At 38.2% G+C, this 72,089-nt stretch overlaps 4 protein-coding genes across 9 annotated transcripts; 2 read left to right on the top strand and 2 right to left on the bottom strand.

The window, feature by feature from the left end:
* Positions 1-15,151: 15,151 nt before the first annotated feature.
* LOC117922016 (DEAD-box ATP-dependent RNA helicase 21) lies at positions 15,152-18,001 on the bottom strand. Its single transcript, XM_034839982.1, has one exon. It carries the CDS (start codon positions 17,626-17,628, stop codon positions 15,481-15,483), a length of 2,148 nt encoding a protein of 715 aa, XP_034695873.1. The 5' UTR covers positions 17,629-18,001; the 3' UTR covers positions 15,152-15,480.
* Positions 18,002-18,098: 97 nt separating this feature from the next.
* On the top strand, positions 18,099-22,322 carry LOC117922017 (zinc finger protein GAI-ASSOCIATED FACTOR 1-like). 2 transcript variants are annotated; one of them, XM_034839985.1, is made up of 6 exons: positions 18,115-18,178; positions 19,523-19,588; positions 19,855-19,950; positions 20,118-20,595; positions 20,899-21,295; positions 21,376-22,322. In XM_034839985.1, the coding sequence occupies exons 4-6, from the start codon at positions 20,433-20,435 to the stop codon at positions 22,205-22,207; spliced, it is 1,392 nt and encodes a 463-aa protein (XP_034695876.1). In that variant the 5' UTR covers positions 18,115-18,178; positions 19,523-19,588; positions 19,855-19,950; positions 20,118-20,432; the 3' UTR covers positions 22,208-22,322. The 2 variants fall into 2 exon arrangements, with proteins under 2 accessions (XP_034695875.1, XP_034695876.1); XM_034839984.1 differs by lacking the exon at positions 19,523-19,588 and having other exon boundaries at positions 18,099-18,178.
* A 289-nt stretch (positions 22,323-22,611) lies between these two features.
* Positions 22,612-27,446, bottom strand: LOC117922527 (protein FAR1-RELATED SEQUENCE 4). 2 transcript variants are annotated; one of them, XM_034840667.1, is made up of 4 exons: positions 27,341-27,446; positions 23,735-25,929; positions 23,573-23,629; positions 22,612-23,017 (listed from the first exon to the last, which is right to left on the bottom strand). In XM_034840667.1, exons 2-4 carry the CDS (start codon positions 25,793-25,795, stop codon positions 22,868-22,870), a joined length of 2,268 nt encoding a protein of 755 aa, XP_034696558.1. In that variant the 5' UTR covers positions 25,796-25,929; positions 27,341-27,446; the 3' UTR covers positions 22,612-22,867. The 2 variants fall into 2 exon arrangements, with proteins under 2 accessions (XP_034696558.1, XP_034696557.1); XM_034840666.1 differs by having other exon boundaries at positions 22,612-23,020.
* Positions 27,447-31,468: 4,022 nt separating this feature from the next.
* LOC117922365 lies at positions 31,469-36,079 on the top strand. Of its 4 annotated transcripts, none has more exons than XM_034840496.1 (2): positions 31,469-31,573; positions 32,896-36,079. In XM_034840496.1, the coding sequence occupies exon 2, from the start codon at positions 32,933-32,935 to the stop codon at positions 35,966-35,968; it is 3,036 nt and encodes a 1,011-aa protein (XP_034696387.1). In that variant the 5' UTR covers positions 31,469-31,573; positions 32,896-32,932; the 3' UTR covers positions 35,969-36,079. The 4 variants fall into 4 exon arrangements, with proteins under 4 accessions (XP_034696387.1, XP_034696384.1, XP_034696385.1 ...); XM_034840493.1 differs by lacking the exon at positions 31,469-31,573 and adding an exon at positions 31,581-31,769; XM_034840494.1 differs by lacking the exon at positions 31,469-31,573 and adding an exon at positions 31,784-32,199.
* Positions 36,080-72,089: the final 36,010 nt, after the last annotated feature.

The following is a 72,089-nucleotide window of genomic DNA, read 5'->3' on the forward strand; positions in this document are numbered from 1 at the left end:
TTGATGTACTTTCTCCAATGCAATATGCATGCAGGACTTGTATAGTAGTAGCTAGGAGAAAATAAGCCCAAGCCACTCATGCACGGCTTCTAAAGTTGCTTTTTCCTCCATCTCCATGTGCAAGCAAATAAGAGTAGACATCATTTCATAATTGCAACAAAGTATATATCGACATGGAAAAAGGGCTACTTAGCACTAAAAAAGTTTTGCACCGACTAGCTACAAAGCCTCTCTTCCATCCGCATCCCTAACCTGTTTGCAAGATAGGGAGCTTTATTTGCCGACCCTATTTCATAGAAATCAATGGGGGCGCATTCAAACGATGTATTTTTGTGTAGAGTACACTTGACTAGGATTTGGTATCCATCGACTCATGATTGGTCCAAATTAACTCCAACGTTTAGAATGCGATTGATGATATTTTTATTTAAAGTATTTTGAATGAAAATATATTTTTTAGGTGACTTAAGGATAATTACTTTGTTAAGTGTTTCTTAAAAAAAAAAACACTATAAATGATATTTTAATATTATAAGTGATTTTTCAAATCATTAAAAATGTTTTCTAAATTTTATCTAATAATTAAATTTTTTTAATTCAAAAAAAATATTTTTTAGGCTAAAAACGTTTCGGAATATCATCTTAGTGTTTGTGTGTATGATGGGTAAGTGTATGGTGTTAGAGGATTTTAGTAAATGTATATGATGATTAAAATGGCATGGTCACCTGGCACTCTGTAGGCATGCCATAGCTCTTCCTGACCGTGACCATGAGTAGCCCATGTCTTTTATGTATTTATATATAGGTTAGCATGAATTATTATAACTAAGATACTACAAGTCATAAGATGGCGGTAAATATCACAAGCAATTTGTGGAAGGGATAACTGTAGTCACAGGAGATTCTTATACAAAGTTGCAAAATACTAATAATGGTAGTAATGGTGTATATAATATAATATATCTGTGTGATAGTACTTGGGAATAGTGACGAAGTGGATTAAAAAAAAAAAAATTAGTGGAAGAACAAAGAACTTTTTTTGGGTCCTTTTCTAGGAGCCAGGAATCGCAGTTTCCAAGATACAGGTAGAACGTGAAGACAGGGAGAGTCAAAGGGACTCTTTCCCTTGTTACATGGAACAGAAAGATAAAAGTTGGAAGTGGTGGAGCTGTCCATTCGCAGACATGACACAGTGGTTTTCATTTAGAATGTGCTTCTCTGGCCGTGTGTTGTATTGTCTGAGATAGCTGACATGTATCAAGTTGATGTCGTGATTTGTTGTCCAACTCCATTTGAAGCCAGGGGGTGTGTGCTTGTCATGTTTTGTCTGATCTGAGGGGTCACACCCGGAATTTGAGGTTGGCTGGTTTTCAGGATTGTATTTGTCGAAAAAGACTCAGCCATCAATATAATTATAATTATTAATTACACATTTAAAAGTTAAAATAAATAGGAAATGGAAGATTACCCTGGCAAGGGGAGCCCAATGCTGAATGCCCCATCCCAAACCTGTTTCGCCCATGGGGCCTTGTCTTGTGTTGAAAGGATAATACCTATATTCGGAAAGATAATTTCAATAAGCACCTTACTGGTTATGTGGGATAAAGATTAATAAATTGTTGAAAGATATTTTTACCAAAAAAACAAAAACAAAAACAAAAAAAAAGTTATATTTCATGTTTATAATCAAATAACTCCCCAGTCCCTACTAAAAAAGGGGAGAGAGACAAAATAACCCTCAAAGTTTCTGCATCCCCATGCGCCCAACCGTTTTGTGATAAGTGGTAAGCTCACACATCTTCCCAATCTTAAAACTTGAGACCATGCTATCAAACGGGGATCACTTTCTTTCATTGCCTAATTTTGAGCGGTGGGTCTGTCATTCAAATTCCATGGCGCATCCAAACACACCCTTAATGTCATAATATAAAATTTCAAATTAATTTGGACACTTCTACTGCATCAAAATGAAGAGAAATACCAAACATTCACAGTTATTTACCCACGATATGAGTTTAGGGAGCTCCTGGGCAATGAACACTAGCTAGCAGTGTGCATGGCTGAGGAGTTTCTCTGCATCAAACATAAACAAAGAAAGCAGGGAGGCAGGTATCTTTGGAAACACAAGATCATCATAATTCGGTGAAGAAATGATGACAACAAGCTACCTGATCTCCATATTACAAGTCTGATCATCAACATTTTTCTCAGTTTAAAAGGAATATACAATTTTTTTTTTTTTTTTTGCATAATATTTTCAACATTTAAATTTTCTTACCAGGGAATTTACTGCAACTACATGCCAGCATACTACATACATATATAAAAGCAGTAGACAATCACAATCCAAAATAAAAGCTTTCAGAAATGACTTGCTTACCTTCTATTGCTACTTCCTGAAATTCAACCATAAGAACGTTTTAATGCTTACAATAAGTAGCCCATGTACATAACAGTTATAGTTTTAATAATATTCTACAACCCACAAATTTGAATGACTTCAAGAAAAACTACACTCAACAGGCATCCAGTTAACCATTTGCAATTGACTGATATCACAGTGATTATCTCAAGTACAAACAGTTAAGACTTACCAATGCAATTTCTTTCTTGAGTATATATCCTGTAAAATCTTCAATGAAGCTGGACAGGAAGCAGAAATGCCAAGGGAAAACAACTTGAATAATGTAGAAAATATAAATAATAATAAATAAAAAAGACTTCTGGAAAGCAAATCAAGTGTTAAGAGAAAAAGTACGGAAAAAGAACTTCAGGAAATAAAATAGATATGTGAAAAAAAATTAATGAATCATCATAAAAAAGGCTTGGGGACAAAAAATTTCTTTAGAAGCTTTAAATACATTACAAACATTTTGATACATGTGTTGAGTTCCAGCAACAAATAAATTAAAAAAACACAAACTTTTCCACAACAATCCTCTAATCCATTCCCAAGAACTTTCACAGCAGTTCAAAAATGTCTGCCACAGGTGACAAATAATAAGTTCCGTATGTCAATTGATCTACTATTTCCAACCAGCTTTGAACCTATCTCTAACAAGGCCTAAGAAACTAAACCACAATTGTCACATGTTTCTAATAGAGAAAGCCATAAAATTAAGGAACCACACCAACGAATCAAACTCCCCATTCATGAAAACAAGGAATGACGATCATTAAGCTCAGTCAGTTTTGAACCAATTCAATCAATACTTAGAGCTTACATAAGCTTGAGTTTGCCTAAAAGGTCTGAAAATACACTATGGTAATGATCAAGATAAAAATAATATTTTTTAAATTGCCCCAGCTATTTTTTCATCAGTGTATGGTTTCTTATGCATGTAATTAACTGGCAATTCATCCCGATAATAATCAGGAAATAATAATCTTCATTATTTAGCATATACACTATTATAAGGATTTGTATTTTGAACAAACGAGTGCTAAAAGCAATCATCAGGAGTAGACCGACCATGAACATGACTACAACCAAAAAGAAATCTCCCAGACCAAGGAGGTTATTATCCTCATATGAGAAAATGCAAAATGTTCTTTTCTCCAAATGAGGAGAAAAAAAGGTATTCTATTCATTTTCACTGGTGATGTTCCGAACGTGAGGGACAACACATGCACAAACATATACAAGTGCACACACACAGATTGAAGAATCCAGCATAGCCTGGCCCCTTATCCAAATTAGATTAGGAATATGGCATTGGATAGGGGTGGTCAGAATTTGTAGGGGCGGTTGTTTGGCACTGATATTGCTGGCAGCATCAAAGTAATTTGATATACATCATCTTCTTGTAATGTTTAAAAGACTCACAGTTATGCCAGCCAATGGAAGGGTTTCTAGCAAAAAAGGCAAGGAAGAGAGGGAAGGAGAGAGCGCAGGAGGGGAGACAGTGTAAGAAAAAGGAAAGGAAGGAGGATCTGGAGACCGTGAGAAGGTTTTCAGCATTGATCTTTCCTGTAGCAAATAAATTTAAAGGGATAGAGAGGATGAGATTTTTTGGGAGGGTGTTTGATATTGATATTGCTAGTAGTATCAAATAAATTTGAGATTCATCATCTTTGTTATAATGTTTTAGAGGTTTCAAAGTCATACCAACCAGCAAAATTGTTTCTGGCACAGGCTAGAGTTCATGGAACAATGGCCTAGGGAGAGAGATTAGATTTGTTAGGAGGGTGTTCGACATTGATATTGCTTGTAATATCAAATAAATTTGATATACATCATCTTGTTATAATATGTTAGCAAAAAAAGCATTTCCAGCAAAGAAGAGACTTAATGGAACATTTGCACAGGGGTAAGGGAGTGCGAGCAAGAGAGAGGGCAGGAGGGGGTGGAGTGGGGGAGGAAATATATATATATAGATAAGGCATCCTCTTATCTTGTTCATATTCAAGCTAAAACCTCTTTCGATTGGCCTATCATTCAGTAGTAAATGGAAGAAATTTTGTAAAGCAGGTTTATTTTTGATTGGCTAGGCGCTAGATGAGGGATGGTTTGTATCTTCTCTTCTTTTGTTTGTGCCTTAAGGTGCCTTTTGTATACCCCCTGTATGCTTTTGGGTTTACCTCAAGGTGCCCTTTTCTAATATATTTCTGCTTTTGCCTATCAAAAAAAAATATCCTTCTCCTTCCGTTCTGATTGGAGCATGAAAGCAGTTCTCAATCTTTCTTACCCTTTTCACTCTATTTTGTTTGCTTGCCTAAGAAAGGGTTGGATAAGGAAGCCCACCTATATATACAATAAAGCTAGCCTGTTGTTAAGAGAAAGTTAAAATAGCATTGTAGAAATATTAGGATTATTTGTTCAAGTTTCTGTTTTATTTTCCAATAAATCTGAACTGATTAAACTGATAATATTTGGAATTTCAGATAAGGTCAAAATTGTTAGGATGTTGAAGTTGTTAGGTCCTAGATTTGTGGTTTTTTGTTTCAGCCTGTTTATTCCCATGTAAATTCAGAACGGTCGAATGAGAAGAATATCCCTTTTTTTTCTCTATTCTGCGTACATGATATCAGAGCAAAATCTTGATGACTAAAACAGCCATGCCTGGAGCAAATAGAAACTTTGCGTCATCAGGTGTTGCAGGAGGCACACCACCAGTATCTACTGTAAGTTTTAATGGATTTGAAAATCCATCCATTAAATTAACCGTTCACAAATTGAATGGTAAAAACTATTTGGAGTGGGCACAATCAATCAAGCTTATGATCAATGGCAAAAGGAAGTTTGGCCACTTGAATAGTGAGATAGCAAAACCAACTAATAAAAATCCCATGTTGAAGACATGAAGGTCCGGAAACTCACTAGTTACGGCTTGGCTCATCAATCCCATGGATCCAGCCATTAGAAAGATGTATCTCTTCCTACCAACAGCTAGAGACGTGTGGGAAGTAGTTTGAGAGACCAACTCGAATTTGGAAAATTTTGCCCAGATTTTTTAATTGAAAACAAAGTTGTGGCAGTCAAAACAAGGCAAGTGAGAGGGGACTGAGTACTATAACGCCATGAAGGGGTTGTGGAAAGGATTGGATTTAAGTTATGGAGAGGAATGGGATTATCTAATTGATAGTATGAGACATATGAAGAGAGTGGAGAATGATAGTATAACTCCATGAAGTATTTGCTGAAGTTAGAAGGGAAGAAGGTTTTAGGAAGGTAATGATGGGAGAGAATAAACAGTCCCTACCCGAGGTTTCTGCTCTAGTGACAATGAAATAATGTTGCGGCACTATCTGTTAGGTCATCCTAATTTTCAGTGCCTAAAGTATTTGTTTCCCAATTTGTTTAAGAATAAAAATCCATCTGTTTTTCAATGTGATATTTGTCAAATTGAAAAATAATCATCCTCTGTTATTTCCTATGCAACCCTACAATCATCAAATTTTTTACTCTTGTTCATAGTGATATTTGGAGATCATATAAAATTCATACAATTTTGAAAAATGAATAATTCATCAAAACTCTTGTAATGACACTTCACAACAGAATGGAGTAGTAGAAAGAAAAAATAAACACCTCTTTGAAGTAGCTAGGTCTTTAATGTTTACAATTAAAGTACCTAAATACTTATGGGGAGAATTAAAGGTTATTGCACAAGTTTTTCAGGGGTTCTCCCCATTTATCCATCTAGTGGTGGGGAATGGGGAGAGCCTCCGTTTTTTGGAAGATCTATGGTGGGTTGATCAACCTTTATGCTCTCAATTCTCTAGTCTTTATAGAGTTATTTCTATGAAAAGTCTCACTATCTCAATTGTCCTTGACAATTCCCATCCACTCTCTTGGAATTTTAACTTTCGTCGAAATCTCACTGATATAGAAATTGATCTCCTCTAGAAACTCATGTCCTCCCTTGGTTCAGTGCATTTTTCTCCTTCTGCAGCAGATTCAAGAGCTTGGTCTTTGTCCTTATCAGGCTTGTTTACTGTTAAATTTTTTTTCTTGGCCTTGTCAAATTTCTTAAATTTTGTCTTGTTCCTTCTGGCCAAGTTTTTATGGAGATCAAAAGCCCCTTTAGAGGTTAAAGCCCTTGCTTGGTTAGTAGCACATGAGAAGGTAAGCACCAATGACAAGCTACAATCGAGAAGACCCTACAAATCCCTTTGTTCTCAATGGTGCATTCTATATAAAGGAAATGGAGAATCGATTGACCACTTTTTTCTACATTGACCCTTAACTATTAGGCTTTGGCACAAGCTCTTCAATCTAATAGGGTTGGATAGGTTTCCACTAAGGAGTATTGGAGACATAATGATTATTGCATTTAGAGGTTTGGGGAATTCAATTAGAAGCAAGACACTTGAGTAAATTGCTTGCCTTACTTTGTTGTGGATTGTGTGGCAAGAGAGAAACGCTAGGATTTTTTAGGATAAGGGGAGATTAGAAGGGATGTTATGGGATCTTACTTCATTTTTATTTCTCTTTTTAGGCCTCTTGTACTGTTGCTTTTAAAGGAGTTCCTCTTAGTGTTTTACAACTCAATTGGACTATAGTTTGTGATTTAGAAGTTTTAATTAGTTGGGATTTATCTTTGTATAATTTTTTATAGAGGAATGTTTTCTTACTTTGATCAGATTCTGTATTTTTTAGGGAAGGACCTCTCATCCTTCTTTTGTATCTTTACTTGTATTAATATAATATACTTCGTTTCTGATATGAAGAAAAAAAAAAAAAAAAAAGACTTATGGGAGGATGCTATTCTTACTACTGCTCATCTAATAAACAGAATACCTTCAAGAATTTTGAATTTTCAGACTCCACCAAAAATGTTTAAAGAATGTTTGCCAAGGTCATGGTTAATTTCTAATTTACCCCTTAAAGCGTCTAGTTGTGTTGCTTTTGTGCATGTATATAATCATAGTTGTAGTAAATTGGATCCACAAGCATTGAAATGTGTTTTTCTTAGCTATTCACCAACACAAAAATGGTATAGATCTTTTGATCCAAAAAAAAAAAAAATTATTTGTGACTATGGATGTCACATTCTTCGAGTCTTGAAGAATTTTTAACACTCCTCTTTTAGGGGGAGAATGTTTGTGAAGACTCGTTTGAAATTGAGAATAATCGCATGGATTCTATTAAAAAACCAAGTTTGATAAATTCTGGTTTACCTTTGTTGGATTTGGGAACTTCGAATCTGGAAGTGGGACTGCCTAATCCAATGCCTACTTATGGAATTGAAACTGGAATAGATCATGATACAAGAACTAAAGAGGATAAATTATTTGAGTTTGTATATTCAAGAAACAAACAGACTTAAAGTAAGGATGACATCACAACTTTACAAGGCCAAAAGTTCAATCTGAGCCCAGATCAGAATGCAACAGATTCATCCAATCCAGGTATTCCTTCTTAAATGTCATATTCTTTAAATTCCAATGGTCCTAAACCTATATCTAGTCCAGGTATTCCTTCTGAAATGTCATGTTCTTTAAATTCTGTTGGTCCTAAACCTGTAGATGCTCCTATCACTCTTAGGAAAGGCATTAGAAATTGTACTAAGCATCCAATCTCCAATCATATGTCTTGCAAAAATCTGTCACCTTCCTTCTCTGTTTTTATTTCACAATTGTGTAGTGTGGATGTACCTAAGAATATACAGGAAGCTGTAAGTGTTCCAAAGTGGAAGGAGGCTATATTTGAGGAGATGAAGGCTCTAGAGAACAACACATGGGAAAAAGTGAATTTGCCCGAAGAAAAGACGCTAGTGGGGTGTAAATGGGTATTCATGGTAAAGTCTAATTTAGATGAATCTCTGGAACGATATAAAGCCAAGTTGGTGGCTAAAGGTTTTACTCAGACTTATGGGATAGACTATTAGGAAACCTTTGCTCCAATTACCAAGTTGAATATAATCTTGAGTACTACTTTCTATGGCTGTAAACTTGGAATGGTCCCTACACCAATTAGATGTTAAGAATGCATTTCTTAATGGTGATGTAAAAGAATTCTTCATGGATGCTCCACCAGGTTTTGAGGATAGCTTTGGAACCAAAGTATGCAAGCTGAGGAAGTCTTTATATGGTCTAAAACAGTTTCTAAGAGCATGGTTCGAGAGATTTACAAGGCCGGTTAAAAATCATGACTACAATCAAGAACAAACGGATCATACAATGTTCATGAAGCATACTAGAGGAGGTAAGATAGCCATTTTGATTGTGTATGTAGAAGACATCATCCTTACTAGGAGTGATGAAGCCGAGATAGCAAGATTGAAGAAATGCCTTGCAGCTAAATTTGAGATTAAAGACTTGCGCTCCTTACAGTATTCTTTGGGAATAGGGAATCGTTGTCACACAAAGAAAGTACGTTGTGGACCTTCTTGAGGAAACAGAAATGAGTGACGAAAAACATCTTGAAGCCGTATACAGGATCCTAAGATATTTAAAGAGTACATCCGAAATAGGTATACTGTTCAAGAAAAGTGAGTAGAGAAGTGTATAAGTATTTACCGACGTAGATTGGGTAGGTTCAGTCACAAATAAAAGATCAACTTCTGGTTATTGTGTCTTTTTTTGGGGCAATCTTGTTACATGGAGAAGCAAAAAGCAAAATTTAGTAGCAGAAAGTAGTGTAGAGGCAGAATTCAGAGCTATAGCAAATGGAGTGTGTGAGATATTATAGCTGAAAAAAGTTCTTGAAGAGCTTAAGTTAAATTCAAAACCTCCCATAAAATTGTTTTGTGATAAAAAGGCAACGATTAGCATAGCAAACAATCTTCAACATGATAGCACGAAACATGTCAAGATTGATAAAACTGGTGCTATCCGTATGTCATTCATCGCCACAGAACAACAGATAGCAGATGTTCTAACTAAGAGCCTTTCTAGACAAGACTTCCAAAATCTAGTTAGCAAGTTGAGCATGATTAATATATATGCACCAAGTTGAGGGGGAGTGTAGAAATATTAGGATTATTTGTAAAGTCTCTGTTTTATTTTCCTATAAATCTGAACTGATTAAACTGATCACATTTGGAATTTTGGATAAGGTCAAAGTTGTTAGGCTGTTCAAGTTGTTAGGTTCTAGATTTGTGGTTTTTTGTTTCAGCCTATTTATTCCCATGTAATTTCAGAACTATTGAATAAGAAGAATATCCCTTTTTCTTCTCCATTCTGCGTACAATAAGCAATTGGTCATTCTGTAAAAGATAGGGAAGGCTTTCCCTTCCTAAAAGACTTGTGGTGGCATAGCCCAGATTGGGGTGACAGTAAAAGACAACACGATCAGCAAACCAGGTTGAGGTGCTTAAAGGACTGGTGGGTTGGTGAGATCCACTAGCCCTAGCCCACAGTCTTTCGTAAATTGTGGGCCACATAGAAATATGGTTTCAGCCCAACCAAGAAAGGATTATGATTTACTGGGGAGATAGCAAGAATAGCTGCTCCACAACACAAAGATATGCTTATGCTCCATCACTTCCAAATAGAAATGGGTTGAATTAAATCATAAGAGTATGTGGGCTATACACTTAGTGTAATGGCCCGCACCCAACCATGTAGATATTGTCCGCTTTGGGCCCAAGAGAGCTCTCACGGCTTTAAAACGCGTCTACTTGGTTAAGAGGAGCCTCTACATATATAGCGTCAGGAACATTCTCCCCTATCCGATGTGGGACATCACAAACACCCCCCCATGCAGACACAACGTCCTCGTTGTGTCCCATGGGATTGTGGGGCTAAACAAACGAACGCCCCTTACGGAGCCAAACAAACCCTCACACCGGGGTTGGGGATCGGCTCTGATACCATTTGTAATGGTCCGCACCCAACCATGTAGATATTGTCCGCTTTGGGCCCAAGGGAGCTCTCACGGCTTTAAAACGCATCTACTTGGTTAAGAGGAGCCTCTACATATATAGCGCCAGGAACATTCTCCCCTATCCGATGTGGGACATCACACTTAGGATTGTAGTTCAATTGGTTATAGTACCACCTAGTCAAGGCAGAAGCTATGGTTTCAAGCCTTTTTAGTCCCGACAGACCCAATAAATAGATTTATTCATCTTGAGGGAGGAATCTGATAATTTCAACTATCTGAACACAAGTGATTCCAAGAATGTTTAGGCTGTATCTGATTCTGGAAGCAAAAGTTTGGTTGCAGGGGCTCTTTTACCTAGGAAAATCATACAAGTACCTCATAAGGAGTTAGCTTCACCCACAAAAACATAAGCCCCTGAAGATACAAAGATTCACTTTGGGTTTTCAGTGCAAGTTGGTTTACAATTGGAAAGGAAATGAAGTCGGCTTGCTTAGTTGTGAAATGAGGCCTCTTTTTATGCTCTTCAAGCTTCATGCGTTAAATGTCGTTAAGTGACAGGCACTTTTCAGAATCGTTCAACTTCTGGAGTTGCGTTTTTCAGATGTTTACAGCTTTTGACCAGCTTTGCGCCATTTAGTCAAAGAGTAGGTACCTTTGTCAGGTCAGGTTTCTGGGTCTATCTTTTTGCCAAGATGATACTAAGATCGAGGGCTTGTGAGGTTGTAACTATTGGACATGATCAGATTTTTACCCCTCCAGCCCCTATGGATCTCTACATGCAATTCGCTCACTTCAGGAAGAGCAGACAGAAAGAGGGGGCTTCGCTCTATCTGCTTCTTCCTCTACCCACGAATGAACAAATTGGATTAAAAAAAATGATTTCTTTCTTCCATGGTGAACCTGGGACTTTTGGGGAACATCAGCTGGAATTTGGCAAATGACAGTCTTCCATGGTGAACATGAGCAGATTTCTCAAGGGGAAGTCTTGTATTAGTGTAGAGGGTGGTTAGTTAGGAATGGAGTTTACTCTCTAACAAAGTTTTCTGGTGAGTAAGGAATGGTGTTTCTGGTAACCACCAAAAGGGTTTCTAGCAAAGTAAAGAGTTAATGGAGCATTTGCACAAAGGGAAAGAGAGTGAGAGCAAGAGAGAGAGGGAATGCTATATCTATACATACATATGTGTATGTGTATGTATATTTATGTATATATATATAGATAGATAGATAGATAGATAGAGATTGGTATTTGAGAAAATAAAGGCTAATCTTAATAGAGAAAACACCTAAGAAGGAGGGTGAATTGGGTTTTAAAAATCTTTTTCAACCACAACAAATTCAAGCAAAGGAAGCACAAATATAAAGAGATAAGGTTAGAAGAAGCAAACTCAGATTTTATAGTGGTTCGGCACCCCTTGCCTACATCAAATTTCTTCAAGCTCCTAACCGAGTGAGGGTTCCACTATACTTGAAGCTTCTAACTCCTTTACACTTGGATTCCGACTCCAATTGGCTCTTACACAATCTCTTTAAGTCTCTACTCACTTGAAGGTTCAAACACTCAAATAACAAGTTTAAATCTCTCAACCTAGCTCAACAAGGGCTCAAATGCAACTTAAATGCTAGGAAGAATCACAAGGGTGCACTAAGGAATATGCAAATGGAGATTTAATGTACTAAGGAAAGAATGAGAGTTTTTAAGGCATGAACGAGTAGGCAGACAAATAAATGCAGGTATTCTCTTACTCATAAATGAAGTGGAGCTCTCAATTTATAGATTTTTAGTCTCGGGAGCCAAAAATACCAAAAAATAGACTTGATTGGTCGAGTGGGGGGTTGATTGGTTGACTAGCCGTTGGGCAATAAATGCATCGTAGGTGACCGTTAATCCTCGACCAAACCTTGACCGGGAAGGCATATCCCTCAACCGGGAATGCAAGGCTACTAGCAGAGAGAGAAGATTTTTTGCATCTCTCAACCAAACCTCAACCGGGAAGGTATAACCAGTCGATCGGTTCCCTAGCCGATTGAGCTGGTTGGCCGGTGCCTCGACTGATTCACCATTTTTGACCCGAAAACCTATCTTTTTATGTTTTTTTCTTTTCTAACACTTAGGCAAGGTCTTTAAGTAAATTAATATGTCAATTTTGGAACGATTTACCTAAGGTTCATTTGATAAAACTTAGGTTTTGATGGAAATATAATTTTAATGCATAAACCGAGTTTTTAAAGATGCATGAAAAGATATGAAAATCTTAAGTGCACTCATGCATTCATCTTACATATGTTTCCTATAATTAAAGGCCTTCCAAATGTCTTGATCTTACATCCATTGGGTCCTTTGATGAATTTCCAAACTAACAACTGAATTTCCTTATGATTCAAACTGATTAGCAACTTAACCATGGTTTGTTATCATCAATACGTGAGTAGGAGAACCCTTAGGCTAACAATATTGATATTGCCTATAGCTCTCATAAATTGATATACACCATCTTGTTGTAATGTTCAGAGGCAAAAAGTGTTTCTAGCAAAGGCAAGAATTCATGGAATACTAGTAGAGAGTCAGAGAGAGAGAGAGAATGGCAAACGAGGCATTGCACAGAGGGGATCAGGACCACGATTTGTTAAGGAGGCTTTTCAAGATTGATGTTGCATGCAGTATCAAAGAAATTTAGAAAGCTGATATATATTATCTCCTTATTATGTTTTACAAGGTCATTGTTACACCAACAAATAAAAGAATTTCTAGCAAAGGCAAGAGTTCACAAAGCATAGCTGCTTATGGGATCTCAGTGTGAATTTGTTTCTCCTCTTCAAGATTCTGCAACTGGCATCTAAAGCGTGGTCTTGTACTCATCTCTTCTAAATCAAAAGCTGTTGTGATATGCTATTCATTAAATATGCTAGAAAGAAAATGAAAACCAAAAATATACCACATGATGTTCTCCCATGTCTCATCTATTATGGAGAATGTAATCATTATCGTAGGCTAAGACTTAGGCAGGCTTTATCACTTACTGGAAAATGGTGGATCACTGCACTATGATTGTCTATATTTCTATTCAAATCATAGAGAGACAACCACAATATCATTCCTAAATTTCTATTCCAATATCTGGACAATGATCTGATCTCTTGTCCCAATATCATCCTCTTTTCTCATACTCATCCTCGACATTCCAAATCAAAAAGTCATACGAAGAATAAATTAACAAGTAGATGGCACTAACAACTTTATTTGAAAGAAGCAGAGTGGAAGTAACAAGATAAAACATCACTATTTCTCTGTATCCTTTCACATTGTAAAATGTATTCTTTCTCAACAAAATGCACCATTAATAAAAATAACATTATGTGCAAAAAGAAACATCTAGGCATAAAATTATACAAACCATATTTTATTACTCAATATTTAAGCTGAAAAATTAACCTACAATATAATGGCTTCAATACCAATCCTGAGGGGATCAATTGATAACCTTCTCCTGCCAGAATGGCCACATAATTTTTTTTTTTTTTTATCAATAAAACAATTCAAGAGTTACTCACTGCCTAAAAAGCCAGGACTGGTAAAAATACATTAAAAAATTTCCATTAAAACAGCCTTTAATTTCTAAAGGAATTGTGCCACCAAGAGCTTGGATGACCCTATTTAGGATTTTTTTTTTTTTTTTAATCTCAGTAACTACATATCAAATGCAGAAATGTGTTGACTCACATGTTTTAAAGTAATTCTTTTAATTACGTACAGTTTCTGGTTTGCTCAAGCACCCAAAGCTCCAGAAGATGCTAATGGCACAGCGACCAAACACGACTTTATCAAAATTCAAATAAAAGCATATGTGTAGCAAAGATACGGGAGCTTACCATTGTAACCAGAATATCCTCATTCCTGGCATTCCTAAAAGAATGTGCACAGCAGGATTCCAATAATTGGTCTCAGGCTAAGAAAATTGGAGATATTCAATTAGCTTCAAAATTGAGAATGAGAGGAAAAAATTTAAACAATGAAGATCTTAAAGAAAACATAACTATATAAGCACTAACCGGTTCTGTTGCTTAGTTTCCATTACAAGCATAAATGTATAACTTGAAAGTATTTGCTCTAGCCGAAAAAACAAACCATTTTCCTCCATCTTTCCTCCAACTCTGAAAACACACATACATACTGCTTCAAGCCTGAAATTACTTGTTTCCAATCCATTTCCATCTGGGGAAATTTTAGATTATAATGATGTGTTGGTGATGATTATGATGATGATGCATCATGGTCTCTCCAGAAAGGCTAGTTCAGAAGAATATTGAGAAATTTCATCTTCATCCAAACTAGTTTCCATAATTTGCTTTTGCTGTATTTGTAAATCCCTTAAAAAGCTTGAATACTCTAAATTTACCTTGTTACCCAAATATCCCAATATTACATAGCAATTCCATTAATGAGAAATGAATGAAAAATACAAAATAACAATCCATGATCCAACTGATCCATTTCTCATGACAGGCTTAGTAAGATCAATTTAATCTAGGTCTTTGAATATCTAACTTGTGGTATTCTCTCTCTCTCTCTCCCCCCACCCCCTCCTTTGTCTTTTTCTTTTCCATTCTTTTTCATTACAGCTAATCTACCTGATTTCAGTTGATCCTCTAGAAGAGGCATCATAGTCCATAAAGGAAAACCCAGCTAAATTACAGGTTTCAAACCAAGGCACCTAATAACTATATTAGTTCTACATTCTAAGCTATAATACATGAATCGCTATTTTAAGCTAAGGAAGTTATTAGCATAACTGAATTCAACACATTTTGATAGGATGGTAATGCATGAGATAAATTGGTATTAGATGTCAGATAAATAACAAATCCTATGCGCACATTGAAAAATAAAAATTAATCCCTTTAAATCAACTTCAGCATAAATGAACAAAAAGAAAATAAGGGATAATAGCAAATTCTCAATCAATATCATTATGAAGGTCCTTGAATTAGATGGCAACAGTGGCATAGCAGCAGCTATACCACAGAAGTACTAGCTTCATCCACCACTTTCAGCACTCTGGATTTCTTGTTATCACATTACAGACACTTCTATTCCAATCAAGAAGCAAACTCATTTCACTGTGCTTGTTGGTTTAATCTGCTAAAACGCCAAAATATGGCAAATTAAGTCAAGACTTATCACTAAAGTGGCATGGGAAATTTGAAATTGCTCAGTGTGCAAAAACTGTGTCATTGCGTCTAGGTGGTCTGTCAGGAATTGATCCTGGTTTGAATTTTGAAGCCTCATGTCTTGCTAGTTCGGGAGGCACGGGACTATTATTCTGAATGAGCATCTGCTTGAGGTCATAGAAGACATCAGAATCATGCAGAGTCAAGAATGTCGTGGCCACCCCTGTCTTCCCTGCACGGCCTGTCCGTCCAATACGATGTGTGTACATCTCAATATTCCCAGGCATGTCATAGTTTATAACATGAGCAACATCAGGGATATCAATCCCACGCCCAGCCACATCTGTTGCAACCAAAACATTATATCTCTTGGTCCTAAAACCTTCAAGGCTAATTTCCCTCTGCTCTTGTGACTTTCCACCGTGCAAAGTTGTCACTCGGTAGCCTGCCTTATCCAAACCCTTGGCAAGAGTATCTGCAGACTTTTTAGTGTTGATAAACACAATTGCTGTCTTATCTCCAAGTTCATCCAGCAACTTCTGCAACTTAGGCATTTTCTCTGATCCCTTCACCATAATAACATGCTGAGTGATCAGGTCAGTGGCCTTTCCAGCAGTGCCAATTGTGACAACCACAGGATTTCTTAGGTACTTCCTTGCAAGCCGTTCCACAGCAGGTGGCATTGTTGCGCTGAACATATAAGTGGTCCGGTATATCTTTTTCTCATCAAGCTCTTCATCTTCATTCTCTGGCTTCAAATTGCTTGAAGGCATTGCATCCAGAACACCCACCACTTGTGGCTCAAAACCCATGTCAATCATGCGATCAGCCTCATCCAGAACAACATAATTGCATTGGTTCAAAACAGCATAACGCCTCTCCAAGCAATCAATTAAACGCCCAGGCGTTGCAATTACAACCTCACACCCTTGCCTGATCCTAAACCCTTGCTCTTCAATGGACTGACCACCTACAATAGAAACCACTTTGATACCCAAATAATGGGCAAACTTAACAGTTTCATCCTCAATCTGCTGTGCAAGTTCTCGCGTAGGGGCCATTACAACAGCATAAGGCCCTTCAGCTTCATTCTCCTCGCTTATGGGAGGGAGTCTAGAAATGTAAGTCAGCATGGGAAGAACAAATGCAGCAGTCTTACCAGAACCAGTTTCAGCAATCCCAATCACATCGCGTTGTTGCAGTCCGAGAGGAATAGCTGCCATCTGAATAGGGGAAGGAGTCTTATAGCCAGCCCTCTCCACGGCCTTGAGCAGCTCAGGACTCAATTTGCTCTCCACCCAACTCCTCATAGGGCGGGGAATCTTAGAGCCCTTGTAAGATATATTGAAATCCTCCCTAAAAATTCTCCAGTCCCTCTCAGTCATGTCCTCGAGCTTCTTTTCTGTCCAGTGGCGATCCACTCTCATATCAAAAGTATCATACAATTCGGCGGCTTGTTCCTTCTGCCTCTGAGCTGCAGCCTCCTCCGGTCTCTCCTCAACGCCCTCTTTGTTGCGAATCTCCTCTCTCATTTCTTTCTCGTTCTTGGCGGCGAGCTTTTTCTGCTCACGGCGATCCATGCCAGCACGAAACCCCCTTCCGAACAAGAGCTGAGCCTCGTGAGGATTTTGGTAGAGTGAATTCATGTCGCGGGAGGTGTCTTCAGTGTTCTCCCAATCGAAGGAAAATCGGAACTTCTCGCTAGGCTTAATAACCCTTTTCTTAGGTTTCTTGGATCCAAGGTACTGTTCCTTGATGGATTCAAGCTCTTTCTCTCGCTCCCGCTCAGCTAGCTTCTCTAAGCGAGCGAGCTCCCGAACCTTGGCCTCTTCCTCGCGTTCCCGATCGCGGTTTCTCCGCTCTGAATCACGGTCCTGGCCCCGGTCACGGTCGCGATCGCGATCGCGATCCCGGTCTCGGTCTCTGGAAGAGCGGTGGTGGCGGCTGTCCAGAGAGGGGTCTGAAGGTTTGTTGGTGGAGGCGGTGTGGGAGGAGTTGTTGGCGGAGGAGGAGTGGGCTTGGAGTAGCTGTTGTTCAGCACAGCGCTTCTGTTCGGCGATTTCTTCCTGGCGACGTTGAAGGGCCAACTGTTCGCGCTGGGCTTTGGTCAAGAAGACGGGCTTTTTCATGTTGGTGGTGGTGGTGGAGGCGATGGTGGTGCTGATGTCTTCCTCAATTGATCGTTTCATAGCGTCGGCGGCGGAGCGTCGTCGCCGTCCTCCCAGAGATTCGCTTGGTTGCAGGAGGGGAAACTGGAAAGCAAGAAAAAGATAAAGACCTAGGACACACTCATGTCAGGCAAAGAAAACAAGGGTATATATATTTGCATTTCCATTTTTGACGGGCCAGGGCAGTCCTAACTCCCAACCCAAAACTTGGGTGGGCTTCAGACCAAAATTTCCCACCTCTCTTCATCAGACAATCCTGCAAAGGCATTGTAAACCAACCAGTGTGAGAAGAGGAGATGCAAATTGTGGAGAAAGCAATGATTCAAGAAGATTCCTGAGGTAGAAGTTGAGGCAAAGGACCAAGGAGTGAGGACTAGGCTCCTTAGGGCGAGATGTGAGATTCAGAGCTCGGCTGTGGCAAAATAGATAACACGGTTTTCTGCGGGTTTCAAACTTTTTTGGCCGCTGCCAAACCTGCAACTGTTACTCAAAAAAGGCTACCTGTTTTTCACTCCTATGGCCCCTATCGAACTTGCAGCATGTGGCAGATTTCAAATCCGAAGAGTAACAGGTTTGATTGCCAACTAATTCATCAAGACGTTTGTGGCCACTGCCCATCCATGGGAATCCTCTAAGCACTTGCATTACCCATTAGTTATGCTCCCTGTAACGACCCGTACCCAACCATGTAGATATTGTATCTGCGTGGGGGGTGTTTGTGATGTCCCACATCGGATAGGGGAGAATGTTCCTAGTGCTATATATGTAAAGGCTCCTCTTAACCAAGTAGACGCGTTTTAAAACCATGAGGGCCCCCTTGGGCCCAAAGCGGATAATATCTACATGGTTGGGTGCGGGCCATTACAAATGGTATCAGAGCCGATCCCCGACCCCGGTGTGGGGGTTTGTTTGGCTCCGTAAGGGGTGTTTATTTGTTTGGCCCCGGAATGGGGGGTATTTGTAATGTCCCACATCGGATAGGGGAGCAAGTTCCTAGCGCTATATATGTAGAGACTCCTCTTAACCAAGTAGACACGTTTGAAAGCCGTAAGGGTCTCCTTAGGCCCAAAGCGGACAATATCTACACGGTTAGATGCGGGTCGTTACAAATGTTTGTAATGTCCCACATCGGATAGGGGAGCAAGTTCCTGGCGCTATATATGTAGAGACTCCTCTTAACCAAGTAGACGCGTTTTAAAGCCGTGAGGGTCCCTTTGGATCCAAAACGGACAATATCTACATGGTTGGGTACGGGTCGTTACAAATGGTATCAGAGCCAATCCCCGACCCCGGTGTGGGGGTTTGTTTGGCTCCGTAAGGGGTGTTTGTCTGTTTGGCCCCGCAAACCCATGGGACACAACGAGGACGTTGTGTCTGCATGGGGGGGTGTTTGTGATGTCCCACATCGGATAGAGGAGCAAGTTCCTAGCACTATATATGTAGAGACTCCTCTTAACCAAGTAGACGCGTTTTAAAGCCATGAGGGCCATTTGGGTCCAAAGCGGACAATATCTACACAGTTGGGAGTGGGTCGTTACAAATGGTATCAGAGCCGATCCCCGACCCCGGTGTGGGAGTTTGTTTGGCTCAGTAAAGAGTGTTTGTCTGTTTGACCCCGCAATCCCATGGGACACAACGAGGACGTTGTGTCTGCATGGGGGGGTGTTTGTGATGTCCCACATCGGATAGGGGAGCAAGTTCCTGGCGCTATATATGTAGAGACTCCTCTTAACCAAGTAGACGCGTTTTAAAGCCGTGAGGGCCCCCTTAGGCCCAAAGTGGACAATATCTACATGGTTGGGTGCGGGTCGTTACACTCCCACTCCCTTTCTAATTGTTCTATCACACTGAAGCCACTATTGCGCTTACATGCTTTCAGACTGAGGTTATAATCATATCCCCACTCTTTGTCCAGGCCATTACAGAAGATGGGCTGGCTCGTTGCTTCCACCAAGTCCAAGCTTAGTACGAGTAAATGATGGTGTGATACCCAGCAAACCCTCACCAGCTTAAAATTTACTGGAATACCTGTCTAACATAATAGATCGCAGAGCAAGTACCTAAAATCCTACTGGAATGACCTTGATTTTGAAGTACCAACGCAAGTTCAAATATTACTATGATACTTGTATAATTCTAATGCACCCGATATACTCATTGCATATGGACAAAGTCACTGTTCAAGCATTATAATAAGCTTACAGCATAGAAGCGCTTCAAATAATTAGATTTCATATTTGCATGCAGGGTGTAAAATATATTCAAATTCACAAACAAAAGGACAATTAGGCATGACAAACACCAAAATATTGGTGTGGGTGGCCAGGAGGATCACCACAGAAGGTAGGCTAAATTTGTCTCTTTACACGGATCTCTCTTTTGACATCCGCTTGTTTGTCCTTTTCAGATTGTCTCTAACCCTTCTGCTCATATTAATCTCTGATATTGGCAAGTTCATAACCCATGGCTTGAATTTTTTATCTTTCTAAACCTACATTTCTGCAATTCAGGTTGAAGTACTGAAAGAGACATTTTTGAGGATGTGCTGATTCCTGCTTCACCTAGCAAAAGAGACAAACAGATCCAACTCAAAATGTCCATTTATATTATATTTAATCTCAACTAATATTATTTGATACAATGATGTTATTATCAAAGAATTCTAATCCCATTCTCACTCATGTCATTAGAGGGACCATTGTCTTTGTTAGGGTTGGTATGAAATTTCTTCCTCTTTTTGTCTGCTACCCAAACCTCATCTTCTCTTAGCATATATCCTCAGCTCTGAGTCTTCCCAACGTAGGATAGAGCTGAAACTTTCAAGCATGTCGAATTTGTTTCAGGGCTTTGCAGAAGTCGAACAATTGCAGAGCACCATCATTCAACAGTCTTCTAATAGAAGTCCTAATCCCAGTGAAAACGGAGCTGATGGTCCCACTCCCATCACCACAGCATTAAAGAAGAAAAGAAATCTTCCAGGGAATCCAGGCAAGTATAGATAAATCTTGTTCAAATGCATACTGTCCATTTATTTTGGAATGCCTTGCACAAAGTTTTGGAGCAGCATTTTTGTTTATCAGATGTTCGAATTTTTATTGCGGAACTACATGGAATAAAAACTGTATAGTTTCAACTCAAATTAGATTTTTTTTTCTTCTTAAATTCAGCTTGTCACTTGCAATATGTTAGTTTCAATTCAGACCAAGTCATGTCTGGTGGAATTCCCTAGTTTTATCAAGTTTAAAAACTCCCAAGATTATCAGTTATATCCTTGTGGGTGAAAATTTTCAGACCCAGATGCAGAGGTTGTAGCATTGTCACCAAGGACTCTGATGGCAACAAATAGGTACATTTGTGAGGTGTGTCACAAGGGATTCCAGAGAGATCAAAACCTTCAGCACCATAGAAGAGGGCACAACTTGCCATGGAAGCTAAAGCAAAGGTCAAACACAGAGGTTAAGAAGAGGGTGTATGTGTGTCCGGAGCCCAACTGCGTGCATCATGACCCAAGCCGGGCTCTTGGTGACTTGACTGGAATAAAGAAGCACTTCTGCAGAAAGCACGGAGAGAAGCGATGGAAGTGTGACAAGTGCTCGAAACGTTATGCCGTTCAATCAGACTGGAAGGCACATACAAAGATATGTGGAACCAGAGAATATCGCTGTGATTGTGGTACAATCTTCTCTAGGTAGAACATTTCTTCCTGATTATAGTCTTCTGAATATGATGAAAGGAAATGAGTTTTGTTGTTATGGATGCTTTGTGCAGGAAGGACAGTTTCGTAACACATAGAGCTTTCTGTGATGCATCGGCGGCGGAAAATTATAAGGCAAACCAGCAAATTGCTGCCGCAGGAGGAATGCCACGCAACCAGGCTCAAGTGCTGTTCTCTTCTCCGATGCCCACTTCGGAATCGAGCTCTGGTGCAAACATGTCGATGAATTTGTCAGTTTCCAACGAGAATATTGACAATATAACAAGGCCGGCATCTCTGAATTCACCTGGGCTTACCATATCAAATAACTTAAATCAGATTTTCAATCCAACAACTTCACAGGAATGTTTTGGCTCAGGAATTGGATCGAATAATTCTCCCATGGGTATTGGCTCCACTTACACATCCGCAACTGCCTTGTTGCAAAAAGCTACTGAAATGGGTGCTAAGATAAGTGACAATTCTATCGCCCCAGTTCTTTTCAGAGGATTTACCGGATACTCTGTTGGCAGTACGAACTCATCTGGGTCGGTCCAGGAGACTTCTTCAGTAATTAGTTGCAGTATGGGACCAGTTTCTGCAACAGCAAATGGTTTATATGTGGGAAATCAAGAAACATTTAACAAGGACTTGGATGCAGTTGATGTAACACCTAGCTATGCTGTTTCTCACAGTGGGTTATTCGACTCTTCTTTGTTTATGCAGATGAAAAATCAAAACCCTGCAGACCGGTTGGAAGGAGAACTATTCATGGGAGATGGTGAGAAAATGACAGTTGACTTCTTAGGGGTGGAGCCTACTGCATATCCAAGTAATGGGAAGAAAAGAAGCTATGATGGTAACTTTATGGGTTTGGAGTATTCAAACACACAGCAAAACCTTTAAGCCTGCACAAATTGCGTTTAGAATGGCAAAATCATCCCAACCAGATAACTTGTGCTCCATATTTTGAATCTGTTCTAGTTGCTGCATGTTCTTTCCCTCCTCCCCCAAACCCACCGCCCCCTCCCCCCACCCCCCACCCCCCCTTTTTTTCAAGAATGCGAACTTTTCCTTTTTCCTTCAGTTACAGTGAAACATAGAACCAAATTACCATTCAAGTTCTCATCATGACTTATGGGTATAAAGTTAAAAGAAGCAGTACACTTCTGTGGGCTTACTGCCTAGCAACCAGTCTTGAGACTTGACCCATTCAAAATTATTGACACTTCTGCAGTAATGTAATTATACATTCACAACGGTAGATACGAATTGTTGGAATCCTCTAAAAACAGGCAGAAAGAATAATCAAACTCAAATAGAATAGTAACATACCCAATTTAGAACAACTTACCTTTACATTCCTGGTCAACAAATGAATCCCAAACTTATGTCAACTATATCAATATCAAAGTAAAATAAAGCATAAACTAATATCAAAGCTTTACTCTCTTCCAATTTTATGTTTGACCTCTCTTAGGAACATGCAAAATGTTAAACTCCTATTTGTACAATCCTAAGTAGCTTATATGAAAACCTTTACAAAAAACAAACCAAGAGATTGACCTAACGAGGGATACGCTTCTCGTGCAAATTTGTTGAAGCCACATTATGAAATGGTGTTGTCATGACATTCTGAAACACTGCTGGCACCATATTTTGGAACTGTGCTGGCATTACATTATGAAACTGTGCTGGCCTCATGTTGGATAATTCCTGCTACAAGCACAACAGAAAACTAACATTATTAAATTGAATAACTTTGTTAATTAGGACTCCCCACTAGGTTAGTGACTACCAAGACTCAATTAATACTGAAGCATATCATAATTATAAATACACATATTTCATCAATAATCCTGCTTGAACAATGCTCACACAAAGACAAGCTTATAATCATCATATTAGCCATGCCTTAATGAAGTATATGCGAAATTGACATCTAACAGCCTGCATTTGTATAAAAATGAGCAGTTCAAAATATCTTCCTTTTTGCTATTACAAAACCAAACCCTTCTGCCCATGCAAATGGTCATACTTAGGGCATGCCATAACTTCAACAGGAAATTTTGCTCAATTAACTTCAATCATCATTATAACTTATCCTAGTTAAAAAAAAAGAACACTCAAGTCTATTTTTCCAATATGATATAGTAATTGCTTATATCAAATGCCATATTGCATATCTGTTAAGTAACACCAAAACTCATCAGAAACTGATGCGATAGAAATATAGGCACCCGGTAGGATAAAGATGCGAGTATGACAAACCATTTGATGAAAGTTGTCTTGTGTTCCAACGCTCATCACTTCCGCCTCCAAAGGTACCTGAGAGAAACATGAAGCATACTCAAATTATTTGGCTGACATTCAGAACAACTTTCAACAGCAACACAAGTAGAAGTAAACATATCAAACACCAAACTCGCTAACCTTTCCTTTTTTGCTTGCATTATTTTCATTACTAGCCTTCTCCTTCCTAGCCTCGGCTCTCTTAGGAATCTTGTTTGTGCTGGTCAGTTTCGGATTGGGTACCTTGTCTTTAGATATGGTGTTGCTGTCTTGATTCTCTTCCTCACTTCCACAAATAGCATGAACAACCAAGTTGTTGGGTCTTGCATCAGTCTCTGCAGAGTTATTCAAACTTGCACATTGCTTTAGAGCTTCTTTTATGGCACATAGAGCAATATTGTAACTCTCTTGAGAAAGAGATCCTTCTTCACCCAATATTATGGCTCGTCGACATAAATCATCATAACGGCGGACCTTAGATTGCACCTCATCCAATTTTTCACTGATGGTATGCCTACTTGTAGCAGCATTTGTCCACCGTTGCAAAATATACTTAGATGGGATGCGAAAAACACCAGACATTTGGAGAACAACAATAGCATGCCTACAGAGATAACCTTTGTATTCAAATGAACGGCATGAACAATAAATATCTGATTTTGATTCATTCCAGTCCACTTTGAAATTCTGATCATCTTCAATGTCTCTGACAGTGTATGCAACAGTTGTCTCATCTTCATTTTCTTTCTTGAGATGACAAGCAGCTGCTCCCAAAACCTCAACTTGGAATTTCTTGAATATTTCTTGTGTGTATACTAGTGACATTTGTTTTTCAAAAGGAGATGGAGACTTCAACTCAGGTGTTTCATGCCATGCATCAAAATCTGATTTGGCTTCCTCTTCATACCTATCTTCCAGCACAAGTTTGTATTGTTCAATAAATTCTCGCAATGAAGTTTCCCCATGGACATATTTGTCAAACCAGGAGTTCAAACTTTCAGATCGTAAAGGTGGAGACAACCCAGCAAAAGATATATCTCTCATAAATGTAGGTGCCCATTGCCTGCGATCTTCATACAGTGACTGAACCCATTCATCCTCTCTAAGGTTAAATCTGTCAATTAATTTCCACCATCTATTTTCAAATTGTTCTTCCGTATATGACTGATAAATACATTTTTTAAATTTTACCATAAAGCTATCATACCACACAGTCAAATAATCAAGCCTTCGAGGGATTTTTTCTAATATATGCCACAAACAAAAACAATGACGTGTGTCTGAAAAGACCGCTGCAATAGCTGCTTTCATGGCATTGTTTTGTTCGGTCAGTATCACTCGTGGAGCTCGTCCCCCCATTGATATAAGCCATGTTTGCATTAGCCAAAGAAAAGTATATACCGTCTCATCTGCAATCAATGCACAACCCAGCAATGTGGGTTGAATGTGATGGTTCACTCCGATAAAAAGAACTAATGGTATTTTATACTTGTCTGAGAAATATGTAGTGTCAAAAGAAACTACATCACCAAAATTAGTATAGTCATCCATGCCTTTAGCATCAACCCAGAAAACATTTCTCAATCGATGCTCTTCATTTAAGTCCACTGCATAAAAGAACTTTGGATTCTCTTCCTGCATATGCATAAAAAGCTCAAGCAGCACTTGAGCATCCCCAACTTCTAAAGTCAAACTCCGCCCTTTATCATGCTGATTTCTCATATAATTCTCTATACAATCAATGTTTTGATAAGCACTGAATTGTTTAGACCCTGCAGCTAAGATCTTCCTTCTTCGTATCCGAGCGTCATTCTTAAGTGGATCAGTACTCCTGTGGCTTCGAAAGAAATGTGCTTGGGCAGGTAAAAGCTCATGATTATGCTCCTTTACAAAAGTATAGACATACCATTTTCCATTTGGCTTTCTCTTCACATGCATGCTTGCTTTACAACCTATCTTTGGAGAAGGTCGGGGATTAATGGCATCATCAGACTGCTGCTTGTTTCCATATCTTATGCATGAAAATTTCGCATCAATAAATTCCCTTGATGCTCTAGAACGACGACTGCTCAACTTAGCAGTACCAAACCCCACAGATTTAGCATATTCTTTATAAAATGCATATGCAGCCTCATGTGACTCAAATTCCATATCATCACGAGGCTCTACAATTGCACTCTCCATGATAATATTAGAATCCATTATTGTAGCAGGATCATTCAGACCCACATCACATCCATCATGTGCTTCTCCCCCAAAAGCTTTCCACACAATTTTCCCATAAATATTGCTCAATGTTTTCTGCTGTGTATCTCAAAAGCCCATTTCAAAGACACCTAAATGAAACAACATACACATGTATGGATCAAAATAAATATAAGATGAAGTTTTCCTGGGGAAAAAAAGATGGATTTTACATATAAGGTGGTTACCATTTCTCTAATTTAATTATGAAATAAATTCTACCAATAAAGAAATCCAGTATGTTCAACATATCAAGAGTTTGCAGACTTTTTTCTTCCCAAGATACCCATATGATATCATCACTTATTTCCCTTCATATTCCATGTCTTTGTTACTTGATTATAACAGTCATAACAAATTCACCTTAGGTGTCATAATAAATCACGTTTTTATTATTTGTCGGTAATAACAGATAAAATTAAATTCATTTTACTTATTTTGCACTTTAAAGTTCTTTCTTTTCTTCTTTTAAGATACGAGTTTTTACATTTTTGTTGCTCTTCCTTTTTTTTTTCTTTTTCCAAGGGTTATATTTACATTGGGATTTATTGGTGACATGGTGGGCACCATTTATGTTTCCATGGTAGAATTAATGAATGTTAATTCAAGCCAAATCTTTTTTGTATATAATTGTACAAGATAAGGTTCACGGTTAATTACCTACAAAAAAAAAAAAAGATAAAGATAAAGTTCACAGTTAATTTGAAAAAAATTCTAGTGTGAGCTTAGCTCATTGTGAAATCCTAGAATTCAAAATTTTCAGCAATAGCATTGACAAGGTAGAAGCATTCAAAGAGAAGCTCTAGCCCAGTGTTTCGTTTCCAAGATATAGCAATAAAATAAAATAACAGTTTCATTCCTATGTTATCTCACATATTTTGCAAATCTCAGGTCAACTAGGCTAAACAGTAGTGTGAGTTTTAAGCAAAATGGCATTTTTCTGTATTCCCCCAAATCCTCAGTGTGAAAATTTTCCAATTCAAAATTTTAATTCCTTTTCTCATTTTTTTTTTCTGCATCTAAATTTATTTTTGTATTAGAAAGCATTCTCAAATCGCAACAGACGGTCAATCTAATAAAAGTTTCAGTCTGAGCTGCAATCAAAACTTGTAATAGTTCCACGGCAGTGCAAAGGTAAACCTAGAATTCAAACTTCCAGCAATAGCATTCCCGAGTTATAAAACACCGAAAATGAAAATCAAGCCCTCTGTTTTCTTACCAAGAAAATGTAGAAAAATAAAAGAAACCACATTTCGATTCCTATGTCATCTCTCACTTTTTTTGCTGCCAAAAATCCAAAACGAAAACAAGAAAAAAAAAATTGAAAAAAAAGATCCACTAGGCCAAAGAATCACATGAGCTTTAGGTAAAGTGCCTTTTTCTGTGTTCTTGAGCCCTAGATGGTGAAAATTTAAGATAAAAAATTCCTGTCTTTTTCTCATTTTTCCTTTGCATCCAAACGAAGTCAATTCATGGAATTGGGAATAGAGATTGGAACGGTACCTTGAACTATCGATGGAATCGCAGCGTTTGGAGAAGAATGATTGAATGCTTTTCTGAATGGAGATCAGGTCTTCTCGTGCTGCTAGCAAATTCTAACGCGAGAGCATCAGTCAGATGATAATGGGCCGAGGCAGGGCCGGCCCAATTTTTTAACTAGTGAAGTGTTAGAAGCCCCGTAATTAAAAGCCCGGTCAACTTCAATCCAATCTCATGAGTTCAAAACAAGAACCAACCGAAAATGGTAATAATGAGGTATAAGCGCCGACGGTTTTCTATTTTAAAAAAATTAAGATATAAAAAATTTTATTGCTTCAAATTTAAGAATTTTTAAAAGTAATATTTAAGAATATAACATAAATTTATACTTTTTATATAAAAATTTCTATATTTGATATTGAAATTATTAGTGCATTTTAAGTTAAGACTTTTCCTAAATTACCGTGTCTTATTTTTCGTTGAAGATTTGAGGTTATTGTGTAATCAAGTTATAGAGAGGTTCAAAAAAGGTTAATTGTGATCAATTATGGCAAGAAGTGGAGCCAAAAGGGTTTTAAAAACTACACAAACGCTTGCTTGTAGTAGCGTTCAAGTGCTGGAGAGTGCTCAAAAGAAAAAAAATTGATTTCATCCACTGAGGCATTTGCCTTATCGAAAATGTTTTTGCTTTTTGATATAAACTTTGAAAAGCCTAAGTATAGCCTTTTGACATCCCAAATGCTTAAAAGTTGGTTTTATCATGGGTTCATGAAGAGATCTAGATTCCTTCATGTATTAAAGTAATCCATTGGGAAGCAAGGCTTGGGGATAACATCCATTGGATGCATCAAGATAATTTTTATGTTTGCATGGTCCTTGGGAGACCGTGTGGATAATTTTTCACATAAAAATCTTGTTGTATTATATATGGTTGATTTCTCTTTTCATTCCCTAAATATTAAAAAGGAATCAAAAGTAAAAAAAATTATTTTTATTTATTTATTTAAAAAAAGTACATCAAATTGAGACCTTAGGAATAACATTAAGAATAAAAAAGTAAAAAAAACAACAGCTTTCACCTTGTATAGTTGAAGGACTATTTAATTTCTTTAAACTATTAGAACCATATAAATTGTAATTTGTAATTTGACTTGGTTTTTATGGAATGGTATATTGCATACATAATTATATCGATAAAATTTGTTAATAATTTTCACAAGTTTAGAGTGCAAAATTATTCTAAAAAGTCTTTCAAGATCTTTTAATATGAAAATAAAGTACTCATGTGACCGAAATATTTATCAAACAATAAATAGACCATCTTAGATTTAAGTTGATACCGATACCTTTTACTTGGGAAGCTAGTCTTCTTATATTATGTGAAAGTGAAAAACACTATAATTATATACTCAAGTTGAGAAGTATCCACATTCGGACACAACCACTGTAGATTTCTTACATGGGTTAAAAAGACAACCTATCTAATCCATCTAGGAAATGACTTTGGGTTGGATCATGTTTTAATAATAGAAATGACATGTTAGTCTTGTATGGGCAACCAATTAGATACAACTTATTTAATCATATTAAAATTTTAATTATAGAGTCAATCAAATAGAGATTAAAAAGATAAGGATTGTTTGTTTGTTTAGCTTGGGCTGGTTCATAGATCTTTGGGCTTTGATTCTTGAGAAATAAAGTATGGGAATTGATATTCCATTGCACATTCAATTTAAGCACCTTTTGGAAGAGCTTGAGACGATGGTAAGACATAAACCCTAGAAACAACTATGTTATACACATGATGTTAAAATTATCTACGCTCGCATTACACCCATTATGTAGCACCAAGGGGATTATTAGCTAGTGTTTCTCACCTTACGAGAATAAAGTATGTTGTGAATCACTTGAAAGAGGTGTCATCTTATGAGAAGAGAGTATGTTGTAAATCAATTGACAGGGGTATACGTAGAAGTATTTGCCTCAAGGAAATTATGCTTATATTTTTCAAGTGTTAGAGCATTAGGTTGTTTAATTTAAGTTGATAATTTTTTTTCATTCATCATAACTTAAAATCTTTTATATCTTTTTGTGACATACATTTCATTGAAGATTTAAGATCGTCAAATAGTCAATCAAAGATGATATATAAGTATAAAAAAGTTTGACATTGTTATAGTTTTGAGTACTAAAGTTAATTTTTAAATAAAATAATTGATCCAACACTTAAGTGCTAAAACTTATCACTTAAACATTGACTTAAAATATTCAAGCACCCTTAACTGATACTTGATCATTTGAAGAAAATTTTTGAAAAAAAATTAATATTGTGACTTCTTAATCCTTTTCATTTTTTAATTTGGGTTTTTTTGGAAAATTAAGATTTTGTCCACTAGGGTTTAGTCCCATGTATATTATGTTTGAAAAGTCTCTTTTATTTTAGATGTGTACATTGTCAAAAAGATTATTATCCTTTTTACATCCCAAAATTATTTGTGATTTGCTATTAGGATCATGAGAGAGATCCACATTGATTTTAAGACATGGAGGAATTCACTAGATAGTAGTTGGTGGTGGACATGAGATTAAGTATAAGTTATGAATTGTAAGTTTTAGGGATAACTTTCATTAGGTAATTTTGTATATTTTTTTTGAGCAGTGGATTTGAGTTTTGTCATCTATTGATATCGTGGGTTTTGCATTCATAACGTGTCTGAGAGATTTTATAAATAATTTTTCATGTATATCTTGTCATTGTGTGCAATTGAATCTTTTAACTTACTGTTTTTATGAAGAGAAATAAAAATATAAAAATTAGTTAAAACAAAACTTTGAAAGCTTTTGTGGTTTGGAGAGCTACCAAACAATAGGAAAGAAAAAAGTTGATATTTGTTTAAGCTTTTACATGTTTGTACTCCAAAGTTGTCAGCAAGTTAGGAGTGCGCTTGATCTAATATCAAACCCTCAAAGATATTTGGGCCATTGATCAGATTGACAAATCACAAGTGAGACTAGATCAGAGTGGTCCAGTGATGGGTGGCCTCACATGGATCCATGTGCTCACTGATAGAATACCAAATGGGTATTTTGGAGTGATGTTGAAAGAGCCAAATCCAAAATGATTTAAGTCAACTCAAGACAGTCCAGTCCTTGAATGGACAAAGACTTATTTTATTTTCTTACATAAAGAATGATAGGAGAGAGACAATTTGGTTTGGCATGCATATGCTTTTATGGGTTTTGCAATTGAATCAAATTGGCATGATTTGTAGTGGTCAGCCAATGTTCATTTTTTTTTCCCAATTAGTGGAGTCCAAATCAATATTGAAATGAGTAGGAACTTTTTTGTGAATGGCAAAGTAACTTGAAATGCAATAACTTTGTTCATTGAATATTAGTTAGCCAACTATGATTTTTGAAATCATATAATTTGACTCATGGGTTTAGTTTTTATGATTCACATAAATATTTTTAATTTTATTAAATGTGTAATTTTTGAACAAATTATTTAATGTGTGTCAAGGTAAACATTTACAAATTTTAATTAAATTTAAATTTTACAAATGATTCTTACTTGACTTAATGTAATTTTCCTAAATTAGACATTTAGGCCATTTTATGATTATAATTCATCCATCTTTGTCGTATTTGGATTGTAAAATTTTCTTTGTTAAAATTTAAAATTTAATAGATGAGGGTAATACTTTACAACCATAGTCATGCCTGTTAGTTATTTTGAAGCAATAAACCTGACTCCTAAAATTATTCTAGGAATTTTTTCACTTTTTATTTTTTAATTTATTTATTATCCCATTCCATGCATAAGAGTCCTAACAGTCTGAATACCAGGGAAATATGTTCTTAAATGAGAAATAATTTTTTTAAACTTGAAAATACTTTCATAATTATTTTATATATATATATATATATTAATGGTTAAATACCAGGAACAATGATTTAAAATAAAATATCAGAGATGAAAGTTATTTTGACAACCAAAACATACCTTAAAAGCAGCCCCTATCGGCATTCGGCACACCAACCAAACCACATCTAATGGTTACAAAGCCAGCCACACTCCAAGACTACCATAAGAGCAGTGCATAGAGTTAAAAGCCTACTCTTACTACAGTACCCACAGGAAAACAGCAAGAGCAGTGGTGGATTGGAGTAGGTGTGAATCCAAAACCCAAAAACAACAGTGGATTTTCTGGAACGCCCAGTTATAAAAGGTGCAGCCAACCACATCCTCGTCAGGTCCGTCCTTTGGGTCCCATGTATTTTCTTCTTCCACTGCTCTCTTTTGCTGTCAGAAATCAGTCCATTTTTTTCTCTTTAAGATTTGCGGACACATTTAGTGAGAGAAAGGGACGTTTTTGTTAGACATTGAGAGGAGTGAGTGACTGAGCGACTCGGTTTTGTGGGGCTGGAGCCTCAGATTTTCTCGCTCCAGGTAGCCCATTCCTTCTTTCTATTGCATTCGCTTTCACATTCACTCAAATCTCCTGTTTGTCTGGCTTTTTTTTCTCAACCAGCTGTGTCTCAAATTTTGGCGACTAGGTTTTTACAGCGAGAAGAGAATGATTTATGGGGCAAAGTTTTTCGCAATTTGAAGTGTTTATTTGATTGGATTTGTATTTCTGAGGAGTATGTTTATCGATTTGAGTTTTTTTTTTCCCTTTCCTATGGTAGAGCAAACTCAGAAATTTGGGTTGTTCAAAATTTGAATTTGTTTTTGTGTGTATCACTGGTTTTGAGGAAGTGGGTTGCTTGATTTGATGACAGAAGCTTGAATCTAGGAGACCTTTTCAGGATTTCAAGCCAACCAAGTTTTCAGATCTGAATCATCATGGAATTTTTGTTCTATTCTTTTTAACTGAGAGGTCGGTCTTTTGTTGTGAAACCTTCTCTGTGTTCTAGGGCTTCTCTGGATCTATAATGCCCTAAAGTTTGAAGATTTATAAGTGTCTTTCATAGTTTCTTGTTCAATTTTTGGAAGTTGGTTTCTTTGTTTTGAGATGTATATATGTTTGAATGAGATTACATGGATCTTAGAAGCATGAAAATTTAAAAAGCTCATGCCTTTATCTTATTTTCCGCGTTTTAGATTGAGATGATGGATTTCCTTTATTTTGTCAATTCCTTTTTAGCATGGATGCTGTAACTCCCAGAAAAATGGTGTATTATTTTTTCCTTTTTCTCAGCTTTTCAAATATGTAGATTTTGCTCAGTTTCAGTTTGTGTTTGCGTTTGAGGTATTAAATCCCATCATTAATCTTGATGCTGCCTATTTTTGCTCTCTGTTTCCTTGTAGCATTTGAAATCCTTTATTTTTATTTTTATTTTATTTTATTAAATATATAGTTATATATTTTAATTTTTTGCCATCTAAGATTTTCATACATACTGCTCAAGTTGCACTGTTGTACGAAATGTTGATATGATTTTCTTAACTTTTATGAATGATGGTATCCAATAGAACAGTCATTTAATTTCTACTGATTTTTTTTTGGTTTCAGATCATTTTATTCCATTTTAGGAGGTAATGTTACTGACTAAAACCATTCTCACCATTTCAGACTGCATGGGTTTCATCTTTTGAAGGCAGGAAATGATATGAGCATGGATCTTGGAGAAGAAAGTTCCCGGTTTTTGTCGTTACCAGCCACAACTTCAAGGAATTTGTCGTCTTCCTCGTCAACATTCTTTTCAGCCAATCAGTCTCCATTTTTCTCTCCAAGATCACCAACGTGCCAATTATCTGAATCGACACTATCAGACATTCCATGTGACAATATTCAGCTAAGTGCTGATCCCCTCAGTACTGTGTTAAGTGCTGATCCCCTCAGTTCCAGCTCAGGAAATCCTGATCCTCAATCTCTAAAAAATGTCCGGTTTACCTTGTCAAACATGTCAATCATCCCAGGATCTCGTGTTTCAAGTGATTTTCAGAAGTTCAATCGTGTTTCTCCCTCAACTGGCATTTCCAATAGTACCACCATGTCCAATCACAGTCATGGCCATGGCAATGGTTATTCTCAGCATACAGAGAAACAGAAAAAGCTTGGGAGAAGCCATGGAATCTCGTTTGCGCCAACTTCAGCTTCATTTTCCTCTAATAGATTGAGGAGCTGTGATGTCTTCATTGGTTTGCATGGTAGAAAACCACCTTTGCTGAGGTTTGCTAATTGGCTCCGTGCTGAGTTGGAAGTTCAAGGAATGAGCTGCTTTGTATCTGACAGAGCTCGGTGTCGGAACTCAAGAAAACATGGCATTGTTGAGAGGGCAATGGATGTTTCTACTTTTGGGGTTGTAATCTTAACTAGAAAGTCTTTTAGGAATCCATACACCATTGAGGAACTGCGATTTTTCTCAGGAAAGAAGAATTTGGTCCCATTATTCTTTGATTTGGGTCCGGATGATTGCCTTGTCAGGGATATAGTTGAGAAGAGGGGAGAGATGTGGGAAAAACATGGGGGAGAGCTATGGCTTTTGTATGGAGGTTTAGAGAACGAATGGAAAGAAGCAGTAAATGGCCTTTCTCGGGTGGATGATTGGAAACTGGAGGCTCAAGATGGTAAGTGGAGAGATTGCATACTGAGGGCAGTCACACTTCTGGCTATAAGGCTTGGAAGGAGAAGCGTTGTGGAGCGGTTGACTAAATGGAGAGAGAAGGCAGAGAAAGAGGAGTTTCCCTTCCCTCGAAATGAGAATTTTATTGGTAGGAAGAAAGAATTGTCCGAGCTTGAATTTATACTTTTTGGTGATGTCAGTGGAGAATCAGAAAAAGATTATTTTGAACTTAAAGCTAGACCTAGGCGGAAGAATTTGACAATTGGGTGGAGTAAGGGAAGTTCAGTTGAGGAAAGACGGAGGGAACAACATATGGAGAGTGGACACAGGAAAGGGAAACAAGCTGTGGTATGGAAGGAGTCAGAGAAGGAAATTGAGATGCAAAGTTCTGAATTCCCTCAAAGGCAGTACTCTTTGAGGTCAAAGAATGGAGGAAAGTATGGGAGAAGTAGAAGATCCGCCAAAATTTTGTATGGAAAAGGAATAGCTTGTGTATCAGGCGAATCAGGAATTGGAAAGACCGATCTTCTTCTTGAATTTGCTTACAGGTATCACCAAAGGTACAAGATGGTATTATGGGTAGGCGGGGGAAGTAGATACATTCGCCAGAATTATTTAAATCTATGGTCATTTTTAGAAGTTGATGTGGGGATTGAGAATTGCTCGGAGAAAAGCAGGATAAAAAGCTTTGAGGAGCATGAAGAAGCAGCCATTTCTAGAGTTCGAAAAGAGCTCATGCGGAACATCCCATTTTTGGTAGTGCTTGATAACCTAGAGAGTGAAAAGGATTGGTGGGATCAGAAACTTATAATGGATCTTCTTCCCCGGTTTGGTGGAGATACTCACTTTATAATTTCCACACGCCTTCCTCGCATAATGAACTTGGAGCCTTTGAAACTCTCTTACCTATCTGGGGTTGAGGCTATGTCTTTAATGCAGGGAAGTGTCAAAGATTACCCTATTGTGGAAATTGATGCTCTCAGAGTTATTGAGGAGAAACTTGGGAGGCTCACTTTAGGCCTTGCAATTGTAGGAGCAATTCTATCCGAGCTTCCTATAAATCCAAGCAGGCTCTTGGATACAATTAATAGAATGCCTTTGAGGGACTTGACCTGGAGTGGAAGAGAGGGTCATTTATTGAGACGGAATACCTTCCTCTTCCAACTGTTTGAAGTTTGTTTCTCAATATTTGATCATGCTGATGGCCCAAGGAGTTTGGCGACTAGAATGGTTCAGGTGAGTGGTTGGTTTGCACCCTCAGCAATTCCCATTTTCCTATTAGCTCTAGCTGCTAACAAGGTCCCTGAGAAGCACCAAGGCACTAGGTTGTGGAAGAAGTTTTTGCATTCCTTAACTTGTGGCCTTACATCATCCTACACCAAGAGATCAGAAGCTGAAGCGTCTTCCATGTTGTTGAGGTTCAATATTGCTAGAAGCAGTACCAAGCAAGGTTATCTCCATTTCAATGAACTCATCAAGCTTTATGCCCTCAAAAAAGGAGTAACTGGAGTTGCACAGGCCATGGTTCAAGCAGTAATTAGTCGTGGGTCTATTTCACAACATTCAGAACATTTATGGGCAGCATGTTTCTTGCTATTTGGTTTCGGGAATGATCCCATTGTGGTTGAGTTAAAGGTGACGGAATTGTTATTTCTTGTAAAAGAAGTGGTTCTCCCTCTTGCAATTCGGACATTCATCACATTTTCACGGTGCAGTGCTGCTCTAGAACTCCTTCGGCTATGCACCAATGCACTGGAAGCAGCAGATCAAGCATTTGTCACACCAGTAGAGAAGTGGCTGGACTCATCGCTTTGTTGGAAACCCATCCAAACTAATGCTCAGTTAAATCCTTGCCTTTGGCAGGAACTGGCACTCTCGAGAGCAACCGTGCTGGAAACTAGGGCTAAGCTAATGCTAAGAGGGGGGCAATTTGACATAGCGGATGATCTAATTCGAAAAGCTGTTTTTATTAGAACTTCTATCTGCGGTGATGATCATCCAGACACCATATCTGCTCGTGAAACTCTGAGCAAGCTCACAAGGCTTCTTGCAAATGTTCAAATTCATACATCCCCATAGATTCTAATTTTCTTGTAAGAAAGAGTTTACATTAGACGTATACAGAGATCTGGAATAAAACTTTGTTAAACATTTTAGAGGAAATTCTTTTATACCATTTTCTTTTCTGAATGAGATGATCATACATTTTTGAATTCCTTCTTTATGTTATCTTGATGTGAATTCGTTTCTATAGGCCTCATCATAAATTACTTGTTGCTTTCAAATCCTTTTTATGCATTTTCTCTTACATGAACTATTTAATTATGATATCCATATCTAATTTTTGTTCTTGGTTAAGGTTTTTATTTTGTAACTAAAACTTTATAGGCGGGCAGTGACCAATTGCAAAAAATTGCATGTGGTAATATGAGGGCATTGGGACTCACTCTTCCCTCCAAGGCTTCCAGGTATAGGTAGTTGGATGATTTCTACTATTTGATATCTAGGCATCCTGTTACATCATTGTTGCATCCGGAAAACATTTTGTGTTTGCATGTTGTAATGCATGATCATTTTGGAGTTTTTACCATCCAGGACCTTTTGGGACCCATATGTTCTGAAATTTGCTGAAAATCAGAATCCTCCATTTTGAAAAATTTGACCTGGCAGGTTTTGCTCCTCGGTTCACTGCTTTGAATCTTGAAGTGTGCTGATTCAACTTTGAGTGGTGTTTCATCCTGACTTGGTGTTTGGAATCATAGAAGTTGCTGAAAATGGGAGCGAAATTAGGTACTTGGACAAATAGGAATCCAACCATGTTCAGTTCTTAATATCTCCACTCTCAACTGTTCTTTATGGAACTTTATTTATTCTTTTTTCTTCCTTTAATGGTTCGGAAATTTCTTAGTTCTAATCTTTTCCTCTTTTTTTATAACTTTCCTTCTGGAGCTTTTGTATTGTTCTATGCATGAACCTCTCAGTTTCATGTTAGGCTAACAAATCATTTGCTTTATTCAAACTGGGCAGACAAAGCTGAACTCCTTGCTGGAAAATTTTTTGTTCACTTTTCCGGAAGTTGACTTCATGATCTGATATTCTCATTCTCTTTTGCTACCGTTCTAACTTTGTTTACCAGTTATCAAACAGGAAGTGAGACTTCAATTCAGCCAGGCTGGCAACCTGCTCATCTGAAGACTTCAACTTAAAGTTTCCACCACTTGGAAGAAGTGATCAATAAATGTGATGGGAGAGGGGAAGCGATTATGTTTCTGTGCTTTAAGAGGTAAGAAGGCAACCGGTTCATCTACTTTGCTTCTCATATATCTGTAGCCTTAATCTTCAGGTTCAAACTTTAACCTATCGTCATTTTAATACTATGAAGTTGCAGTTATGTATTTTAAAAGCAATAAACATTCTCTGCAATTAGCTGAACATTGTGGGGAAAATTAGTTTCTAGTCTCAAACTTACAACCACCAAGTGTTTGTCATCTAATAGTTACTTGTGTGCCATTTTAGATATCCCCCATAATCGCAGTACAGTCACAGTTTAACCATTTCTTACCCCCATAATTGTAGCTCAATGGTTGTGCAATTGTGCCCTCCGACAATGAACCAAAGCTCTTGAATTCGAAGGTAGAGGCATAGGCAAATATCACCTAGGTTTGCTTCCACGCATCAGCAATTAGGACAACTGCCTAGTGCCTACTAAACACTTCATATTTTGCCTTCTTTTTAATTGTTGCCTCTCCCTCTCACCATTATAACAGTGATTTTTAGAAATGAGATTATTATTATTATTATTTCCTAAAAGCCTTTGCTGCATGGTATCCCAAAGAGAGAGAGGTGGCAATTTCTCAGTTTTCACTTTAGGTTGAGACTTGAGTTAAGTTTATATGCAACTACTAATGTTGAAACAATATTTAATGTTCATTTAATTTAAAACAGAAATTAACTAGCTTGAACTCAAGTCAAATAAGACTTTGGAAACTGGTTGAGCTTCAAGTGAGGAGAAAGGTTTTTTTTTTTTTTTTTTTTTTTGTTTTCTGTACACAGCAACCTGTTATCAATTTACAAGTACTACGCTGATTTGAGGTTTTTACCAAAAATTCCTCTTGCTTTTCATTTGCTCACACTTGCCTGTGTAAGGTCACCGGATAATGTATTGGTGGAGATATACTACTCTAGCTTTTAGTTTCTATTCAATCCACTGTTGTTAGTATTGTTGAAGGTTACAAATCACTTGAAACACCTAACAAATTCACGAAATGATCATATCACACACTATGTTGTTAGTCCTTAGAAATTCATTGGAAGTTCTCATGCTTATTAATTTACTTGCATTCGCGATGACTATATCCATTTATAGATACTTGAAAACCCCTTCCAAGTAGTAAGTCCAGGTTGATTATTTTTCTTTTCTTTTCTAAAATTTACTATTTGCCCAGAGATTAAAAACAAAAGCAAGGCCGAGGACTACACGAGGTGAATGGTTATGAGAATGTAGGCGTAATAGGAGGTGCATCACTATGCCTGGCCGAATATCAACATATAACCTTCTGGACAAAAATGTAGCCGATGGAATATGAAAAGGTGAAAAGGGAAACATATTTCGTGGAGATGGCTCCCAGTGTGGAGACTGTTGAGAGAAGAACAGAGAGGCATAGAGGAATGATGACGATATGAAGAGAAGTGAGGTGCAGTGATGTTAATAAATACCCACGAGCTTCACATTTTCCATCTCCATTTCTTATCGAAATATGGCCAAACAATGAATTGTTAATAAATTCAGACAATTTGTCACATTAAAGTAGAACTGATGCTTATACGTTTTAATAAACTAGCAAGTGTTTCACCACGTGTGATGGGATGTTTTCTACTAAAATTCTTTTTAAAATCAATTTTTCTAACTTAAGTAAAATAAATACAACCTTAGTCCAAATTTTATTTAAACACATCATCCATTTCTTTTACATTAAATTTATGATATTTTTTTAGTTGATCATTTTATATATAATTTAAATAATTTTTTCTCTTAACAACCATAATATTTCACAAGTCATTATCATTCATTATCTTTGTATTTCCAATATTTTTGCTAGCTCAACAATTAACATAATCAACTTTCTAATGACACTCCTCAAGTTTTGAGTTTATTGTTTATTCAAATTCATTGCAATTTAGAGATAGCAGAATGTCAATTTCACTTGTCCTAATGTTATGAAAAGTAGATGAATATTAAAAAATAAAAAATAAAAAATAGATTATTATCCAAAGCTATACTTGTTACTTACATATTTTCCTTGTCAATTTCCTTTAATTTTATTAATTTACTTACATAAGAAAAAATTGTGTTACTGGAATGTAATACAAAGTCATGATATAGAGAAATCATGAGCAAATAAAAGGAGAAATATCTTTTTAAGAATCAAAAATTGTTTTTTTTTTCTCTCTCAAATATGCTTGGTATTCCATTTTTAAATCCTTAAATATAGTTGTCTAAAACTTCTTTAGAATAGTGGCTGATATTTAAAACAAAGTGTAGACATAAAAAATTTAGTGGATTAAATTATCACTAATTTGATATTTAAATATATATATATATAATATCCTCTTATGGATAAGTTTCTTTTTTTAAAAAAAAAACTAATCTCCAACTATAAAAAAGATAATAATAATAATAATAATAATTATTATTATTATTATCTTATTGATAAAACCTTAAGAAAAAAAGTTGCTAGAATCATGAAACTAAATCTCTTAAATTAAGCAACTAAATATCATAAATTCAAAATTCAATTCTCTACATTCACCTATAAATAGAAGTGACTTCCTTTAAGAAATAGGGAGATTAGAAAATATGTAAGAGATAAAAAAAAATTTAGATCAAGAAAATGAGATTTATAAAGTGACTTCATATGGGAAAAGGGGTTTCACAAAAAGAAAAGGAGCTTCATGAAATCTCCCTGCAAGCTTGGTAAATAGTAAAAGGGCTAGACATGTTTTTCGCCATTTAACAAGTTTATTTAGGAAAAAGGCACTCTAGGCCCTCGATTGATATTGAAATCTAAGAAAGTAATTCTGTCACCGTTCTTTGAGTTGTGGTCAAAACAAAAGAATCTGAGGGAAAATATTTTTTTGTAAAGAATATTATATTTGAGATTGTATCCCACAATTTTAATTTTAACAAAATCTTTGTTAGCATTATTTTTTCCTATTATTTTGTTAATTTTGTAGGACTTTTGTGAAATTTATGCGTACAAATTTCTGGCCCGCCTGGTGTGACCTCTCTACCTTTCATATATTTCATTAGAAGATTAATCACTACTACATTGATGACATCCAAAAAGACTCAAGTTGCGTATGTCATCAAGGGTAGTGACAAGATCGTCATTATACAATCGACACACAATAATGCTATGGGCCCCATGACTCATAGTAAAGAGAAATCAACATATTCACATTAAAAAAAAGAAGAAGAAAAAGCGAGCCTACTTGTTTGCTAAAACCAGTAAGGACACATGATGGGCACAAACCATTCATCACCTTGGCCTTTTTGGGGGTAAAAGGCCATAGTCCTCGTAGTAGAAGAAAACTCCCTTCAACATTGAAGAACTTTGGGAATAAGTCCCCTTGCCCTATTACCGATGCCAACTCGAACATTGACTCACACTCCAGATCACCATTGAAATGACAAAGGAGGATAACTACTCCAATCATTCCAAATCTTTTACTTCTCTCTTCTTGTTGACTATGCCGGTAATGGCAACAGACACTATATCCATAAAGGAACAATTAGCAGAAATGACTCGCGCCATCTCCAAACTCACCAAGACAATTGAAGAAAATGATATGTAGATAGTCTTCCTCATAAATAAGGTTGAGGCATAAGTACAAAATATGGGTGAGTCAAGTTAAGGACTTAATCACCTTCTGAATGTTGCATCTTCTCTTGATAATGCACCACATATGTCTAAGACGGTGCAAATTGAGAAACAAATGACAGATTTGCTTTGGTGGTGTCATTATCTATCCAACAAATTCAGGACATGATAACTAACACCATTAGAGTGCAATATGGTGGACCCTCATAGAGTACACTCATGTACTCTAAGCCTTACACTAAGAGGATTGATAACTTACGTATACCTGTAGGTTATTAATCTCCAAAGTTTCAATCATTTGGCGGAAATGGAAATCCAAAACAATACTTTGCATATTTCATCGAAACTTGAAACAATGTAGGTACAAATGCTGACTTGTTAGTCAAACAATTTGTTCGTTCTCTCCGAGGGAACAATTTTCATTGGTACATAGACCTTACACCTGAGTGTATTGACAATTGGGACCAAATGGAGTGCAAGATCCTTAACCTCTTCTTTAGTACCCAATGAACTATAAGCATGATGAAACTTACTAATACTATGCCATGGCAAGATGAGCCGGTTGTGGACTACATTAATTGTTGGCGTTCCTTAAGCCTTAACTACAAGGATAGATTATCTGAGGTGTCAATCGTGTAGATGTGCATATAAGGAATGCATTGAGGTTTTCTGTACGTTCTCCAAGGGATATAATCCCATACCTTTGAAAAGTTAACTATTCAAGCACATGGCATGGAACTCAACATAGCTAACCATGATGCTAAGAAGGACCTTATTGTAGACCAACAAAGAAAGAGACACGATAGGAAAAATGGTGACAAGACCTCAAAGAAACCCGTCCAAGAATCAATGACAATGGAAGTAAAAGAGTTTCGACCATATTGTGTGAACGAAATCTTTAATGCAAACAATATTAATTTAAGAACACTAAGATAAAAGAATTACACAACGGTACATGACGTTTTAACAAAGTTTAGCCAATTATGCCTACATCCATGGATGAAAGAGAATCTTTCTACTATAGAATGAACAATATTATAAATGATAGAACTAGATATAACTATTGGGTTCACAAAACATCTCATATTTCCTCACTCCTTGTATCCATGCCCTGAACCATGAGCTTTTTCACTCTACGAAGTATCTCTCATTCTTTCTCATATTTCTATTCACCTCGTCTAGTCTCTACAAATCCATCTTCATCTCATAACTTTTTTCTCTCATGAATAGAGATATTCCTAATAACTTTCCTTATTCTATAAGGAAATATAATATTACAATTATATATCAATAAAATGAAATAAAAAAAAGCAAAGTAATTCGGAGAAGGAAAGAGCAGAAGATGTTGATCAGTAAGCATAAATAACCCCACTTCAAGTATTAATCCATGGGTTAAGAGCGGAGGGAACTATGCAGAATAGGATTTAAACGAAAAAACCGAGCGTGATAACATTCAAGCATGGAGTTCTATATTTCCAAAGACATCAATGACATAAAAAATAATCAAAATCGAAACAAGGTGGAGTAGTAAACGACCAATCCCAGCAGAACAACTTGTGGCCTTTTCCGTCCACACCAAACAACAAGACATTGAATATTTCTAAATGACCAAAATGGAGAAATCAAATATGGGTCAGAACACCCAGAGTAACCAGAAGCATACCTGGACAAAGTCGGCTGCAATTACTCCTCCTCCACCCTTGTGCGCTTTTCCGCCCTTGACAATCAAAGAATCCTCTACGTTTTTCTTTCTCTCTCACGTATATATATCAGCCTTCCCAAAGAACCCCCCAAATCTGCTGGAGGAAAATCCCCTTTTTCTCTTTCCTTTTTATGCAATGCATGCATTCCTTTTAGTGCCAGATCTCGGTATCGAATCCCTTTGCTATTCGTGCCTCCAATTAGAAAACCATAAAATCTCGTCTTTCTTTCCATGTATCTGTCCGTCCATGGAAATTGCATCTCTCTAAAAAAAATCCTTTTTGTATGGAAGTTTCCATATATTCTTCTATGGGTAGCAACCTCTTCCTTTTCCTAAAATTTTGGTGACCTTCCTTCCAAATAGATGGCAACCGTTTCCTCATGCAAGAAATAAAATAAAGATAAAAATAGAAAGAAAAATAAAGTAAAAATAAAATAAAGATTAAAATCAATAAATATCATGAAATTGAAAATCAAAAGAAATTTAAATCATGCACCTAAAAATAAAAAATAAAAAATAAATAAAACAAAAAATAAAAATCAACCACATGCAAGCTATACGAGCCCTGTAACCACCAAAAATACGAGTCATGCAACCGTGCAAACCATGCAGGAACATCTAAAGGTGACCTAGGGTGTGTCCTAGTGCGCTAGGGCGAACGAAGTGGACCAAGTGTGCTTAAGTGGGTTCCTAATGAACTAGGTGTCTTAAAGTGATTGGGATATTGCCTAAGTGACCTAAACATGCCTAAGAACTATCCTAAAAAAAAAAAAAGTTTAAGCCTAAATCAAAATTGCCAAGGGTCACAATAAGGGGCTAGGCAATCCCTCAACTAGAGTCTCCGAGGTGGCTCAAGAAAGGTAAGTAATGTGAGTAGCTATGGGCCACCAAAGAACTACTGTAAAGTATTGAACAAGTATCTAATAGGCCATGTGCTAGGAGGACAAAATTGAGGGTCTGCAAATATGCCCCTCTTCGGTATAGATCACGAGCGTAAGGAATATGAGTAAAAATACGAATAATGAGTGGAACGAAGTGAACTATACCGAAGAACTAAAGAAGAACCAGAGATTTTGTCTTAGCACATGGCGAGAGTAAGGTCGGAACATGGGGCTGCAACGACAAGGAAGAGACAACTCTATGTGGGGGAATGGTAGTAAAGAGAGAAAGGTATGTGACGAGTAGCACAAAGATGGAATGAGATGAAAAAGATGATTCAAAGTCATGGATGAGGTGAATAACTCTAGGTCATGGACAAGATGAACGACTTTGGGTCAAAAATAGGACAAAAAACTCTGGGTTGGAAATAAGATAAACGACTCTGGGTCGTAAATAGGATAAATGACTTTGGGTCATGAGCTTAGGGCTATAAATGCTAAGAATGACTCTAGGTCATAGATGAAGTGAATGAATTCGGATCACGGGCTCAGGGCTCTAAATGGAAAGAATGACTCTGGGTCATAAATAAGAGAAACGACTCTGGGTCATGAGCTCAGGGCTCTAAGGGATAGCCGATCAGGATGCTTTCCGGCTCATGGTGCCGGGTCGAGGCCACTTGCAAGTGGCTAGAATGATGAAAACAAAACGTCTTAGGGATGTGAAGGACGCAAATGACTTTGGGTCGTAAGCTCAGGGCTCGGGATGCTATGAATGACTCTGGGTCATGATGCGATGAGTAACCCAGGGTTATGATGAACAGCTCAAGGCTATGGGTGGAATGAATGACTCTGGGTCTTGATGCAATAAGCAACTCGGAGTTACGATGAATAGCTTAGGGCTATGGATGACATAAATGACTCTGGGTCATGATGCAATGAGTAACTCGGGGTTACAATGAATAGCTCGGGGCTATGAGCTTTGGGCTCTATGACTGATCGGCTAGAAGGAGAATGCGATACGCAAACTCCCGGTCAAACCACTCATGGGCGACCAAATGATGAAGACTCAGCTCAGGGCTGGAAAGACTCCGGGTCTATAGGAAACGATAGCTCAGGGCTACCAGGCTCAGGACCTAAGAGAAGAAAGAGAGCTCAGGGCTATAAGACTCAAGGTCTAGAAGGAATGGATAACTCAGGGCTATGAGGCTCAAGGCCTAGAAGGAACGGATAAATTAAGGCCATAAGGCTCAGGGTCTAGAAGGAGTGGATAGCTCAGGGCTATGATGCTCAGGGTCTAGAAGGAATAGATAAAGAAGACCAACTCGGAAGTGGATATGAAGTAAATAGGCTCAAAGTCGTATACTCAAAGTGACAAGAGTCGGACTACTAAGCTCAAGAAGGGAAATATGCCCCAGTATCCAAGATGCTCATATTGCTAAAACAACCAGTAAATCAATCATCCGCTGAAATCAATAGGTCAGAAACTGATGCATTATGACAAACCTCTGAAAAGTCTAAGCTGAAAGAACTCTCTGTGTCTGAAAAACTACCCTGTTGACGGATCTCAAAAGGTAAATCTCAAAGTGCACAAAATACTGCTCATCTGGGTAATCCAATCTGCAAGGTGACAATGATGAAAACAAATCTATCCCATGAACATCTGACTAAAGGATCCAACCATGCTCCTCTAGTGAAAGCCAATATGATCCATCTCTATCTCAACAAATCCATGTAGGGAGGTCCTGATATAATCAATCGTCGAAAGCTCAAAACTATTCTCAATCTAAAACCATGCTGGCCACTGTCTCAATCTCAAGGATACTCAAAATAAATGGGGAAATATGCCCCAGTATAAGATCCGATATCAAAATCATGATGTAAACAACCAACACTAATCATCCATCCTCATACCACTACCCAAACAAATCTCGCAAAGGAGAGGGGAATATGCCCCAGTATGATATCTGATGTCGAAGACGTGAGATAAACAACCAACAATGATCATCCATCTATATACCGCTGCCCGAACATAATCTCATCATGGAGAGGGGAATATGCCCCAGTATGGATAACTGATGTACAATAGAGAATCAGTCAAAATCTATCAAACATCTCTATGACCATGGATATGAATAGTCATATCATCTAACAACAACTAGAAAACCTCAGAGAGAAGGGGACATATGCCCCAGTGTGGATATCTGAAGCACGATCAAAAGGATGAATCCAACATCATCAATCAACTGTCTCCAACTCAACAATAATCCGCTAAGAAATCAGAATGAACTATCAGCCGATACCTCAAGGAAGGCTTTCTAAATCTGATCTCAAATGAATAACCAAAATGATGAGGAATATGATAATCTCGAGAATAGAAGCACGTCTCTGATGAATCCTTAACTAAATCTGATGGGAATCTGGTGACCTCCAAATGGGGGAATATACCCTAGTGTACAAGATCTATATACTGCACTGAAAACTGTCCTCAACTCAGTAATAGTCCACTAGTTTATCTCAGAAATACTCCGCAGATGGAACCTAGAATCATGAAAACTGTCAATGAGCTCAACAATGCTCTACTAGAACTGATATCATCTCAACATACTCCACTAGGGGTCTCTGATCGATGAAAATGCCCAGGCTCAAAGAAAGTGCTCCACTAGGAGCTCATCTCAACTGAATGAAAATGGAATATGCCCCAGTATGGATATCTGATGTCGACAAAAGGATGAATCCAATATCATCGACGAACTACCTCCGAACTAAAAAATCCATCAAACATCAATATGTCAAGCAAGAGAGAGACCAAATGCTTCCAAAAGTATCTTCCATAAAAGAGAACATGATAACGACTATGCTTCAACCAGTCTAAAAAAGCCTGTCTAAGTGAAGTCTGTCAAAGATAACGCCTGATCTCATGGCCTCAGGGTGGTCTTAAGACACGGGATGTAACGTAGGCCAGGGTGAAAGGGTGAAAGAAGTGAAGGGAAACTAGGCTCAAATACCTAATGATCAAACCCATACCCTCGTGTACCAGATGTAATGCATAGAAAAATCTCATGAGCCATGGACCTAAAGGTAACCAAAGGAAATGTCAATGGCGAGATGAGAGAAATGACGAGTGGTCAAACCATCAATGAAACATGTGAATGATGTGAAGAAGGTATCAAATAAAAAAAAAAACGTGTATCAATATGTAGGGGATGGATAAAAAGTGGAATGAATATCTGGAAAGAGGTAATGGGATACAAAAGAAGGCAATGAGAAAGTAGAATAGATGATGATCAACCCATGTTAGTACAATAAAGGAAAGTCATATCACCAATGATGGAATGATGAGTTAGACAATGATCCGGAGATCTTAGTAAAAAGATTACTCATCTCTCATACCTAATACATATCAACCATGATCCGATAAGTATAAGATACCATAAAACTCTCACATGAACCCTCAACACTCCAAATGCATTACAAGAGTGGCTCAAGGAGTGAAAACTCGTATAAAAATCTCACAAGAACCCACAACAACAAATATACCCAGTAAATAAACCTCAAAAGGTGATATAAGTGCCTAATGGAGCAAGATACCATACACAAACATGTCATTGCGCTTTTTTTCTTTTATTTATTTATTTATTTATTTTTTTGCTTTTTCATTTTTTTTTTGTTTTTTTTATTGAATTTTTTTTTTTTTTGGATGCGCATGCTCTGATCATCAATAAATCGAACTCCAATGGGAAAGATACAAGGAATGAATAAACTCTCTCAGACCACTGATGAATACATGAACCCCAACCCATGAGACAACCTCTCAAACTAAAATCTCCGAATCAATGCCAAATGAGGGGATGGATGGAGTGATATGACTGCACTCCTTTGCACCAAGATGTGAAGAATCATTAACCTAAGAAATAGAAGGGATAAGATGAAACAAATAATGATAAACGCAAGAGAGACAATGAAAATGTGATGATAGTAAAATAGAACAAACGGGGCGATAAGGAGATGGTAACAAGAATGAGAAGGTAGGCCGATAAGTCTAAAGCTCATGAAACTTTCCTAGCAAAACATGCATATACATCAAAGGGCCCCAACCCGGGTGTAGAAATGGTAATCAAGGCTATGAGAGAGAAATAAGGCTATAACATACCACGTGAGGCTCAATGGGCTAGCAATGGTTTAATATATTAATAAAGGTGATAAGATGTGAGGCTGACCGAAATGATGGCCACCTATCCTGCGGCCATAATCTCAAACATAATACTTCTTCAACTGATCCACATTGGTAGGCTCTGAAAATTGGTTTCCATCTAAGTCAGTCAACCATGCAGCCCATTCTGGAGTCAACTCTAGAATAACATAAGGCCCACTCCAACTAGGTCTGAACTTTCCTATAGGGTCTCCAATCAAACCTTTGAGAATCCTCAAAACTAAATCCCTTTTTTGTAATGGTCTAGGCTTAACCCGTTTCCTAAAGGCATGAGTCATCTTCATCTGATAAGCCTGAATATGATCAGTTGCTCTCAATCTCTTCTCATCTAAAAGGTTAAGCTGGTCAAACCGCGCCTGAGCCCACTCTGTCTCAGAAATCTGCTGCTCAAGGGCTACTCTCAGAGAACCCATCTCTGTCTCAACCGGCAAAACAACCTCCATACCATATACTAAAGAGTAAGGTGTAGCTCCTGTAGATGTGCAAAAAGAGGTACGGTATGCCCACAATGCAAAAGGAAGTTTCTTTGACCAATCTTGAGAAGTTTCAACCATCTTCCTCAAAATCCTCTTAATGTTCTTATTCGCAGCCTCTATTGCCCCGTTGGTCTGTGGCCTATATGCTGAAGATCTATGATGTCGGATGCCATACTTCTGCAACAAAGTATCTACCTCAGCTCGGAAGTGCACCCCTATATCTGAAATCAACTCATGAGGAACCCCATAACGACAAATGATGTGTGATTTGATGAAATTGGCAATCCTGGCAGATGTCAACCTCGCATATGATGCGACTTCCACCCACTTGGTGAAATAATCTATGGCAACTAGGATGAACTCATGACCACTGGAAGATTTTGGTGAAACCTTCCCAATAATATCAATACCCCATACTGAAAATGGCCATGGCGAGGTCAAAGCGTGTAACTCTAATGGTGGTGCATGAATGAGATCACCATGAATCTGACACTCTGGGCATTTCTGAACAAACTGACAACAATCTGTCTCCATAGTCAACCAGAAATAACTCGTTCTCATAATCTTACGGGCCAGCATGTGTCCTCCCATATGCGGACCACAAACTCCTGCATGAACCTCTCTCATCACTCGATTTGCAGAGGCTCGATCTAAACATAATAGAAACATACCATCAGCTGATCGCTTGTATAAGGTATCTCCACAAATCACAAATCTAGTGGCCAAATTTCTCAGAGCTCTCATATCCTTGGCAGTGGCTACCTCAGGGTATGTGCCAGATTTAAGAAACTGATAAATATCATGATACCAAGGTAGATCATCCTGGAGCTCTGTTTTTCCAATCAAACAATAGTAGGCGGGTGCATACCTCAACTCAATCAGCAACGGACGTATAACTACATCAATTGGAATGTCCACCGAAGAAACTAGGGTAGCTAAGGCGTCGGCAAACCGGTTCTGTGATCTAGGTAGATGAACATATCTCAAGTCATCAAATCTCACAACAAGTAACTCCAAATAAGCGTGATATGGCTTAAGCTTCACATCCTTAGTCTTCCAATCCCCCTGAATCTGTCTAAGTACCGGATTGGAGTCACCAAATACCTCAATCTGTCTAATGTCAAGCTCCAATGCAGTTTCTAAACCAAGGATACAAGCCTCATACTCAACTATGTTATTCGTGGCAGGATGTCGATCAGAAAATGCCAAACGAATGGACCTCGGAATATGATCACCCTGAGGGGATACCAATAGAACACCTATCCCATACCCTGACTGATTGGCTGCACCATCAAAGTACATGCACCATCCTGATAAGCTGGTCATAGCAACAAACTCCTCATTTGGAAAATCATCATCAACTGGTCTATCCTCAGATGTCGGTAGTGAGGCTAGGTGATCAGCGACAATACTTCCCTTAATAGACTTATGAGAAACATACTGGATATCAAACTCTGTCAAAAGTACGAGCCATCTCATCAGTCTACCAGTCAATGCAGGTCTATCAAATAAGTATCTCAATGGGTCTAGGCGGGATATCAAATGCACTGAGTACTCTGTCATGTAATGCCTCAATCTCCTGGTAGCCCAAACTAATGCTAAGCATAGGCGCTCAATCATAACATATTTCACTTCATACTCCAGCATCCTCTTACTCAAATAGTAGATAGCTCATTCCTTCCCTGAGTCATCAATTTGAGCTAACATACATCCCAAGGCCATGTCTGAAACTGAAAAATATAGAAGAAGTGGACGTCCTGGCGTAGGAGGCACTAAAACAGGAGGACAAAGCAAATACCCCTTGATCTTCTCAAATGCAAGCTGACAATCATCATTCCAAACTGTTGGCTGGTTCTTCCTTAAAAGACGAAAGATGGGCTCACATATGTTTGTCAATCTAGCTATGAAATGACTAATGTATTGTAATCTGCCCAGAAAACCTCTAATCTCTTTCTCAGTCTTTGGTGCAGGCATGTCAAGTATGGCTTTGATTTTATCTGGGTCGACCTCTATACCCCGCTCACTGACCATATGTCCAAATAACTTCCCAGAAGTTACTTCAAAGGTGCACTTCTTGGGATTCAACCTCAATCTAAACTTCCGGATCCTCTCAAATCTCTCTAGAGCCTCTAAGTGATCTGCTCTGCCTTGGGATTTCACAATCATATCATCCACATAAACTTCAACGTCCCTATGCATCATGTCATGAAACAAAGTAGTAGCGGCCCTCTGATAAGTGGCTCCTACGTTCTTCAAGCCGAATGACATAACCTTGTAACAGTAGGTACCCCACTCAATAATAAAGGCTGTCTTCTCCATATCCTCTGGAGCCATCAAAATATGATTATACCCTGAAAACTCATCCATGAAAGACAACATCGAATGGCTTGCAGTGCTATCAACTAACAAATCAATATGTGGGAGAGGGAAGTCGTCTTTAGGGTTGGCTTTATTAAGATCTCTGAAGTCCACACAAACTCTAACTTTGCCATCCTTTTTGGGTACTAGGACGACATTAGCCAACCACTCTGGATACTCAATCACTGATATGAATCCAACACTGAGTTGTTTCTGAATCTCCTCTTTCACCTGCAGACTCTAACGTGGATGTAATCGTGTCAATTTCTGCTTAATTGGTCTGGCATGTGGGAGGATAGGTAAGTTGTGCTGAACTATAGAGGGATCAAGACCAGGCATGTCCTCATAAGACCATGCAAAAACATCCAAGTATGACCTTAGTAAATGAATAAGTCTATCTCTCTCATCTGTAGATAGGGGTGAACCAATCTTCAGCTCTCTAGGCTGATCCTCTGTGCCAAAATCAACAGTCTCAACATCCCCTGTAGTAGGTGAAACTCTCTCATCCACGGGATCAGAGTCATGATCAGAAGAGTCCCTATCTGGATCGGGCCATGCAACTTCATCATCTATATCAAATATCTGTGAAGTGGGTGAGTGGGGTGCAGATATAGAGGTACTATCACAAGAGGCAGGTGAATACTAAAAAATACTGAAATCCATAAATAAAGCAATAGAAACATCGTCAGAGCGGGAGACAAATCCCGATAAAACATCAAAAGAAAGAGGTGGGTCCACAAGGTCGGACGCTCCCTCAACTGGGCTAACAGTGCCCTCAAACAAACTACTATCATCCTCTAGAAGTTCTGGAACAGGAATAATTTGGGTCCCCTCAAGAACCTCAATGGTAGACACCCCAAACATATCAAATGGTGAAGCAGGCTGAAGCTGAACAATGCCGGTAATCTGGCTCATGGTCATCCTATCCATCTCATCTCGGTACTCATCATGAGGCACAACTCCATCAATCATCTCAGTAGGATCAACAATCACTCCATCATCAATGATCTCCTCCGGAAAGCATAGAGACAACATGCTAGCTCGATCTGGAGATGTAGGAGTAGCCATAGAAACAGAAGTGCCATGAGCCCTATCACTCAACTGTAACTGGTGAAATAGATGCTGAAGCTCAATCTCTCTATCTGTATGAACCACACTGTGAACCTCCTCTACACGAGGTCGAATCTCTAATCCTCTGACGAAGTAGTCCGCTAAGCTCATCCTATAGGGTCGAATAGGATAATCAAATGGTGTGTGGGATAAACGGGCCCTCACTCTCTCCTTACGCAGTCACGCCACGTAACGGTAATCGACCTCGGTAGGAATGAACCCAAGTCCAAATGTCATATTATGGTCAATGGCAGCTATAAACTCGCTGGGTCCCTGCTGACGTCGTCCTAACCCCATGCCAGGTAGAAAAGTCATACCTCTCATCATATCAAGAACCATTGTGCTACTATGCTGATCAAATGACATAGCCACAAAGTTTCTATGAAAATCTTCAATCTCGAGAGTTTGTATCTCATCAAAAGTAAATTCAGTCAAAAATAGGTCATCCTCACTATGACTAATCTGAAGTACTGGCTCGGAAGAGGCTAACATATCTATGGTAGACTGTACTGTGATAACGCTCCCATCATGAATGAACTTCACCTTCTGATGAAGGGAAGAAGGGATAGCTCCGACTCTATGTATCCAAGGTCGGCCAAGTAACAGGTTAAAGGATGCAGGAATCCTCAAAACCTGGAACAAAGTAGAGAATATGGCTGGACCAATATGCAAATCAATCACCAAAGTACCTATAACCTCCCTCTTAGTGCTATCATATGCTCTGACTGTCTGAGTAGATGGACCAAAATCTGAAGGTGCAAAACCAAGGGCTATAGCAGTGGCTAAAGGGCAGACGTTCAAGGCTGAGCCATTGTCCAGTAGGACAGATGGGACTCTACAGCCTGAACAACCAACTGTGATATATAAAGGGCGTACATGGTCTGAACCCTCAGGTGGTAAGTCATCATCTGAAAACACAATGCAAGTGGCCCTGCCGGCCGTCATCATATGAATCAATCTTTCTGGAGTGGTGGTAGTTTCTACCCTGATCTGACTCAAGGCTCGAATCAAAGCATCTCTATGAGTACTGGACGATGCTAATAAACTCCAAATAGAAATACGGGCCTGAGTGCTCTGTAGCTGTCTCAAAACTTTGTCATCTTCTCTCCTAACCTTCTCATGAGAGACTGCATTCTCAAATGGTCTGACTGCTGGTGGTGGTGGCTGAGCTATCCTTCAACTACGAGTCACAATCTGTATCTCCCTCCTCTCTGAATCATCATCCTCTGGCCATAAAGTGAATGGGAGAAAAGTATCCTAACATCCAATAATCAAGGGCGTGGGGTGAGTCAACTGGAATGGTGCCTCGTTTGGGATCAAACTGAATGGTGTAGGGGCCTGAGGACCCAATGAAACTCCATCAACCTCATAACTGTCATGCAAAACGATCGGCTCGGGTAATTCATCATCCCAACTCAACATATGTATACTGTCATCCTCTATAAGGTCTATGTGATGAATATCTCCTGAAGATGGAGGCACTGCGTGTGTAGAATGAGCAGGAAGAGGATTAATGGTCACACTTGGCTGCCCCAAGTTAACCAAACCCTGGTCTATTAATTCCTGAATAGCATGTCTCAAAGCATTGCAGTGATCCGTGTCATGTCCTGGTCCCTGATGGTAGGAACAATGTAGGTCTAATCTGAAGCGAGGCGGTACTGGCTGAGGTGCCAATGGAGTCAATAATCCACCCTCCATGAGCTTCTGAAAAGCTTGACTCAAAGGCATACCCAATTGAGCAAACTGACGTGATGGCCTCTGCACATAAGTGGTGGTCTGCGGAGCTTGGGGTCGGGTGTATGGGGCAGGAGGTCTCTCTGTGACATGTGTGGCAAAAACAGGCTGTGAGACTGGATGTAGGTAAGTAGGAGTCATGGGTCTGGAGGAAACAGGTGACCTATACTGCACATGGGGTGATGGTGGATAGTAGAATCCAGAAGTCTGCCCAACTATCCGATAGTGTCTAGGAGGTCTCATCCCTACTGAACTGATAGCACCAACATCTCCTGATCTCTATCCTCCTGAAGGCTTCTTCCCCTTAGAATCAATAGGGGAAGACTCGGGCCACAATCCTCTAGCAATGCCCTCCTCTATACCATACAAAGCTTGTACCAAAGATCCAAAATCTGTATGGGGAAATCCCATCAAGTGTCTAGCAAATCTAGGTTGCAAGCTCCTCATGATCATTCTCTGAAGGACGATCAATAATATGTGAAATCTTCTCCTTCCAGCGGGAGATAAATGAAGTGACTGACTCCTCTGGCCTCTATTTCAAAGCCTCTAACTCTCTCCTCGAAACATCAATGACAGTGTTAAATGCAAACTCCCTCAAAAACTCCTAGGCCAGGTCGTCTCAAATCCTACGGCGTGATGCATCCAATGAAGCGAACCAACGTTGTGCCACACCACTCAGGGACATAGGGAAAAACATAACCATTTCGGCCTCATCCAGTCCGTGGGCCCTCATAACTGTACTATAAAGCCTCGAATGAATGCGAGGACAACCTATGCCTGTGTATCTCTCAATCTCGGGCATCCTGAACTTGGTCGGCAAACTAGCCACTGGTGCTCCATCAAAATCCTCCCAAGTAACAACCCCGTCTGAAGCCCTCATCTGTCTCAACTTCTGCTCAAGTCTATCCATACGTGTGTGTGGGTCCTCTGAAGTCGGGATAGGCGATGTGATAGGAGGCGGGGCAACCTCGATCTGACTATGCAGAATGAAAGGTACAACCTGTGGTGTTGACTGACTGGGCGGAGGTGGTGGCGGTACTATGGTATCGAACTGGGTACTCTCCTGAACTGGGACCTGCTGGGTCTGCTGTCCATCTATCCTCTGACCAAGGTTAGCTATAGCCTCCTGGATAGAAGCCATGGCTGCGGCAAACTGGTCAACGGTAACTATCTGTGAGTCCATATCCCTCTGATATGATCTCTGATCCGACTGGTCTGATACTCTAGTCAATCTACCTCCAACTCTACTCCACAAAGGTGAATCCAGATCGGTCAAGGTAAACCCTCCTACAAATATGGAAACACTGGATAATGTGCGGTATAAATGTGACTTTATAGGAATCAAGTGCGTAGAAGTAAAGCCCAAATATACTCAATCTGATACCCATCTCTGATCACATCAAAAGGAGACTACGGAAGGGATAACCAATCCCAATTGTGACCAATGCAACTCTGAAGGTCCACAGATGTACCCACGTGTAGGAATAAAGTCTTAATAAGGTCTAGGTTAACTTACAAGGTTGAGGTGGCTCTATAGGATAAAATGGGTAGGTTAAAGGATCCTTAGCAGAAGCGATCGTACCCTCTGGCGATACGCAACCCTCTGCATGCCTCCAAGGAGACGGGGTGCTTCCATGCAAGGTGGTCATCACCTCTACACATGCACTTCCTCGCGTTCCTAGGGGGTTTCTTAAAGGTGAAGACTCTCCCATCTCTCAACACTCAGGGATAATCTAAAGTGCACAATGAAGGATGTGGGTGCATCCGAAAAACCTAAGATCTAAAGTGAGATAGTGAACAAAGACAAACAATCATACAATCATGCAAGAGAAAAGGGTTGCCATGCAACAAACAGTCATGCGAAGCGGATATGTATCATACAATCAAATTCCTATCTAGCATATGTGAGAGTGAATCATGCTGAAGTGAGCAAGCAATCAAGTGATCATTCAAGGCAATCAAACATGTTAAGATAGCAAACCAAACAAGCAAGCAAATCGAATCACCTTGCCTAAAAAAAAGAGGTACCCACTAATCGACCAATTAAACACCACATTTTCCTCAACTAGTGTTCAAGCTTGATCCTCAAAATCCCCAGTGGAGTCGCCAATTTGTGGACCCGCATTTTTCACGTGCGTCCCCACTCGATCGGCGAAACTCGCTTTTTATTTGTGAAAAATTAATTTTAGAAAAGTTGGAGTCGCCACCTATTTTATTTTTATTTTAAAGGGAAAATAAAACAAGAAAGAAAAACCCTAAAAAGTGACTCTGTAGTTTTGGAAAAAAACATGTCTTTGGGAAACCTGAGTCTAGGTTCGGGGATCAGGTTACTTATTGGGAAGGTACCTCTAAAAGGTAGCACCCTTCTAAGCCCTAGAAAGGTCTCTACTGACTAAGTTGAGGGAAACGTGTCAATTAAATAGTTGATCATGGATACCTAAGTAAGCAAGGTGATTTCAAAAATAGCATGCCAAACAAGATCAAATCACGATAAAGGAGAGTTAGGGTGCGTACCTGAACCACTTCTTAAGCGCTATCAAAAGGTCATCAAATGTTAGTTTGAAAATGTGATACAACATTTGTTTTATCTAAGCAAATCAAGCATGTATCTGAGCACCTAAGAATCACATCATGTATGGATCTAATCACCAATAGCATACGTGGCCACATAATTCTCGAAAATAAGTGGGGAAGAGCATACCTGGGTAGCAAGCTAGTACTCCTTTATGGGAAACAAAATTAGCCAAATAACATATCCAAAATAATCTCATATATACCACAAAATGAAGCACAATCAATCGAATATCAAACAAGAAATATTTGAGGAAATATCATGAATGTCGGGCCCTTCTCCAAAGCCCTAATTAATTTTGCATGAGTTGATTCTATAAATTCCATTATTTGGAATCATGAATTTTGTTCATGCTTATTAAAATTAAGATGAGCAGAAGATTGCGGGCGGAAATGGATCCGGCGAATCGCGAGTGTTTGAAGAGCCAAGCTGTCCAGGGAATCTGAATTGTCGGCTGCGGATGCTCTCCGGGTAAGTGCTATCAGAGGATCCAGACATGTCTGACCAGGGAAGTTGAATCGCCCTCCTCCCTTATTCGATGTTAGGCGCCGGATGTGAAATATCCGGAGAAGGTGGAGCTTCGACCGGATAGAATTCCGGATGTGAGATATCCGAAGAAGGTGGAACGTCGGCCGGACAGAATTCTGGATGTGACATATCCGGATAAGGTGGAACATCGGCCGGATAGAATTCCGGATGTGAGATATCTGGAGAAGGTGGAATGTCGGTCGGACAGAATTCCGGATGTGAGATATCCGGAGAAGGTGGAACGTCGGCCGGACAAAATTCCAGATGTGAGATATCTGGAGAAGGTGGAACATCGGCCGGACAGAATTCCGGATGTGAGATATCCAGAGAAGGTTGAACGTCGGCCGGACAGAATTCTTCCCCGGGTGGAATGAGCCATGCCGCACGTCGCAAGGGGGACCGTCTGAAGAACATACTGGTTCTGCATTTAGAGTAGAAGCAGGATTCCTTTAAGAGGAAAATTGTATTCTTCTTTGTTGTATGTAGACCTGTCTGCCGATTTGAACTCTGTTTCATATCTATACTGCACCATAAGTGAATCATCGCCCTTATTTCCGCCAATTGTACCAGACTGAGGAAAGTCCATGATCATATGATCCATCAGATTAACATCATCATACCCTTCATTGTCGGATGCAGAATCAGAAGCCACTCTGTTTCACTTTCCAATATAGTCACATATTGGATCCTTGAATGGTGTCATTGGAAGAACAATATCCCCGAGACGTTCCCATCTTATGGGCAGTTACTCTAGAAGTTGTGAAGATAGGCTTTTGTTCTTTAAAATCCGAATTTCTGAAGTCCCACTCCTAGGTACGGCAGAAACAGTGAAGCTAAAAGTACCATGATCACCAACATCAAAATCATGCTGGATGAACTGCTGCAATGAAGCAATCTTGGTCGCCTTCTTCCCATTTTGATTCATATCTCCATTCAATCTATCATTGATTTTGAAAATTGAGTGTGTAACCTTTACAAGGCCAATAGATGGTACATTGGCAAAATGATCATAACTAAGAAGGTAAGTTTCCATTTCTTTAAGACCTATCTCCCCAACCTTCATTGAACGTTTCAGGCCTGATTGCCAAAGGGTTTTCCCTGAAGATACCATGAAAAACATATATCCTTTCAACTTTGGTTTCTATGCCTTTGCCGTAAAGCAAACTGAACTGTCGCTTAGCTTCAGCCGGAGGAACTGGAATTCTGGACCTTCGCGATCTGGATGGCAAATCAGCTATTGCGGAATGATTGGCGACTAGCAAATGTAAACAATTTCGGGTACTTTGATAGCAACCCACATTGATAACCGAGAGAAGTATGCTAAATGCTGAATTTGGTGGATGAGTCGATGATGATTTTAGTAAAGGGTGTGTTCAAAATGAGGATGTGAAGAGTGGTTGGGCGAGCATGCTGATGTGGGACAAACTGGAATGCAAAAAATGGGACATGCTGTGTGCGAGCACATACAAAGTCCACTACCTTCTGAATAATGCCAACTTGTCATCTTTATAGAATGCATTGTTCAGCATCTTAAATCTCTCTCCATATCAAATATGTTGGCCAACTTTTTATAAAGTTCTCTCCATATAATGGTAAAATTAGTAGAGAATGGCAACAAGGTTTCTTCCATGAGGATCGTCAGTTGCAGTGTGAACTTCCCATTTTCTAACAGAAACAAAAAAAAAAATCAAACTTCCAGAATTTTTCCCATTTTTCCAAGGTCGGCGGTGTGTGATGGGTCCAAATTCCAATGATGCGTGTTCCAGATTTCTGCAGTTCACTGGAAGAACCTTGGCTGCAATCACTCCTTTCCAACTTCTCTCTCTTGTTAATACTTCCGTCATTCCTCAAAATACCCCAAACGCAATGATAAAGATTCGAACAACATGTAGGAAAAGGGATAGAGAAGAAATAAAATGAAATAAAAAAAAAAGCAAAGTAATTCGCAGAAGGAAAGAGCAGAAGATGTTGATCAGTAAACATAAATAACCCCACTTCAGGTATTAATCATGGGTTAAGAGCGGAGGGAACTATGCAGAATAGGATTTAAAAGAAAAAACCGAGCGTGATAACATTCAAGCATGGAGTTCTATATTTCCAAAGACATCAATGACATATAAAATAATCAAAATCGAAACAAGGTGGAGTAGTAAACGACCAATCCCAGCAGAACAACTTGTGGCCTTTTCCGTCCACACCAAACAACAAGACATTGAATATTTCTAAATGACCAAAATGGAGAAATCAAATATGGGTCAGAACACCCAGAGTAACTAGAAGCATACTTGGACAAAGTCAGCTGCAATTGCTCCTCCTCCACCCTCGTGCGCTTTTCTGCCCTTGACAATCAAAGAATCCTCCATGTTTTTCTTCCTCTCTCACGTATATATATCAGCCTTCCCAAAGAACCTCCCAAATCTGCTGGAGGAAAATCCCATTTTTCTCTTTCCTTTTTATGCAATGCATGCCTTCCTTTTAGTGCCAGATCTCGATATCGAATCTCCTTGCTATTCGTGCCTCCAATTAGAAAATCATAAAATCTCACATTTCTTTCCATGTATCTGTCCGTCCATGGAAATTGCATCTCTCTAAAAAAAAATCCTTTTTGTATGGAAGTTTTCATATATTCTTCTATGGGCAGCAACCTCTTCCTTTTCCTAAAATTTTGGTGACCTTCCCTCCAAATAGATGGCAACCGTTTCCTCATGCAAGAAATAAAATAAAGATAAAAATAGAAAGAAAAATAATGTAAAAATAAAATAAAGATTAAAATCAATAAATATCATGAAATTGAAAATCAAAAGAAATTTAAATCACGCACCTAAAAATAAAAAATAAAAAATAATTAAAACAAAAAATAAAAATCAACCACATGCAAGCCATATGAGCCCTGTAACCACCAAAAATACGAGTCATGCAACCGTGCAAACCATGCAGGAACATCTAAAGGTGACCTAGGGTGTGTCATAGTGCGCTAGGGCGAATGAAGTGGACCAAGTGTGCTTAAGTGGGTGCCTAATGAACTAGGTGTCTTAAAGTGATTGGGATATTGCCTAAGTGACCTAAACATGCCTAAGAACTATCCTAAAAAAAAAAAAGTTTAAGCCTAAATCAAAACTGCCAAGGGTCACAATAAGGGGATAGACAATCCCTCAACTAGAGTCTCCGAGGTGGCTCAAGAAAGGTAAGTAATGTGAGTAGCTATGGGCCACCAAAGAACTATTGTAAAGTATCGAACAAGTATCTAATAGGACATGTGCTAGGAGGACAAAATTGAGGGTCTACACTTTCCCTTACCAATCATTGAGCTCATGGTCGATGCAACTACTAGTCATAAAGTTTTATTCTTCATGGATTGATCATCAAGGTACAATCAAATACAAATGGTGCCAAGGGATGAAGAACTTACTACATTTCATACTCCAAACGGTATTTACTGTTACAAAGTGATGTTGAAAATCTGCATACAACATAAAAAAAAAAAAAAATCTGCTAAGTTGAAAACCTGAAAATACAACTTAGGCCAAAATTAAGAAATATGCTTGCAAGATTAATTTTGTGAGATAATCGATTGGAATCAAAGTGGGATAAATAATCAATTCTTTATTTTTTTATATTAAAAATTATATTTTTATTGATAATTTTGTTTAAAAATCAATTTTTTATTAATCACATACGATAAAAAAAATGAAATTTTTATTGATCTTGTAAGTTCGATATGGAACAGTGAAAAAGTGGTACCCATTTGAATGGTTTACCCTACTTTGATAATAACTACTCCCATTGGAAAGTACGAATGATGTTTTTCCTTAAAATATAAGGTGAAAGGGTATGTATTTTTGTAGAATATGGATGTGGACCCCCATTAATCCTTGATGCTCAAGAAAGATCAATTACAGAACTTAAACCTAAACACGATTATGGAAAAACCAATAATGAAGGTAGTGAAGCCAATGTAAAGGATTTATTTAGCATTTTAAACAAAGTTTGTCCAAATGAGTTTCATAGGAGAGCAAAATGTAAACATGCAAAGGAAGCATGGGATAGTGTTACTCATGAAAGTATGTTTGCTGTAAAAATTTCTAAATTGCAAATGCTTGCCACTAAATTTGAGAATATTAGAATGCATGAAAATCAAAACTTTTCTTCATTTGATTCTAAATTAAGTGATATTGTTAATTACCCTTTTAAAATTGGAGAACCTATTATAGATTAAAAGGTAGCTAGAAAAATATTGAGATCTCTACCGAAGAGATTTAAACCTAAAGTAATTGCTAGAAATGAGAGCAAGGACATCAATTCCATGAGAATTGAAGAACTTGTAGGCTCCATATAAACTTATGAGATAACCCCACCTAGTTCTCAAAAACCTAAGGACTATGCTTTTAAGGCTTCTGAGAATGAAAAGAAAGATATTGAAATGCCATATGCTATAACTAGGGATGAATTAACACATATGACTAAAAGAATTAAAAAAAATCATGAAATTTAACAAAAGGTTTTACAAAAGCCAAGAATTTGGAAAAAGAAAGAGACCTAATGAGCAATCGTTTAATGAGAAAGAAAAAAGTTCCTCCAAATGTAAGAAAGTTAAATGCTTTAACTGCGAAGGTTTGGGACACTTTGCTAATGATTATCCTATCCCCAAAGATATCAAAAAGTCTATGTAGGCTACTTGGAGTGATACCGACTTTGAAGAAAGTGTTTCCACAACTTTTGACGATGCAGTATACGATCCTAATGACTTCTTAGTTTTTATTGCATCCGCAGAATCTATGCATGATAGTGATTTGTGATAGTAATAGTGATGATGAGTTTATTGATGAACAAAGGGTTGAATTCTTGAGTAATCTTTTTGTTGAGCATGAAAAGCTAATTAAGAGTTATTTAAAAGATCATGATATTCTTGAAACTTATAAAAACAAAATTGATATGTGTGGACCCCGCATTTCGTGCTCATGTGTTTCCCACTCAAATGGCGAGCTCGATTTTTAATTTGAAAAATTGATTTTTTTATTGATTATTTGAAAATGACTTGGAGTTGCCACTTATTTTTGTTTTATTTTTAAAAGGGTAAACAAAATAAGAAATAAAAACCCTAAGTGTGACTCCTTATTTGGAAAAGGTGGTCTACGAAAAAAACCGGATCGGGTTTGGGGGTTAGGTTACTTATCGGGAAGGTACGGTAAAGACCGTAGCACCCCTCTAAGTCCCTAAAGACGGGTCTCTACTAATAAAATGAAACTGACGTGGCAATTGATGTGTAAATCAGAGAATACCTAGAATGATTATGCACGTATGAAAATCAGAACACTCAATGAAGAATGATCAAAGTGAGAGCTGGGCGTACCTTAGCATCAAACGATCAATGTGCTATCACAAAAAATTGGGTCAGTGTACAATAAAGAGCATAACCATAGCTCACATGTCACTAAATCGAGCACAAAAGTCATCACATGTCACAATTCATTCAAATTGATTTTTATTTTAAAGAAAATTCTTTGATGTAGGGCCCCTACCAAAGCCCGTTTTATTTTGAGTGAATTAATTTCATAAATTCTATAATTAAGAATTACGAAAATAAATTCGCTTATTTCAAAACATTTTAAAATCATGAAAGTTATGAAGGTTGCATGCCAGAAAGAAAAATGGCAGCAAAATTTTATTAATAATGGGATTCTAAAAAAAAAACCTAAGGATGAAAATTAAAAATAAATAAATAAGTAAATAAATAAAAATGGAGTTTGGAAAACTAAAAAGAAAACTAGAATTGGGAAATTATATTGGAAGATGAGAGTTCTAAGACCTAAAAATAAATCCAAGGATGAAAATTTGAAAAACAAAATTGTTTGAGGGATTTGTAAATTGGAAAATTATTTAAGGAAATAAGAATTTTAAAAAATAGAAATCATTTGAGAGCTAGGGGTGTGAGAAGCCACTTATGAAAACAGAATAATGATGGAGAAGTGGGAATGTGCCACGTGGCCACAAAGTGGCCATGCAAAAGCATTTTCTTCTAAGTCTGGGGACTAATGCAGTTTCGTCCCTGTTGCTTTGCTAAAGATGTATCCAAAGAACACTACCAGAAAACCCCATGTAGTATGTGTACCATTTCCAGCGCAAGGGCATGTGATTCCCATGATGCAACTAGCCAAGCTTCTACACTCGAAAGGGCTTCTGCATCACCTTTGTCAACACCGAGTTCAGTCATAAGCACTTGGTTCGGAGCAAAGGAGAGGACTGGGCTAAGGGCTTTGATGATTTCTGGTTCGAGACAATATCAGAGGATGGCCACTTTCCGATCCAGATGCCAACCTGAGGTTCAGTCATGGACTGCCTCAGCTTATGCCTTCATGGCATATCTGCAGCACACTCATAGGAAGATGGCTCAATGTGCTGCCAAATGATGAATCTTGATTGTCGTCCATCTCTAGTACTCCTGATTTTAGCTGTAGTGTAATTTGATCCACCTAAGTCTGCTCAAAATTCATACCACTACACAGGCAGTAATATCACTTAGTGGCACTTGATAAGCTAAAGCCGTTCTTCTCCCGACAGCAGCACCCTGTGTCAGATCAAGGCCCCACTTGTGACTCCACAGATCACAAGGTACATGAACACCAGCGCCGCCGCCATCCTCGTCTCACCCTTCAACAACTCATAGCTCTTCTTCATCGCCGCGAATCCGTACACCGGCTCCAGTATGCTAGCGAGGACTCCGGCGCCGCTGCTGGCAGTGGCCAGTGTTGTTCTGCTGTAGGACGAGCTCGTCAGGTGTCCAGAGCTTCATGGTCTTCATCGAGAGAGCCAGTGAGGAGGAGCACGGGTCGGGATTCGATGGCAGGAACCCAAGCGGTAGCCCACACCGATTCATCATGAGCGTCTTCAATGGATTTCAAGCTGGCGAGTTTCATGGCTTGATGGTGAGAGAGCCATGAAGCTGGGACCCTCGCTGATCATGAGTCCATGGTTGTGGTTGCTTGGCGTTCCGGTGATGACAGAGGCGTTTTGCCGCCGGCAGCTTCGAGGGCAGCTTGTCTGAAAGTCAAAGCTCTCTGCATCATAAGTGATTAAATTCTCTTCCCTTTCAAATGGCACTGCTGTTTCCCTAACAATAGACTTCAAATCTTCAGAATCATTGGTTGTTTCAGATGTAATTCCAGTTTTTACTTGGACAGCAGAATGCTCAACTCTCTCATGCTCCAATTCCTTGCACCAATACGTTCTCATTCTCTAAAAAAATACTCCTCCTCTGTTTTTCTTTTCCAGACTTTCCTCTAACCAACTGTCCAAGATATACTTCGATACACTGTTTGAGGTAAGGATTTTTGCAACCACAGCTTACACTACAAGGGATCCCAGGTGATGATATACGGGCCAAGGCACTCCGCAACCAGTTACATGAGAGCAAAGGAGTACAGAGGAGGGAATGGCTAATGGACTTCCAGAACACGCCCTCTATTGCGATAAGGAACTTGAGAACCCAGACCTATCGAGTCAATATCATCCTCTCCATGCATAAGGTGCATCCTTCTCATGGATGAATACTAAGAACAGAGGAGAGTGGAAAAACAGAACACAGAATAGGAACTAAAAATGACCCACAAGAGCCGCGTTTCATGTTTCAATCCACGAGCTTATGAGGTAGGGTTGAGCCAAAATGGATTTCAAATAATTTTCAAAAAGAAATCAAATCATATGAGAACAGAGGATGGCTAACAACTCATGAAAGAAATGGTATGAACTCCAAATACTCAGAGAATACAATAAAAAAAAATCATATGAACTCAAAAGACAATGGCTTATAGGAAAAATACCTGAGACGCCTTCTTCCAAAATGACTCCTCTGCGTCTGTATTCCTTTCCAAACTCTAGAAAACCTCCTCTGCCACCTCTGGTTTGCTTTCTTCCTAAGCTCCAATGAACCTCTCTTGTCTTTTTCCCTCAGCCCAGGATCTCCCCTCCTCTAAAGCTCTCTGCTCCTTTTTCCCTTCTCTCTCACCTCTCACCTCATTTTTTTTTTTTTTTTTTTTTTCTGAGACCTCTTTTTCTCCTAAAATATCTCTAATGGCCTCACCCAAAAAAAAACACCCAACGGTTGCCCAGACCACTATCCTGCAGCTGCCAGCTTTCCCCCCGACACCTCCATGCAGCTGGCAGTCTTCAAGAATCTCTCATAACTGCCTGAAGAATCACTTTACAGGTGTCACCACCTAGTTGGCCTCTCAAATCCACTACCTGATCCTTCAACAGCCTAGTCAAAATGTGACACGTGGCTTCCCCCAGATGGTGACACCTAGCTAAAAGCAAGCTGCAGAAAATGAGCCCCAAATGGGGGTTTACATATGCTTAATGTAGAAAAAACTAATTTGCTTGAAAAAAAAATTAGATTTGTTGAATCCAAACATCATTTTCTCCTTGAAAAGGATAATGCTCTAACTCAAGATATCAAGAGTAATAAGTCTTTTTTATCTGTGAATGAAACTTTTCACCCTTGAACTAAAGTACTTAATGAAATGCTGGATAAATACAAAACCCATGGCGATAAAAGAGGTTTGGGATATATCAACAAAGATGAAACTCCTTCTACTAGAGAAACTGTGTTTGTCAAAGGTAAAGATGTAAACCAAAACCAAGTAGAATATCTTAAAAAAACATCACTATGCACACACTATAAGAAAACTGGACATTCTCAGTTTAGATGCTACACTAGATTCCTAGAAAGGTTTGAATCTCAAATAAGTAGGCTAATGAATGATTTTAACTCTCTTCAAAATAACATCTTGAATAATGAGAAAGTGAATAAAACTAATTAGAAGCCTAGAAGTCAATCTAGTTTCTCCAAGTCACTACCTAAGACTAAACCAAGTTTGGTTGAGAAATGATAGAGCTAAATGTCAAGTTATGTTCAATGCTCTTAAAGCTTAATCTTCTAGTTAGTGGTACTTTGATAGTGGCTACTCTAGACATATGATAGGAGACAAAACCTCTTTCACATCTATTAAGGATTATAATAGTGGGACAATTAATTTGAGAGATGGAAGCTTAGCTCATGTGAAATGTAAGGGTAGTATAGTTATCCCTAGTTGTCCTAAACTAGATGGAATTTTTTATGTTGAAGGACTCAAGGCAAACCTCCTAAGCATTAGTCAAATGTGTGACAAAGACCATAGGGTGAATATTTGCCAAGACTTATGTGAGGTAATCGATAAAGAGGGAAATGTATATTCATCACAAGACATAGGACAGTAGACACCTGTTATGCGATAAATCCTAACTTTAGAACACCTCTTGTGTGCAGTTGGGCAAAACTAAATCCTATAGAACTCTTGCATAGAAGGCTAAGTCCATTAACTATAGGAATCATGTGCACTTAGTGAATACTGAAAAAAATTAAAGGTATCCTTAGACTAAGTGGTGAACCTAAACCCATTTGTGGTGAGTACATGAAAGGAAAACAAACTAAGAGTTCACATAAAAAGGTTAAGGAGATAAGGACCACTGGGCCTTTAGATCTTCTTCATATAGATCTCAAGGGTCTAATGTGGATTGAAACTAGAGGTGGTAAAAAATATGTTCTGGTTGTTGTGGATGATTTTTCGAGATACTTCTTTGTGAGTTTTTTTTAAGGAGAAATCAGAGGTCATAGAACACTTAAAGTCTTTATTCAATAAAATACAAATGGAGATAGGTCATCGAATTGTAAGGATTAAGAATGATAGAGACAAAGAGTTTGATAATATGAATGTCGTCTTCTTTTGCAAATTTAAAGGAATTAAACATGAGTTTTCAATCCTTAGAACTCCTCAACAGAATGGAATGGCTAAAAAAAAGAATAGAGTACTATAAGAAATGGCTAGGGTGATGATTCACATGTATAATACCTCTATGCAATTTGAGCAAAAGCAATTAATATAACATGTTATACTGCCAATAGGATTTTTCTTAGGCCTGAAATAAAGAAGACATCTTACGAATTCTGGTATGGAATAAACCTCATCTTAAATGCTTTAAGACTTTTGGTAGTGAGTTTTATATGCTTAGAGATAGGGAAATGCTAAATCTGATATAGGTATTTTCTTAGGCTATTCTACTACTAATAAAACCTATAAGGTTTATAATCAAAATTCACAAGTCATCGAAGAATCCTCTAATGTGGCTATAAATGATACTAGGTATGATCTGGATATAATTGAGAGTCAAATTTTAATCCAGGATTTAATTGAGGATAACCCTAAAGATTTGGTGATCACAAAAAATAACTTTATTGATATCCCTAAAAGAGACATTGACCCTAACAATGATGATTTTGTACTTCTAGATGACATTCCTAAATAAACATAAATCCAAAGTACCTAAGAACCACCTAATCTCAAATGTTATAGATAATGTTAATGAATGAGTGGTTACTAAGAGACAATCAAGAATAAATTAGATGAGTCTTATATGTTATACTTCCCAATTGGAGGCAAAGAATGTGGAGGAAGTTTTAGGAGATGAGTATTAGACTATCGCACTCCAAAAAGAGTTAAATCAATTCACTAGGAATGATGTGTGGTACTTAGTCCCTAGGCCTAAAGATAAACATGTCATAGGCACAAAATGGATTTTAAAGAACAAACAAAATGGAAATGGGTTCATTATTAGAAATAAAGCAAGATTGGTTGCCCAAGGATACTCAAAGATTCAGGGGATTGATTATGAAGACACATTTGAACCTGTAGATATATTAGAACCAATCAGGGTACTTTTGGCAATAACTTGCTCCTTAAGGATAAAACTTTATCAAATGGATGTTAAGAGTGCTTTTCTGAATGAGATTCTGAGGGAAAAGGTGTATGTTGTGCAACCTAAGGGATTCAAGGATTCGAAATTCCCCAATCATGTTTACAGGTTAAAGAAAACCCTTTATGGATTAAAGAAAACTCGTAAAGCTTGGTATGAGAGGCTTACAACCTATCTTTTAGAGAAAAAGTTTGAGAGATGAGAAGTTGATAGAACATTGTTCATTAATAGGTCTAATGATGAGTTGTTAGTGGCTCAGATTTATGTTGATAGTTTTTAGAGCTACCTCTAGTAACCTTGCCTTTAGTTTTGTTGAATAGATGGAGACTGAATTTGAATGAGAATGGTTGGTGAACTAACCTTCTTCTTAGGATTGCAAATTAGACAACTAAAATATGGAATTTTTTTTCCCAATCTAAATATGTTAGGGAGTTAGTGAAGAAATTCAGTCTAAAATCCACCAAACACTTTAGGACACCTATGAGCATTACCACTAATCTTAGCAAGGATGCATTTGGAAAATATGTTGAGTAAAAGATTTATAGAAGTATGGTAGGAAGGTTATTATACCTCACAGTGAGTCACCTTGACATATCCTTTAGTGTTGGAGTTTGTGCTTGATACCAAGCAAACCTCAAAGAGTCACACTTAACAACTGTTAAAAGAATTAGTCGTTATATAAATGGGATTGTTGATTATGGTTTGCGAGTATCCCTGTAATTCTTTTCTTGTGATTGCTAGATATTTTGATGTTGACTGGGCCAAAAATGTTGAGGATAGAAAAAACACATTTGGTACTTGTCTTTTCATTGGTGATTGTCTTATGGCTTGACTTAATAAGAAACAAAATTTTATATCCTTATATACTGCCGAAGCTGGGTATATTGTTGTTGGAAGTTGTTGTACACAACTCCTGTAGATAAAGCAAATGCCAAAAGACTATGGAATTGAGTAAGAGACCATGAATATACATTGTGACAACTCTAGTGCTATAAATATCTCATAGAATCTTGTTCTTCATTCCTGTGCTAAACACATTAAAATCCATCATCATTTCATTAGGGATCTTGTTGAAGAAAATGTTGTCTCTTTAGAGTTTGTTCCCAGTGAACATCAATTGATAGATATTCTTAGCAAACCTCTAGATTCTCTTAAGTTTGAATTCCTTAGGAAATTCTTAGGCATATGCCTAATAGATTGATCTTCATGATTTATAGGCCTTAAAGATTTTGAGCTTATTATTATTATTATTATTATTATTATTATTATTATTATTGTTTCCTTTGGCATTCTTTTAATATTAACTTGGGCATACGATTTTTGTTTATTTACTTGATATATTACCATGATTCATAACATCTCAAGTTTCTGAACTAGAGAAATATACTTGTGGACCCCGCATTTCGGCTCAATGCGTTTCCCACTCGATGGCGAAACTCGCTTTTTATTTTCGAAAAATTGATTTTTATTGATTATTTGAAAATGACTTGGAGTCGCCACTTATTTTTGTTTTATTTTTAGAGGGTAAACAAAATAAGAAAGAAAAACCCTAAGTGTGACTCCTTATTTTGGAAAAGGCGGTTTGTGAAAAACCGGATCGGGTTCGGGGGTCAGATTACTTATCAGGAAGGTACGGTAAAGACCGTAGCACCCCTCTAAGCCCCTAAAGTCGGGTCTCTACTAATAAAATGAAGCAATCATGGCCATGGACGAGTGAATTAATGAGTACTCAGAATAAATCATGCACACGTGAGAATCAGAATATATAAAATGAATTATCAGAGCGAGTGAATGCGTACCTGGGCATCAATCTCGAATGCGCTATCATGAAACAGGGTTAGAGAGCAATGAACAAGATATAATTAAGCGCATATCAAGGAACAGAATTGATCAAACACACAAGATAAGTGAATCAGTCAAACAATCAATCAATTTATAAAAAAATAAATAAATAAATAAATAAATAAATAAATAAATAAATAAAAACACTTATGTGGGGCTCCCACCAAAGCCCGTTTATTTTTGCATGAATTAATTCCATAAATTCCATTATTCAGAATTACGGAAATTAATCTTTGCTTATTTCAAAACAATTTAAAATCATGGAAGTTGTGAAGGTTGCATGCCCGAAAGAAAAAAAAAATGGCAGCAAAATCTTATTAATAATGAGACTCTTAAAAAAAAACCTAAGGATGAAAATTAAAAATAAATAAATAAATAAATAAATAAAAATGGAGTTTGGAAAATTAAAAAGAAAACTAGAATCGGGAAATTATATGGAAAGTGGGAGTTCTAGGACCTAAAAATAAATCTAAGGATAAAAATTTGAAAAACAAAATTGTTTGAAGGATTTGGAGATTGGAAAATTATTTAAGGAAATAAGAATTTAAAAAATAGAAATCATTTGAGAGCTAGGGGTGTGAGAAACCACTTTTGAAAGCAGAATAATGAAAGAGAAGTGGGAATGTGCCACGTGGCCACAAAGTGGCCATGCAAAACCCCAAATGAGACTCCCTTGAATTTGTCTGGTGGTAACATCAACCTCGTTTGACTAATGTAACCGAGACTGTCACCATTTGAGATATTTCAGCAGTATCATTGTTTGCTAATGCAGCAGGCTGCTCTTTGGCTAATACCTTCGCTCCTTGCGCAATCTTCCCCATGGCAGCATCAACAAAATTGGGTTTGTTTTCAATGTGTGCAGTAGAAGTGACTGCTACATGAGAACCAAGACAATTCTGGAACTGGAGATGAACTAAATGAAAGTTATGCTCCAGCGGACCCTGGACTGCTCCTTAACCATGGAGAATACTTCTCCAGCTGGTACTCCTTATAAAGCCTACCAAGAAACTCCATGCCGCCGCCTTGGCTGGTGACAATAGCTCACTCGCCGATTGCTCTGGCGAAGACACCTCGATCACTAACGTGATTTTCAACGTTACAGACCTCGGCACTTTCAGGAGTAGAGCGCAAGGGCAGAACGTTGTCAGCAATGAGGGTGGCTTTCTTACTGCAGCAAACGAAATGGCTCGTGTACACGTTGCCTAGTTCGGTCTATCACTTGAACTAGTCACAAACTCGTTCTTTTCCAAGGAGAAAACTCATAATATTAACATCTCTTTCATGAGCGCAAGGACTCCTGATGGCATTACACATGGAATAGTCAGACTTTGCACCCCAGGGACGATCACGAATCTGTAACTATGCATGCGGCTCAGATGGATCACGACTGATGGAAGTATTCGCCCAGTGTAGCTGTCGAGTTCAATGGGTCATGTAGATGGCCATACTGCACTCAAATTTAAAGCATTCCTTTCTCAACCTCTGACCCTTGCCGGAGTCATCAACATTATAGGATTACAGTGTAGCGGACTTGGCCTTCTCCTTGCTTTTCTTGGGACCACCATGGGAGTGAAGCACTGGGTGAAGGATCAAATCCTCTTGGATACTGAAGTCCATGATCAAAAACACGTGACCATCATTTTAGTTCTCATTAGCACGATAATATCCTTCAGGAGACCTTAATTCATTCGCCAGGTGCTCCGCGATCAGAGGGAGTCTTCTGTTGTGTATGCTCCTCATTTTCTCTCTCTGCCAGATCAATCTTCAAAAGCCGAAAGTCTCACTGTATCCTCTTCTTTGAAAACATCTGCCCTATTTTTCCCTACACTTATCCTTCTTTACAACATTCCTCCCCTCTCCAATGCCTATTCTCATCTAGGAAAAAATATACATGCGGTAGTATTTCAAATAGGCACACGGGATGCAAATTTAACCTGTTTCTCATTGATTACATCGGTATTCACAACTGAAGCTGTTTGAAGTATTCGATGGCCTCATTCAAGCATGGAAGCTTCATCAGAAGTTTCATCAGTTGGGTCTGAACTAGTGTTTCTGCCATATTAAGGCCACTTGTGGTGCTTGGAGCCACGGGAACTAAAATTGTAGACACAGATTGCTTGAACAGATGAGACACCTGTGGTATTGCTTCCAATTATCCCAAGGATAATATGATTTGCCTTTTGAGTCAACTGATTTTGAATTTGATGATTCATTTACAAAAGCTTCCACTTTAGCAAGTCCCATATCAATGATATCCTTATGATCAAGTGGCTATAATCCAATTATGGGGTTATCCGCTAGCTCAGGTCCCATTGAGAGTGAGGCTTCTCTAGTTTATGGAGATTCCTCAATATCATTATTCAAGGAACTAGCATCTCTGGTATATTCAGATGAATCTGATGAAGTACCTTTCTCAATGCCAATGCTAACCTTTGCTTCCGCATCACCAGAATGCTCTAGTTTTCCATCAAGGTTTGCACAGATAATTGTGGGATTAGGCTTTCTCATCAACATGACATCATTAATTTCATCATCTGTTACTTCCTCTTGCAATTTCAATTCAGCGTCATCAGTAGTTATAGCTCTGGCATCATCAGAAGACTCTTGTTTTGTTTCATTCTATCCCGGAAGTGCCTAGATTCATGAGATCTTTCTGATCATCCTCTGTCTTCTCTGTAGCCTTGTACCCATATTCTTGCCCTTCTTCATTTTCATCTTCTGCTTCTCCCAATTCAGAAACATGCTATCATCAAGCCAACCCAATTTCACGACATAGGTATGCATGCACTGGCCTTCACTGAAGCCCTTAAAGTCAGCCAGGGACTTGAGAAGGAATGGGAAGGTGAAGTTGCTGGGAAAAAGTGGAGTTACTATGCATGTGAGTGCAAATAGAGAAAGAGATGTGGGGGGTATGTTTATGAGAGAAGAACGGGTAGGGAATAGAAGGTGAATGAGCTAGTGGGAGAAAAAGGGTTGAATAGAAGTGGGTATGAGGATGCACAAAGAAATGAGTGGAGACGGGTATGTGAGTTCGGGAAAGATGAGAAAAGTGGTGAGTTAGAGAAATGTGTTAGATGAATAAGCATGAGTGGTGCAGAAAATGGGTATGAGAAGGTGGTGAAAT

Source organism: Vitis riparia, chromosome 9, assembly GCF_004353265.1.
Source record: "Vitis riparia cultivar Riparia Gloire de Montpellier isolate 1030 chromosome 9, EGFV_Vit.rip_1.0, whole genome shotgun sequence".
Classification (NCBI taxonomy): Eukaryota; Viridiplantae; Streptophyta; class Magnoliopsida; order Vitales; family Vitaceae; genus Vitis; species Vitis riparia.

Coding starts and splice junctions, on each gene's coding strand:
- LOC117922016 (XM_034839982.1), bottom strand. CDS start 17,628: ATGAAACGATCAATTGAGGAAGACATCAGCACCACCATCGCCTCCACC.
- LOC117922017 (XM_034839984.1), top strand. CDS start 20,433: ATGTCGAATTTGTTTCAGGGCTTTGCAGAAGTCGAACAATTGCAGAGC. Junction 20,596..20,898: donor AAATCTTCCAGGGAATCCAG/GCAAGTATAGAT, acceptor GAAAATTTTCAG/ACCCAGATGCAGAGGTTGTA. Junction 21,296..21,375: donor TGTGGTACAATCTTCTCTAG/GTAGAACATTTC, acceptor TGCTTTGTGCAG/GAAGGACAGTTTCGTAACAC.
- LOC117922527 (XM_034840666.1), bottom strand. CDS start 25,795: ATGGATTCTAATATTATCATGGAGAGTGCAATTGTAGAGCCTCGTGAT. Junction 23,630..23,734: donor ATGCAAGCAAAAAAGGAAAG/GTTAGCGAGTTT, acceptor TGTTTCTCTCAG/GTACCTTTGGAGGCGGAAGT. Junction 23,021..23,572: donor AAGACAACTTTCATCAAATG/GTTTGTCATACT, acceptor TTGTGCTTGTAG/CAGGAATTATCCAACATGAG.
- LOC117922365 (XM_034840496.1), top strand. CDS start 32,933: ATGAGCATGGATCTTGGAGAAGAAAGTTCCCGGTTTTTGTCGTTACCA.